Genomic DNA, 72,089 nt, shown 5'->3' with positions numbered 1-72,089 from the left:
CTAAGACTCCGGCTTTCTCGGAGGTGCCAAAGGGAGATAACACTAAGACTCCTGCTTTTCTCGAGAAGATGAGTGATGTGGCAAAGCAGTCACTGACTGTGGCGCTGGTTGATCGTAGCAGTCCTTTCGGACAAATTACTACTGAAAGGTGGAGATCTGTGGAAAGGGCTTAATGCTTAAGATGATGCGGGAACAACCAAGTTAGCCCCTTCAAACCTTTGATTCGGGGGATGGTATAATGGTATGAAGATGATAGCGTGCGACAACATCGCGAGCTTGCGGTGGCTGGAGGAAGTGGTTCCAAACCTCCAAAGGCAAGGCACGAACGCGCGGTTTGAGGTGGTGGATAAAGCGCAAATCCCCACGGTACCAAAAGTTAAGGTATGGATACCATGCGTGATGAAGTGGGAGGATACACTGCTACTTCTGCAGAATCAGAATCCGAACACCGACACAGGATTGGAAGGTACTTACTGCATCTCGGCCTACCGAGGATGGTCAGTTCTACATCTTCCAAATAAACAAGCAGGCGGAGGATATTTTGTACACGCAGCTTTGAAAAATGTCCTTTGTCACTGGCAAAATTTACATGCGACTCAGGAAAAGAAGTCCCGAGGATAAAAACCCTAACACGCTAGAGGTGGGCGAAGTCGAAAAGGACCTCAAAAGCCTAAAGGAAAAAAGACAGGTGGAGGTCCCCGACGTCACCACGAAGAAGAGGACCAACCGCTAAATGGTGCTGTGACTCGCACAGAGGAACACCCGGCACAACAGTCACGAGAGGCTGAAGGGGGCCACGAATACTCTAAACCAAAAGGGCAAGGGGAGGACGACGACGTCAAGACGAAGGTGCTGGAGGGGGACAAACAGCCCAATGGTGCTGCGAGTCCTACAGATAAACCTCCAACACAGTAAAGTGGCGTCGAGCGAACTCCTCCTAACCCTTGAGGAGGGTTCGTTTGACGTGGCGCTGATCCGGGAGCCGTGGCTCTCATCGGGAGGAAAGGTTTCTGGACTTAGCGCGCGGGTTTGGCGTTTACTATGCGCAAACGGAAGGACGGGTGCGAGCTGTAGTAATGCTAAGGAAACAGCTGCATTCATATATGCTGCCTAATTACACCATTGAGGATCTCGTAGCGGTGGCCGTTGAGCAAAAGAATAAGCAGGCATTTATCCTGGCGTCCTGCTGCATGGCCCATGCTGCGGAGGTCCCACTGATGGAGTGCAAAAGGCTAGTACAGGAGGAAGGGCGCAAAGGGCGGTTGTTCATAGGCGCAGATGCAAATGCGCACCACAATGCGTGGGGAAGAGCAGATACGAACGAGAGAGGCGAATCTCTGTTTTTTACATCCTGCAAACCAATTTGCAGATAGCCAACAGGGAGAATGTCCCTACATACATTGGTCCAACATCCAGCAAATTCTGGATATTATATTGAGCTCCGAGCGTGATATATCAAGGTATGATTGGATGGTTCTTGATAGACCATCCTTCTCCAACCATGCGTATGTCAGCTTCAACATCCCCCTAAAGAGGGTAGAGAAGGGAGGAACCTTTAGAAACCCTAGGTCAACGAACTGGACTAAATTCCAGAAACATGTAGAAACAAAACTGGGATAACCCAAAGAGGTTGCTAATGTAGAGGAACTGGAGGAGTCGAATGAATTCCTAACAAGGACGCTTATGACTGCGTATAACAAAGCTTGCCTTCTAAGAAGATTCAGAGGAAAAGCAAAGCCGCCATGGTGGAGCAATGAGTTGAGTCTTCTAAGAGGACAGGTAAAAGAAATGTTTAAGCTCGCAAAGACCGCGGAAAGCGAAGCGTGTCGGGACGAGTACAGGGATCTACTGAGGATCTACAAGCGTGAAATTACCAGGGCGAAGAGAAACTCATGGAAAAGTTTCTGTACGGACATAGAGTGCCCCAGCGAAACAGCACGGTTGAAAAAAGTCCTAGCAAAGGTAAACATAGTCCAGGGACTAATAAAGAAAGAGAACGGAGAATGGTCACGTAATAGTGAGGAATCCCTTGAGGTGCTTCTCGATACACATTTCCCATCAGGAGACGGTTTAGAGGAGCCAGCAGACATCACTCACACTTCGATCACGGAGATAGTGCCGGGCTTGGTGACCAATACCAGGATCGAGTGGGCAGTGAAGACGTTTTCTAAGTTTAAATCGCCGGGCCCAGATGGTATATTCCCGGCCATGCTACAAGTCTCAAGTAGGGCGGTCGTGGAATGGCTTAAAATAATATTCGATGGGTGCATACGACTGAATCATGTCCCGCACTCTTGGAGAATGGCTCGTGTAGCTTTTCTACCAAAGGCGGGGTAGAACGGTCACGTGTATCCCAAAGATTATAGACCAATTAGCTTAACATCATTTCTGCTCAAAACCTTTGAGAGGCTGATAGATGTGTACATAAAGTCCAACGTGGATGTAAAGCTGCTCTCCACAACACAGCATGCGTACACCAAAGGCAAGTCGGTAGACACCGCATTGCATAGGGTGGTAATAAGCATAGAGAAATCCCTGGAATATAAGGAGTATGCTCTAGGAGTCTTCTTGGACATTGCCGGGGCTTTCAATAATGTTGCAAAATGGGCGATTATGGATGGTCTTAATTACATTTAAGTACATCCTGCCTTAATCAGATGGATCGGCTGCTTGTTAAATTGCAGAAAGATTACATCACAATGGGGATTGTACGAGGCCACGAAATCAGTGGACAGGGGCACGCCGCAGGGAGGGGTGCTATCACCTCTGCTGTGGACGCTGGTCATCAACCAACTGCTCAGGCAATTCGATGAGGGACCCCTAAAACCTACGGCTTACGCAGATGACGTTGCAATTGTCATAAGTGGAAAGTGCATTCCAACGATTAGTTCTTTGATGGATCGGGCGCTTCGAGAGATTCGTACCTGGGCGTCTAATGTCGGGTTGAAAGTCAATGCGGAGAAGACGGATATGGTCTTGCTTACAAAGAGTTACAAGGTCCCAAATTGGACCAGGCCTAAGTTAGGAGGGTGACCTTAGAGGAGAAACCTTGCACAAAATATTTAGGAATCATCCTAGACAGTAAGCTGTCATGGAAGCTCAACGTGGAGGAGAGGGTCAAGAAGGCCTCAGCGGCACTCTATGCATGCAACAGAATGCTGGGGTGTACGTGGGGCCTATCGCACTCTCTTTCTCATTGGGTTTTTACAGCGATTGTAAGCCCTATTCTATACTATGGAGTTCTTGTTTGGTGGAAAGCCACACAAAAAACAACATACCTCAAAAAATTAGAGGGGGTATGCAGACTATCGATGCTTAGCATTACGGGAGCCCTGAAAACAACCCCGACGGCTGCACTGTATGTCATTTTGCACATCCCACCTGTAGACCTGGTAGCAAAGAATAAAGCGTTAACGACCGCAACCAGGCTCGGTGCTTCGGGGCAGCTTGAGCGCCGACCATATGACCATAGTAGCATAGCGTCTTCAACCACAAGACGAACAGACTACATGATTCCCTATCTGCGCTTCGAGGGAGATCTTAAGGCCACAATAGAGGTGGACGATTGGCGCAATGGTGCGCAAATGGCGGACGAGGCGATACATGTGTACACCGATGGTTCCAAAATAGTGGACGGAGTAGGGTCTGTGGTATACTGCGCTGATCCGGAAATAAGCAGATCCTACAGGCTGCCGGATTACTGTAGCAGATCCAAGCGGAAATATTGGCCGTAGCCAAAGCAGTAGAAACCCTGGAAGAGAATAGCTTAAGCTGCAACCGTGTTAACTTTTATATTGACAGTCAAGCAGCAATTAAGGCAATAATCTCGCATAGCACAGCATCTAAATGCGTGTTATAGTGTAAGCAGTCTCTGGAGAGAATCGGGACAGGGAGAAGCATACATCTATATTGGGTCCCAGGGCATATGGGAATAGATGGGAATGAAAAAGCGGGCGAACTAGCTAAAAAGGGCGCATCCCTTGAAGCTTGCTCCGTAGATGTCCCAATTAGATTGGGCGAGATTAAGCGAATGCGAGAGGTGCACATGATCGACCAAGCGGGAAGGGCGTGGGTTCAAGCGCGGGGCTGTAAAGTGTCGAAGATTATGTGTAGGTCTTACAACCTTAGACTAACACAGTTGCTCCTATCATTAAAAAGAGAGGACTGTAGACTCATGACGGGTATTCTGACTGGACACTACCTTCTGGCGTCACATGCCTTTAAACTAGGCTTGGTCAGTGATAACAGATGTAGGAAGTGCGGGTTGGAGGAGGAAACGATCGAGCACGTTCTGTGCTCGTGCCCTGCACTTGCCAGGCTAAGACTCCAGCTATTAGGAGTGATACAGCTGTCAGATCTAGAAGCAGCAAGTGGCTTAAGTCCTAGGAAGCTTCTAGTATTTGCCAAGAGGACGGAGTTATTTTATAACATAGGTCCTGGTTTTTGATAGGGTTTTTCAGTTTGGTCGTTAAAACAAACTTCTGGTAACACTACGGACTCAATCAGTCTATGTGAGGTCTTCATGGACCGGCCAGTTCAACCTACCTACCTACCTATGGCATTAAACGTGTTCTAGAGAAATTAAATGAAAAAGGGCGGAGCCACGCCCATTTTGAAATTTTCTTTTATTTTTGTATTTTATTGCACCATATTACCATATTATTACTGGAGTTGAATGTTGACATAATATACTTATATACTGTAAAAATTATCAATTTTTTGTTAAAATTTTACTTAAATTTTTTTTTTTTAAGTGGGCGTGTTTTTCATCCGATTTTGCTAATTTTTATTTAGCACATATATAGTAATAGTAGTAACGTTCCTGCCAATTTTCACCAAAACTTTCAAATTGCCTTCTTTCAAAAATGGGCGGTGCCACGCCCATTGTCCAAAACTTTACTAACTTTCTATTCTACGTCATAAGATCAACCCACCTACCAAGTTCCTTCGCTTTATCCGTCTTTGGTAATGAACTATCGCACTTTTTGAATTTTTAGAAATTTTCGATATCGAAAAAGTGGGCGTGGTTATAGTCCGATTTCTCAAGTTATCGTGTTTACGGACGGACGGACGGACGGACATGGCTAAATAAATTTCTTTTTTCCCCCAGATCATTTTGATCTTTATCTATATCGATTAGTTTATGCCGTTACGGATTGCCGTTATACGAACAAAGTTAATATACTCTGTGAGTTCTGCTCAGCTGAGTATAAACATTTTACATCGTTTGCTTAATTACTGGGCGTGCCTTGAGCCCACAAAGTGAGCTAAAAATGCTATTTTTCTCACTATGGCTCGCTTTAGTTGTTCTTAACTTCAGTAATATCTATTTTATAGAGAACTTTATTCACAAATATTCTAGGGACATATCTGATGAACAATCTTGCTCTGTATTAGTTTTCTTTAACATTAATATTTAATCCAGATAAAACCAAATTAAACAAGTAAGGAAGGCTAAGTTCGGGTGTAACCGAACATTACATACTCAGTTGAGAGCTATGGAGACAAAATAAGGAAAATCACCATGTAGGAAAATGAACCTAGGGTAACCCTGGAATGTGGTTGTATGACATGTGTATCAAATGGAAGGTATTAAAGAGTATTTTAAGAGAGAGTAGGCCATAGTTCTATGGATGGACGCCATTTAGGGATATCGCCATAAAGGTGGACCAGGGCTGACTCTAGAATGTGTTACGATATGGGTATCAAATGAAAGGTGATAATGAGCATTTTAAGAGGGAGTGGGCATTAGGTCTATAGGTGGACGCCTTTTCGAGATATCGCCATTAGGGTGGGCCAGGGTGACTCTAGAATGTATTTGTACGATATGGATATCAAATTAAAAGTATTAGTGAGGGTTTTAAAAGCGACTGGCCCTTAGATGTATATGTGAAGGCGTTCTCGCGATATCGACCAAAATGTGGACCAGGTGATCCAGAAAATCATCCGTCGGGTACTTCTAATTTATTTATATATGCAATACCACTAACAGTATTCCTGCCAAGATTCCAAGGCTGTTGATTTCGCCTTGTAGAACTTTTTCATTTTCTTCTACTTAATATGGTAGGTGTCACACCCATTTTACAAAGTTTTTTCCAAATTTATATTTTGCGTCAATAAACCAATACAGTTACCATGTTTGATCCCTTTTTTCGTAGTTGGTATAGAATTATGGCATTTTTTTCATTTTTCGTAATTTTCGATATCGATAAGGTGGGCGTGGTTATGGTCGGATTTCGGCCATTTTTTATACCAAGATAAAGTGAGTTCAGATAAGTATGTGGGCTAAGTTTAGTAAAGATATATCGGTTTTTGCTCAAGTTATTGTGTTAACGGCCGAGCGGAAGGACAGACGGTGGACTGTGTATAAAACCTGGGCGTGGCTTCCACCGATTTCGCCCATTTTCACAGAGAACAGTTACCGTCACATAATCTATGCTTCTACCAAATTTGAGAAGGATTGGTAAATTTTTGTTCGACTTATAGCATTAAAAGTATTCTAGACAAACTAAATGAAAATGGGCGGAGCCACGCCCATTTTGAAATTTTCTTTTATTTTTGTATTTTGTTGCATCATATCATTACTGGAGTTGAATTTTGACTTAATTTACTTATATACAGTAAAGATATTAAATTTTTTGTTAAAATTTGAATTTAAAAAAATTTTTTTTTAAAAAGTGGGCGTGTTCTTCATCCAATTTTGCTAATTTTTATTTAGCACATATATAGTAATAGTAGTAACGTTCCTGCCAAATTTCATCATGATATCTTCAACGACTGCCAAATTACAGCTTGCAAAACTTTTAAATTACCTTCTTGTAAAAGTGGGCGGTGCCACGCCCATTGTCCAAAACCTTACTAATTTTCTATTCTGCGTCATAACGTCAACCCATCTACCAAGTTTCATCGCTTTAACCACCTTTGGCAATGAATTATCGCATTTTTTCGGTTTTTCGAAATTTTCGATATCGAAAAAGTGGGCGTGGTTATAGTCCGATATCGTTCATTTTAAATAGCGATCTGAGATGAGTGCTCAGGAACCTACATACCAAATTTCATCAAGATACCTCAAAATTTACTCAAGTTATCGTGTTAACGGACGGACGGACGGACGGACGGACGGACGGACATGGCTCAATCAAATTTTTTTTCGATCCTGATTATTTTGATATATGGAAGTCTATATCTATCTCGATTCCTTTATATATGTACAACCAACCGTTATCCAATCAAACTTAATATACTCTGTGAGCTCTGCTCAACTGAGTATAAAAATAACAACGAAATTTTCACATATCTTCGCATTCTTTGCATACGAGCATATTTTCATATAATTATTTGCAACACAATTAGTGCAACAGTTTACCGTTACTTCTTACTGAGTAGCAGAGCAGAATATTATTTTTGTTGTTACTTAACGACGACTACATTTCATTTATTGTAGTGCATTGAACGTAATTAGATATGTCATCAAGAATTTTGCGTGAAAAAATTCTTTTGTTAGGTTATTTTTCTCCTTCCTTAAGTGGGTGTAAACTACATTCTATGAAGGTATTATTTTTTAATTTACGAGCAGTAAAATTAAATTTACGTGAGAGTGCTAAATTAGTGGTCGAAGAAGTGAATATTTTTTGGGATAAAGCTCGAATCCCCACTAGAACCAAGCAAAACTGCATAACAAAACTTGAAGGTTTATATAATGCATGGAGGAAAGTGAATTAAAAATTCTAAAATTAAATCGGAAACGCAGAGAGAAAGAGTAGAGGTGTGTACGTCGAAGTTAGCAAGTGCAAATGTACTGGACCTTATTAAAAATTCAGAGGACAAATTATTTTTGGAGAATCAAAGAAAGAAAGGTTGACCGGGGTTTATGTATGGCATCGATTACAAAACAGCAGTAAGTTAAGAAAGAATGGAATAACGTCAACAAAAACAATTAAAACGGAAAGAACAAAATGATCGTGCATTAGCTGCTTCTAGTAAGAAGAAATTGTGTATCGTCGGTCCAATGCCAAAGTCACGAATGTGCATATTTGATGTGTTGAGAAAAACGCGTAAGATATTGTTAAAAATAGATATTTAACTAAAAGAGATTTAATTTTATATTTTTCAACCACTATTGAAAGGTTTACTTTTGTAAACCACTAAGTAATGTTAATTGAAAAATGATTTTTTATTTTTTTTTTGTTTTTTTGTTTTCAAAAACATGCACATTGTTGTTTTGGCTTTGCAAAATTTTACATATATAATATTTCGTTTGAACAAAAATGGCACATTCGTGACTTTGGCATTGAACCGACGATATTATTTTTAATATAATATAACATATATTTATTAGTACTGTCTTTATTCAAATGAAACAGCTGAACTTTCTTCCTGCAGTTCGGAGAGCGATATCAGCGAAATCGCTGTTAATAAGTAAAACGTGTGAATGAAACTATATAAAACGTAGATGACAAATAATTAAAACACAAAGGGTTACCTAACAAAACTGTAACCACTTTTTGGCCATTCTAACTGCTTAATATTGTGACTGCCGGCTGCTTTTTCAAGCTTCGAAAATAACTCATCTAAATTTGTTTTCCGTTAGCATTCACAAAATTAAGTAAGTTTAGTTTTTAAATGCGCATAAATTTCTATATTGGATATCTCATTATTTTTTTTAAATTGTATAGTCGACTTTATCCGCGGGATCTTTTTTGAAAAATCGTATGAAAATTTGTTTAGGCGTTTCGCAAAAAGTGTCAGTTAAATTATCGTCTTTATTTTGTAACTCCTTTTGTTTGGTCTGTGATCGCGTTTGGTCTGCTGAAACATGCTAAAAATATAATGACTCAAAAACTTGCAGCCGCTTTAGATGTTTTCAAGATCAGTGGTCGAAAAGCCGTGCATTTAATTATATCTGTGGTAGAAGCAGTCGGTCTTGAAGTACAAAACTATATTATAAATAAAACGTCTATACATAATGCAAGGAAAAAAATACGAGCAGAATAGTTCAAAAATATAAAAGAACGTTTCAACAAGAACGAACTTGTTGCAATTTGTTTGCACTGGGACAGAAAGCTGTTACCAGCTCTTACTGGGAATCAAAAAGTTGACGGACTTCCAATCATAATTTCATGCGGGCGTGCGGAGCAACTACTTGAAGTGCCCGCACTTAAAAGTGGAACTGGCAGAGAGCAGGTGTATGCTGTTTGTAAAGCTATATTTGAATAGCGACTTCAAGATCATATAAAAGCCTAAATACAAGCCGTTTTAATGGAACCTGTACGACTATTGAACACAGTCTTCAAAAGCAGCTTCTTTGGTTACCTTGCCGTCACCACATTTTGGAAGTAGTATTAAAAATTGCCTTTGAAGTTAAGATGAGAAAAACCGAAAGCCCAAATATAAAAATATTTGAGCAATTTAAAATACATGGAGAAATATTAATCAAAATAAATATCAGTCGGTCAGGAAGATAATGATGTCAAAATATATTTAGCAGTAGATAAAGATAAAATAATTGAATTTGTGAACGATGCGATCAAAACTAAACAGCCAAGAGATGATTACAGGGAGTTTCTTGAGGTAACACTCATATTTCTTGGCGAGACTCCACCTATTCGCGATGCAGCTTTTCGCGCACCTGGGGCTGTCCAATACACGAGATGGATGGCAAAAGCCATATACTGCTTAAAAATAGTTTTATTTCGACGTGAATTTGATTTGGTAGTAAAAGATAGGAACGCTTTACGTAATATACAACTTACAGTTCTCGAAAGGGGAACTGTTAAAAAATTAAAGTTGAGGTGAACTCACTGTTCACCGACCAAAGGAAATACACAAATTTAGTTAAGTTGATACTGAACTTGATTTATTGTGCACTCGTTGCACTCACTAATACGACTAATCTAAAACATATTCTTTTGTTACCAACTAACTTTTAAGTCTAACTTACTTATGCCTACGTTGCAGATCCCACCACCAGCCGACATTTCATAATCGATGAGTTGAGTGTATAGGCCAATGCTGCTTATGCTGCACTTCTCACGCCTTATTGGTTGTATTGTGTTACCGATCGCTTGCGCGTGTACTGAGTCAGCGAAAGTGCTATTTGGGGCAATGAAGAAGTCACATGCACGGCAACGTGAGTAAAGGGTGCGCCATTAGTTAGTATTGGGATTACAGGTGTGATAACTTACATATGTACTTTTATTGTTTCAATATATGTTGAGATGTGGTTCTCTGCCTCTTCTGCTGCGCAAGCACCATACAAAGATTTCCAGCTTTTGAAAAAAATGGATTCTTTTAAAAAATTGATGCTGATATATGTCAAGTTGCATTACACAAATTTAAAAACCACTTATGGTGCTTGAGTCCTGAATGTGTGGCTTTAGCATTTTTTGATAAACGTGTTTCTGTTGAGTTAAAAAAAGAGATGGTGAAGGCATTGAGTTGTGAGACTTTAGATGAAGACGTAAAATGCGCCTCAATTAAAAAATTTAAATGTTATGCAAGTTATTGAAGGCGGAATGGATCAGTTCATTTCTTCTGAGACAAACAATTTTTTTCTTCGCTTTAAAATCAATACAGCATTTTTGAAAAATGATCCAAGTTTATGGCCTGCAGATAGTAATTTTAAAACTGCTCTTCAAATTGTTAATAACATTCACGTGGTAAACGATATAGCTGAACGAGCGGTGAAATTGATGCAAGACTACAACCCAATGCTCACAAAAGGCGAGGAACAAAAACAATATATATGGCAAGTAGTCAATAACTATCAAAAGCAATTTCCTATGAGCACGAAGGTGATGTTATTACAAAACTTTTTATAATTACACAATTTAATAAAATAAATAATCATCAGGCAAAGAATGCGAAGATATGTGAACATTTCGCTATTATTTTTTGATTTGGTTTTTTCTGGATTAAATATTAATGTTAAAGAAAACTAATACAGAGCAACATTGTTCATCGGATATATCCCTAGAATATTTGTGAATAAAGTTTTTCTATAAAATAAATATTACTGAAGTTAAGAACAATTAAAGCGAGCCATAGTGAGAAAAATAGCATTTTTAGCTAACTTTGTGGGCTCAAGGCACGCCCAATAATTATGCAAACGATCTACAATTTTTTATATATAATTTTTTTTCTAATTTGGAATAAATCTAAGGGGGTTGCCAAGTGAAAATACGAAAAAAAAATTGTCCATATAACTTGCGGTCACACTAATATGTATCCCTTCGTGCTTACACACACCTACATACGTACCTACATATGTTATTCTAATGGATACAAAGTAAGTTAAAATTAATCTTTAACCTCATTCATCGCCAAACTTGCACACAGCTGTTTACATGTAGCATCAGCACAAAAGACTTCTGAAAAAAGGATTTTGCATTGTCATCTCAATCCTTACCCCACATTAACTGAATTCAATCACATGTCTTTTCATGAGTATTTTTGTCTGCGATCTGCAGCAATTTCAGTAAGGTTAAATGCGCATTACTTCAATATTCAAAGTTCAATAGAGCTGTAAAACCTTACCAATACTTTCAACATAAAGACGTAAAAGTGTGTTGGTGTTTACCAATGTGCCCATACCTTAAAGTGGCACACGAAATTAGCCAGACTAAAGCCAGTTTCAGACTAAAACTGGACTAGTTTCAGGGTTCCATACTTCTGCCTACTCACATTCGAAGCTTTAGAGTATACTGAAGCGCCTAGAGTCTTTATTGTGTGGCAGCTTCTCTAAATCAAATTAGTTCCTGAGCAGCGCTAGCTCTACCTGCTATACCATTTGGAAAGGAATAGTTATGAAGCTTAACACTCAGTAATTGTGTTTGAATGCAGGGTATAAATACAACCCCGAATTTTCTCTCCTCTCACGCATTACTCGAACTGTTTGCATACCAATTGAATTGTAATTCTTGTGATACACTTTGGTGGTAAAGTTCTTGGAAAAATATTGATGTACATACTAGGGATGTTACGTAATTTCGATTACAATTTTAACGCATTAACTTTTCATATTGATTCTGATTCCAGTCCTTGTCAGACTTCTTGAAATGAGAGTTGGACGAAAGTGGATCAGTAGATGTGTAAACATCTTTGCTTATAGTATGGAGGAATCCAAAATGTGTTGGAAAGTGGTATGCTATATGCGGCAATACAGAATGTAAGCGTTGGTGTAGTCACTACACTGTAGCGTAATGTGATAACAATGTACGTGATAGAGTTGATATGAGCGAAATCAGACAGCAAATTAAACAGCAAATCTATGATATTGTGGCGAATGCTAGCATCACTATGCTGTTAGTAAATAAATGCACAACAACAATAAAACAAGCAGCTACACTTGTGTACATGAACACATCAAAGTAAGCCATTTACATACATACATAGAAGGCGACGAAGAATATTTCACACACATAACCAGCAGCTTAAAACAAAGAAATTATCTCACATACACATATGCATAGCTGATGACTGCTAAGAGACGAAGTTCTTATTCACACATACACACGCATATAGCTAAATAACCAAGTATGCGATACAACTGTTCCATCTTCGTGAAACGTCTAGACCTTAGGAGAAATAATGCGAACGAGGCAACAGAGATTATAAAAGCAGCGCAAGCTGAGGAATAACTAATCAGTTTGATTTCAACACGCCTTTCGTTTTGAAGAATAATTGTGAATTGTGACTACTCCCAAAGAAGTCTAAATGAAGCCCAAATTGCAATACTGAATATTGAAGTCATTTATTCGACAGTTCAGCTATTCGAACGATAGTAGAAGGTGCGTAATTATCAGAAAATTCCCAAAATTCGTTACAGTATATACAGAAAAAAGTGAGACGACAAAGAAAAAAAAGTAAATGTCAGGAAAATGACAACATAGCAGATCAGTATAATATCACACTCAGAAAAAAAAACACTTACCTTAAAAGAGGAAAACATTTCCTAAAAGAATGTTCTTAAAATTGATTAAAATTTCAAAGTAATGAGTAGGCATTTCTTATTTTTGTATGCAAATTTTCATTAATTTCAAGAAAAATCCAATTTTCTTTTTTCTATTGAAGGCAAACAAGAACATTTAGGCATGTCTTCTAGCCTTTCTCATAGAACCACGCAACTGAACCATATGATTGTATTGGCATATTGTTTTACATCTCTTATTTTAGCGGAACCCAGGTCTTCTAGGAGGTTAAAACATCGATGTGTTGTTGCAGTCACCATCATCTTCATTAATTGGCGCTTAAACGCCTAAGCGATTTTTGCCGCTTCGTAATAAGTCACGCCAGGTATCCCCTTTTCGCGATAACCGACGCCACTTTGGAGCACTATCGTCATATCTGCGCAATGCTCATACGCATAAATCTTCCAAAGAACTTTTTTCTCGAACACTCCAAGAGCCATCTCATCTTCCCTCGACACCGTCCCTGATTCAGAGCCATATATCATATCAAGACAGGTATGATGAGCGACTTGTAGAATGTGATTTTTGTTCGTCGAGAGAGGACTTTACTTTTCTTTACTTTTCACTTGTTGGCAAGAGTTACTCTCCATTTGATTTCTAAGCCGACATTTTTTTGGCTGTTAATGCTGGTTACCAAATATACGAGATCCTTCGTAGCCTGAAATTAGTATCCGTCAACAGTGACGTAGCTGCCAAGGTGTGCAATGCACCGATTCTTTTTTTATGACAGCATATATAGGTATAGTCATCTTGTCCTCGTTTACCGCAATAGCCACTTTTTTTGCTCTATACCTAAGGCAGAGATGGCAGCGCTCTTGTTCAGCCCAATAAAATCAATATCAACATACACCAGTAATTGTACGCTTTTATAATAGATTGTACAATTACGGTTTAGCTCTGCTGCTAGAATTATCTACTCCAGCATTATGTTAAAGGAATCAAAGTTAATATACTTTGTGAGCTCTGCTCAGCTGAGTATAAAAAAAGACAGCAAGCGAAAGACATTAATATTATTTCAAAATGAATTAAATACTTTTAACTTCATTTTTATTTATTTCAATGCAATGATATTTTATGTATTTTTAAATTGCTTAAACTTGCACTTTATTTTTAACTTGCTCACACTGCGAAAGCACCTAAAACCATAACCTCACTTTTGAAGTTATACAGTTCGAATACAACAAAAACAACTATACCTTTTAAAAGGATGTTCTAGTAAGAGATACTAACGATACATTTTGTGACAAACTTTCACTTTGATTTTTTTATTTTTGGCCTATGGAATCGACCACTGTGCTATGCTCTAAATAAACACAATTACAGGAGACTTCACCATTTAAAATTAGCCGTCTCCGGCGCCATACCTCGAGCCCAGGACCCTTCCAATCTGTGTAATGACATCCTCAAGCCGATTTCACTTAGCAAAAATTTAACTGAAAATGTTTGTATATTTTGAACTACACCTTTTGCAACAGTATTTCAAAAACCTCAAATGTATTTCAAAAGAGCGCAAATGCATTTCAGAAAAACACAAATGATATTCAGAAAACCAGAAATTAAATTCAGATAAAGGCAAATATATCTCGGAATATTTCAGGTGTTAACGGAAAGATGGTTCCGTTCGTTATTTCCTAAATGGAAAGGCATCTGAATTAGACTGATGGATTTGGTATTTCTTTGCAACAATGCATCATGACAGTTGGGACTTGAGCTGGTAGTTGGTGGTTGGTGGTATGGTAATGGGTCACCTACTCCTTTTGCGCTTAGAGGCCGTACACGCCGATGCTGAGCCCCATTGAAACTGTTTGGACCAAAATATTACATTTGTAAAAACTAAAAGGCATTCTCCAACCACAGAGGGCCAAGGGTAACTAGTAGAAATCTATTTCTATTTTGCTGTGCTTTTTTTCTCAAACTTTTTGCCACTGAGCTAAATGTTATTTAAATAATTAAAAAGATGACGATAGGAGGGGTTAGGGGGCTTAGAATATACCCGCGCCGTGTATGCCTGTCTTAGGAAGCCACTAATATAGCAAATTGATTCAAGGGGTTGTGTAGCGCAACCTTTTCAAGGGGTTGCCAGTGCAATTTATAGCTTCTTCAACCCAATTGTCAACCTCACCTACCCGTGGCGAATCCTGTTTCATTAACAGATGAGACTCGAACTCTTCTGAAATGCATTTACGTTTTTTTGAATTTCATTTGGGTTTTGCTGGAATACTGTTGGAAAAGTGTAGTTTGACTTGTAATTAATACTAGTTTCGTTGGAGTTTACAACTCTCAGATTAGATTGCAACATAATTTTATGTTGTGTGTTGATTTGTGTTTTTAGTTGATAGTGAAACTTTTTCTTTAGACAAATTCCAGGAGAACTCCTTTCAAAGTTCAAAATGTTGCACTGCTTGAAATATTTCTAGTATTTTCTCTTACGAAACTTGCAATGCCTGCAGTTCTGAAGATTTTACAGTATTGCAAGTTTTGGAATCAAACAATAATTGGGCACGTTTGTTTTTATCTTAGCAAAATATAAGGTGTGTTTACCTGAACTTTTTTAAACCATTTGTTTTTAGTAAAAACAAGTAAGGAAGTCTAAGTTCGGGTGAAACCGAACATTACATACTCAGCCGTACTCTTGAATTGCTGTTGTTGTTTGTTTTGTATGCTTAATTGTGTTACAAGGCTGCGTAAAAATACATATACATATGTTTTTATTCTGAACTAATTTTTCTTCGAGTTATGGCTCCCGAAACACAGAAAATTGGTTAGTCATAAAAGGTGCCACGCCCATGAAGTTGTTTTGAAGATTTTCCTATTTATTGTTATAAATCCACTTGGGAAGTGAAACACCATTGATATAAAGATCTTTTTTGCAAAGATATAGCTTATTCCATTCATCCACGACCCTTTTACAAATCTTTTATGTAAAAGTGGGCGCGGTCCTTAACCAATTTCGTTAATTTTTCTTCAAAGCATTCCTTATAGTAAAGGCAACCTCTCTGCCGAATTTTGGTACGACAGGTTTAACGATTTTTGATTTGTGATTAATAATATTTGTAAAATTTATTTTATCACAAGTGGGCGGTGCCACGCCCATTTTTAAACATTTTTTCAAATTTTTATCAAGAGTCTCAATATCACTCCATACGTTAAATTTCAACATTTTATGTGTATTATTTACTAAATAATCAGGTTTTTTGTGTTTTCCAAAATGTTATATATATAAAAATTGGGCATCGTTATCATCCGATCTGGGTCCAGATAAGCTCGTGTATCAAATTTGGTGAATATATCTCAATATTTACTCAATTTATCGTGTTAACGGACAGACGGACGCACGGACGGACATGGCTCAATCAAATTTTTTTTCGGTACTGATGATTTTGATATATGGAAGTCTATATCTATCTTGATTCCTTTATACCTGTAAAACCAACGGTTATCCAATCAAAGTTATAATGCTCTGTGTACAAGTACAGCTGAGTTTAAAAAACAGTATTCAATAGTTAAAAAACCAAGGTTTAGCTTGAATTTTGGTTTTTTTTTTTTGACTAAAAAGCTTAAGGCTAAGTTTTGACTGTCTAAAATAGCAAGCAATATTTCGAGATTTTCTTGTTGCTGTTATTGGAAAAAATTCCCAGAGGTTTAGGAGAGTGCTACTGAAGGGGTAGCCCATTGCTTGCTATGAATTTGGTATGCCTTCTGTTACATAGTAGTCAAATGCCGCATTAACACAGCCTTGACTATTAGAATCTATTTTGCTTATTCGTCCTTCAAGAAACATTTAAGATGTAACATGATATTTATCAAAGTCACAGACCCCCTAAAACAGTTGGTATTTTTAACCAATCAATTGACTCAATCACGCCACAATAACTAAACAGGTTTTTCCGGAATAAGCCTACCAAGTAGCCTGGAAAGGCCAAATTTTATTAATTTTTTATAGTTATTACTCTAATAAAACTGCACAATAACAATTTTGCAGCAATGAAAACATGGAAGTTTTCTGAACTTCGCACAAATTGGGAGAAATCAAAAGTAGACACGAATTGTATATAACCCATCAAGCAGGAAAGGCGTGGACAGACATATGCAAATCCTGCGATATTAGACACACAAAGTGCCTCATATCTCTGAAGAGAAGACTTAAGGCTCACGATGGGCTAACTGGACACTGCCTTCTGGTGTCACATGCTTATAAGTTAGACCTCGTCAGTAACCGCAGATGGAAGGGCGAGCTGCAGGAAGAAACGGTTGAGCACGTTGTGTGCTCGTGTCTTGGTCAAGACTCCAGCTACTAGGAGCGGCAGAGTTGCCAGATATCGAGTCAGCTATTAAGATAGGTCCTAGAAAACTTATAGTCTTCGACAAGAGGACGGAGTTATTGTATAACATAAGTCCCGGTACCCAGTTAGTATTTTCAATATTTGGTCGTCAAACAAATTCTGGTAACAGTATGGACACATTCAGTCTATGTGAGGTGTTTATTAACCGCAGAGTTCACCCTAACATCGTACAAATAAATTTTTCTGAACAAACTTATAATGCAGCTCGTCAAATTTACTTGTAATCTGCATTTGGAGGCTAAACTCTTCACAAGGCGTCCTTGGGACAATGCAGGGTCACTTCTGTATTTTATTTTTTCGGATAGTTTTGAAACTTTTTCGAAACCATTAAGTATAACTTCAGAACTATCTTAGCATAATTTCCAGACTTTTTCCGAACCATTTTAAGAAAATTTCGGCATCAATTTGTAACGATTTTTGGAACATATGGGGAAATTTTCGGATCCAGAATTTAGCGCCAAGGGTTGGGAAATAGTCTCGAAATGATTCTGAAAATAATCCCGAAGTTATATTATAACAGTCCTAAGATAGGTTCGAAAAATTCTCGAAATCATGCTAAAATATCTTTGGAAAATCCCTTCAGAACATGTAGAATCTTGCGATCGATTTTTAAGTAACTTCTTATTGAGCTGAATACTTGAAATCTTAAACATAGATCCGAGCACCGTGACAATGCAACAAAATAAAAAAACTCCCGCTAGGTGGCGACAAGTCAAGATAATAATAAATATCTTCATGGTGAGACTTGAAACTTTGAATATAGCATAGAATTCTTTAAAAATTCTAAGGAAAATAATCTACCAGATAGGCCAGAGAATAAGATGTTTAAAGATCTTTGCAAAATCCATACAGACCATGTGAAATTTGGAGACCGATTTCCAAACATCTCGCATTAAGCTAAAAACTTGAATGCTTTTCCTTAGATCATGGCACCTTGACAACGCAACAAAAGGAAAACCTTCACTAGGTGGCACACGGATATGTATGTATGTAGGAAAATTTTACGGTTTGGATGGAATCTTCCGATCAATTTTTATATGCTTCAGATTGAGTTACTCACCTTATACTTCACACCTATTAAGAACTGGATGGCAATGCGTTAAATAAGGGAGAAAATTCCTATGCGATTGATGGCGCCCAGGGTGAGATATTTGGAAATTTCGTACCAAACGGAAGAATCTTGTGATCAAGTTTCAAGAAACTTTCAATTGAGATACAAACTGGAATATTCACTTATGGTTCAGAGGACCCAGACACGGTGGTGTACAGGTCGAAATATTAGCAAGGTTCATACGAGATTTGAAATCCTCGTATGAACCTTGCTCGAATTTTATGTAACTTCCTAGATAGCTACAAGCTTGACATTTTAAACATTTTGCATATACCAAAGCGAGTGAATACCTATCACAGAAAGTTCTGCTAGTCTAAATATTTAAAAATACGTACGCAAGGGAGCTTAGAGTGTAACGTGGCTACAAAATGGGGATAAAGGTCCGCTAAGTGGCGTTCGAGTCGAAATAATTAGAAAACTCCCAACTTGAGATCGAATTTTAAGTATGTACTCAGCTTCACGTGAAGCAAGAGACTTGAAATATTAAATTATTTTAGAGACCAAAGATAGTAGAGTAAATATAAAAAAAAGGTCCTCTTCGGATCATACAGATTGATGTATTAAGAAAATTCTTACAAATCAGGAGGAATCTAACGATCAATCATTAAAAGTCGTTCAATTGACCTTAATGTGGTCCTTCTCCTAGATCGTTAATTTTTTGCAGAGTTGTTTGTGGTAATAAGGAAAATATATGTACCGGGCGTGGTTACAGTTTGCTCATATTAAATATCGATAAGAGATCCGTGCCAACGAACTCGCATACCAAATTGCAAAAAGATATCTCAAAATGTACTTAAGTTGCGTGTTTGCAGACGGACCGACGGACAGGGCTAAATGAACATCTTTTTTCACACTGAACCTTTTAATATATGAGAGTCTCTATTTATCTCGATAAGTGTAGGCCGTTACGTGCTACAGTTATGTTAATAAAGTTAATTTAGCTGGACTTTTTCTCAGCTGAGTATAAAAACTTTAAACTTAAAAATTGCGTTCAAGGGCACATTGATCCTTTTATATCAAGGAATTTTTAAAAATTTGTGTATCTTCCTTTTGTTTCTCTTCGCAATGAAGGTTGAGGAAACAATGCTGGGCGGAGCGATGATGCTCGACAATGACTATAGGTCCTGGCAAACTCATTGATGAGCTGTGTAATGAAATAAATGACTATCACTTTAATCTCTCCAGTTTCTTCCCCTCGCCAAACCTGAAATTGTCACCGACCAAATCATCGTCGACCTTTTTTACAAATTCGGCAAAACAAATGTCGGCCATTTTGGTCATCTACGTCGATGGCATTACGCTACCGACTGTTTCATCCAAAAATACTGGATGTGACGTTCGATCAGGATCTACATTTTGGCGAGCATGCATCCGCAATTGTACCTATAAAATCCATAGCCTAATGAAATTCTCAAGCCTCTTGCCGGCAGCACTTTGGGTAAAGATAAAGAGGCGCTTATTACCACTTATAATACGGTCACCGAGCCTTAGGTATACATACTGGAAAAAACTACTTGTTGTGTCCCCAGAACACCATTTAGGTTCCTCCCTTAAATACCGAACAAACCGTTTCTGCCAGAAACCCAGAAACTAGTTGATCCCAACAGATGTCTGTTTGAAGAGGTCTCTCATCCCAAGGACTTGAGAAATCATATCCGCAAGCATTACGAGGAAATAAGGCACCTGAGAACTCAGCCGTGTGTAGAAAAAACACAAAGTGGTCCTCAAAGATATCCACAAGAAGGCATCGGACCTGTGTGCCAGGAATAGCACGGCGATCCCTGTTTTTAAAGTCAAATACCCTAAACTCGTAGTGCTGGAAGGAACCACCCCAGTTAGACGCGCGTCACCCAAGCTTAACGTCGATCTAGATACTGTAACAGGCTAAATTCTTACTTGTTCAGAATCAACCCCGATATACATACATAATGTATGTCCTGCTTGAGATGTGTACCCACATGAACATCATGAACCATCATTGCAATTGCAATGTGGAACTCTCTGGCCCATCCCTGTTGAAACTGCAATGATGACAATTTGTGAGTATTTGCACCAATTGGATAGAGCGAAGCACATTAATGAAGAATATGTAAAATCATGTAATAAAAATCAGCTGCAAAGTATTGATTGATGATTTTTAAATGAACTAGAAGGAAAATGAGTTTTTATTCATAAAAGTTGAATGCTCACTTCTTTTAATAGCTTTAGTAGATTCATTGAGCTTTTGTTTAGCTGCTTTTGGAATTTCACACCGAAAGGTGTTAAAGAATCTTGCAATTCATTTTAGGCGTAAACAAAGTTATTCGAAGAACAACATTAATTAAGATTTTTTTTCAACCAAATCAGCTGTTGTTTCGCAAAGGTCTTTTATCTGCTATCGTTTGAAGAACACCCTATTTAAAAACTTGTGTTACCATATAGATTTAATACATTTTAAGCTAAAATATGAAGTTTTCAAAATACCCGCTGCCATAGTGTGATATTCTCGATAACGCCTGAGTTGATAGCTATAGCAGCTAGTGCTCTTTTTTGTTTTTCTTAAAATTTATTTTAAGCCTAAATATATAATAATAATAATAATATTCTCGATAACCGATTGTTCAGATAAGAAGTTCAACGTGAGGAATTTCTCGTGTATATATCTAGAACCGTGAAAACTACCAATCAATGATATGTTTGAGACTTTTGTAAAATATCGATTATTTGCGTTCTTTTTATAGGTTAGCAAACAGGTAACTGCAGGTCTCCACTTAAGGGAGTTCTGCTTTCTGATGACCTGCAACTAGCGAATATGACGAGCAACCTTACAGCATCACTAAGAGCTTTACGGCTAGTGAGCACCGGCAAAGAGGATAAGTATAACAAGAGACGTCAGTTAAGATGTTTGAATCGAACCTAAGGCGAATTCAGTACCAGTAGTGGAATTCACTAACTTATAACGATGCAATTTGTCGAGATTTTAATTAACGATTTTGTCGCTTGCCTTATCGATTCTACTATTAACTAACTAAGTTTTAACGACTCGAAATATATGACATTTAGATTTCGTTTTAATAGTGCGAAAAGCACAAAAGGAATGCCAAACATAAATAAATTTCGTAAACTAACTGCTTTTAAAAGGCATTATTGTGAAGTTTTTAACTATTTTAACAAAAGGTAAGCAAATGCGGTATTATTATCTTTTTTTCTCTGTTGATATCGCAGTTATTCTTGTACCCCTTAATTGACCATCAAGTTGAGAAATAATATCAAGATCCAAGTCTGGGGTTAGTCGGTACAGCAACTCCGTTGCATTCAAGTGGAATGGGTTATCTACTTCTCTAAGAAGGTATCTGTCCACTGGCGATGGACTTAGTAATTCTTCATCTTGTGATAAAACGTACGTCAAGTACTCAAATGCCAATTGATTTATTGATAAAGTAGCTTTTCGTGTTAGAAAGTATTTAATTAAAGTTCCGATTTTCTTTTTTAACTGAAATTGCCAGAAATATTAATTTCGTGATTTTTAACGCAGGCAAATATCGATACAAAATAGTTACTGAATAAAGAAATCGTTATTGTTATCAATTCGCAAATAAAGCGTTGGCAAATGTCGTTAAAAAAGTTAGTGAATTCCACTACAGGTGTTGTTATCCCAACAGCTGATTGCTTCTTCTTGATTATTTTCCATACAACGCCTTGCACAAAAATATGTCAGTTAATGGAAATAAATGAACATTTTCTTTTGACTTGACATTCAAGGCGAATCCATACCAGGTAGTGGCAAAGCGAATTCAAAAGAAAATTCATTGATTTCGATTAACTAACATATTGTTGTACAAGGCTTTGTATGGAAAATTATCAAGAAGAAGCAATCAGCTATTGGGATAACACCACCTCTACTGAATTCGCCTTGCTTGGCATTCTTCTGCACGGCGCATTAGTTGAATTCGCTTTGACACCACCTGGTATGGATTCGCATTGATCGAACCTAAACTTCTCGCTGATTTCTAATGTATTTTTTGACATTTTATTTTGTGCCTGGTGGCAAAATTGCTGCAGAAATAACGACTGCCACTTTCGACACTGTGCGCTAGTACCTTTTTTTCAATTTTGGTCCTTTTTAAGTAAGTAGCGACGATTTTGATATTTTTTTCTTTATCACTACTGCCAAGCTACATATGTGTTGCACAGATTCAAAAATCGTTCAATCAGTTAATTGTAGCAGAACAAAGGCAACTCCGGCACATGAAGCAGTAATGTCGGATTTTACAAAAGACTATTTTGTTAATAGTTGATGAAACAACGGACTTGTCAGAACGTTGGGGACCAAAAATCGCTTTTAATAAGCGGAGGCATCTACTGTCATATAACTTTCCATCTGTTTATTCTTCCATGTATTTTACCTCATTTAAATGGGTAAATTTTTGAAATGTAATTGAGAAAACTTTTTTCTAAATTTTCGATGATTCTTTGCCCGGGGAGTGAACCCAGAATCCTCAGTGTCATAGGCGGAGCACGCTACCACCACACCACAGCGGCCGCCTCATACCTTAAAGTTGGAAATACCAAGAGATTATTAATACTACAGATTCCAATGCTAAAGAGTTGCTTTAGCCCTAAAATAATACCAATTAGGAGCTCAATTGAAAATGTTTGGAGTTTCCCCTTGTTTTACCTAGAGTCTCACCTCTAGGGTAGTTTGACAGCTGGATGCAAATTCATATAATATACGTACACATTTGATTGAAAAAAAGGAATTTGTTTGACGGAATGTGAAAAAAACAACTGTTTTATATGACATTTTTAATTTTGTTTATTTGTTTATGAATCATTTCTACAACTAGCGGCCTTCCTTATAATTCACCCGAACTTATCTCTTTTCACATTAAGCTCTCCATTTATCTATCTTTGTAGAGCTAAATGTCAGACTTTTTTAAAGGAAGTTGCAGCCCAATACGTTCAGTAGTGTCCGAGATTACATATTTCCAAAATGTAAGACTTTGATTTATATTAAGTGTTTTCAGCACCAATTATGAAGGGTATGAAATCTTCGGCTCAATCGACAGCAGTTCCGTCCTTACTTGTTTCACTTGACTTAAGTCTGCCGCTGCTCGGTGAGCGCTACGCCCACTTGCTTCCACAAATAAGCATTAGACCCTTTCAAATTTATTTTTTTGGCATTTTTTCCACTTTTCGAAATATTCGAGATCGAAAAAAGTGCGTGCTTTCCATTTCGCTCGTTTTTAACGGAAAGACGAATGGGTAGACAAAATATTTTTTGCTGATAAAATCGATAATGGAAAGTCTACATCTATGCTAAAAAGTGAATCCGAAATGTCAAATGTGGTGGAGTGACAAATAATAGAAATATTAATAGAAAAAGCGGAAAGGGTAATTTTAATCAAATTTGGTTCTAAAATGTTTTAGGTATAGAGGTTTAAAATGTCTTAAGGGCCAGGATGGGATGGTAAAGTTTACTTCGCTCAGCGGTAATGAGCTAAAGACCGCATCATTTATTACCCTGCAGTCAAAAGCCAAAGCAGTCAGCAAACATTCTATTTCATTGACTAGAATTTTGTGGGGTTATTCATACTAGTCAGTTTTAGCATGTTTCATTGACTATAACTTTGTGTTAGTTAGTATTTGAATAATTTATTCGACTAGAATTTCGTCTGTCGGACTCGAGGAAATGCGGGAGCGCTTTCTGTAACCAACTTGCAATACATACTTCAAATGAAAATGCTAGATATCGTAAAAATCAACGGGTACATAAACACAAGCATTACGAGTCACACCCCATCGTTACGTCAAAAGAGGTTAAAGAAGCCATTGAAAAGGCCAAGCCACCCATATCAATAGTCCCAGACCCGTGCCGATGCCAAAACACCTTGGCCATGTGGTTAAAAGCTTTTGCTATTCCAGAATAACAGAGAAAGACCGGAAACCCAGCCAGTATCTACCGTCACGAAAACGTTTAAAGCCGCTATGTATTTCTCAATTAAGTGAAATTCTCCGGTTATCCAGCCATCAGCATGACTTCCGTAAAGTGCATATCACTACCACCGTTCTGAACTCCATTAAAACTCATCATAGGACGGTGCTAGTACAGTTTGGCCTGTTTTGACACAGTAAACCATGGCTGGTTCGTTCCTTTTCCGTTAGATAGATAGATAACACAGTTCTACAAAAACAAAAAAATCAAAACACTTTTCAAGTGACCTAGTGTACGTTATAGGCCTTGACGAGTACATCATGATAATGTGTTTCAATATTGTCTAACACCCCTAAATTTTCAAGTTATTGTCTAAAAACCGGGTTTCGCCTACTGCGCGCACTCTAACCATCATAACTTCGTCATATTTTAACCGATTTTCGATCGCTTTACGGTTTGGAAAGAAGAAGATTCAAGCTTTAAGCCGATTTATATATGTTTATACTATTGGGACATTTTCCAAAAGTTATCTAAGATTTACCATTTTTGCCCCCGTTTTTCAGAGTTTGACGTCGTTTTTATGTATCGTATGATAAAAAAACAAATATTTTTTTATTGGTGAACCCTAGCAGTTCTCTTGGCTTGATAGATTTAATGTGGTCATGGTGAGCCCATAAACTTAGCCCTGCGTCTTGAGATTGCGTCACATTCCAGGAGGATATGGTCCGCCGTCTTCGCTGATCGATCACAAAATCGGCATGGGTTATCCCGTTACTTTTTAGTTTTTATATTTTAAAATTTATTCCAAAGTATAATGTATTGAAGAGATAAATTTTAGAGTGATATATGTATGTATATATACACATACTTTTTAAAAATATGAAATTTAATGAATAAAACGAATTTGAGCTAATTTATCAATTTTCAACCAAACTAGGAGTAGTATATTAACTAGTAGGATGCTGATGCAAATATCGACTAATATATCAACTGGTATTACAATAATGCATAGACTGAGTAGTATTCCCAACTGGTATGTTGATGTTGAATACACTAACTAGTATGTCAATTGGTATGATATCTTAATATATAAAAAACACGTGTCACAGGTTTGAGGCCAATGGACTCCGATTTGAGGTACTAAGACATTTTTTTTAATTCAGGAGAGTCTTTAGTTGTTCTATATGCAATTTTTAAGAATTTCAAAAGCAACGAATATCTGCATTTCGTTTTATTATTATAGTGAAGTGTGAAAAATAAAAATCTATATATATTAAACTGACTAGGAGTAGGCCTGGGACTGGAATAAAATACATACCACCCTCTGGGACAGGCAATAAGGGATGCAGAAGAATGAGAAGGAATTGAGAGAAGAGAAAAGAGAGAAGGAGATTGAGAAAGAGATAGAATGAGACGAAGATGAAGATAGATGAAGCGAAAAAGACGGAGGGAGGAGTGAATAAAAGGATTAGAAAAAATTGAAGAGGGGGAGAGGGCAGAGTCAGACGGAAAAAGCTTATTAAAATGTATGCAGATAGGCCAAATTTATGGCAGGACAACGTCTGCCGGGTCTTCTAGTTGGTGTATATAATAAACATCGCCGTGTTAAAAATACCAGTCGCTAATATGGAAAAATTACAGAACTCATACTAGTTCAGATTTTTGGCAAACGAGTATTCTTCTAGTATACAACTAGTTGGTTTGACTGCAGGGTAATCTCTACCTATAAATGTCAGAGCATCAAGCCTAAACCACAACACCGAATAACGTGAATATGTACACAGTTCTATATTCTGCCTTCAGAACGGTAATAGAAATAGTTTTTTTTCACAACAAATGTCGGAAAGTGGACAAGGGACCGACTTATTCTAAATAAAATAGTGTACTGTGCGATTTGCTTGAAATTCGGTATGTGGGTACTTTCATAATTTGAAAAATGTTTCTTTCCGGGAAGTTGACCAGGGACCGACCTATTCCAATAAATGTAATTTATGGCGCGATTCTCTTGAAACTTGGTACACGTCTTTCACTAGGATAATATTTGAGAAACTTTTCATTCCTGCGGCCGACCTACATATCTTGACCCTAGAAAGATAAAGTTATTTTTTTATCCTATAAATATAGCCTACGTCTGAGAGACGTGTTCAAGTTTAAGGACCCTAAAGATGTAAAAAAAAACTTACATTTTTTTGGCTTTTTTTAATCATTTATTTGATATACATATATTCACTTCTTTTAAATGTTTTTTAAGAAAAAATATTGTTTTTTTTTTAATATTAAAAATTAAGTTTGACTTGACTTGGACTTATCCTTACAAAAATCAGTCTTTTTCGAAGGACCTCAGTTTATAGCAAAAAAATTAAAATTAAATACATTTTTTTGTACTTCAATTGAATGAATTAATTGTTTTAAACTACACTTAAAAATATTAGCTAAAATTGCCATTTTAGGCAAAAATTACATATAAAATTTGTAGTCACGTAAAAGATAACGATATGTCTTTTAGACGTATTTTTAAAAAACAATCGTATACATTTCAGCAAACAAAAAAGATACTACTGAAAAACACCCCCCACTGACAAGCTGGTAATGGTAGCTGAGAAAACTGAGAATTAGAATGTTCTCTCTTTACGATTGTGGGAGACTGAGAGCAAAATTAAAACGACGTACGTCTCGCAGACGTACGTTATCTCACTAGGGTTAATATGCATATTTCTTCTTACTGGTGTTTATGACTGAATTTTTCCCGAACGGCTGGACGGATTTTGATGAAATTTTGTGTCGGTGTTCGAGTACTTCCTTGAATAGCTGATTATTTGGGAAACTTTTACTTCAGGAAATTGGACCAGAGATCAGCCTACTTACTTGAAATAATCTTGTTAATAGAGCGATTTGCCATATATTTAGTATAGGTGTTCCTCTTCGACACGCTTAATATCTGTGACCTTTTACTTCTAGCACGAGGACCAAGGTACGATCAATTTGTTTGATACGAAGAAAAGACAAAGTTGTGTCCGGAGCACGTTGATTCAACGCTATGCCACCGTTTAATAGATTGATTTTGTGTTTAAATGCAAGTGTAGTCTTCTCTGGTATAAAATTGGAACCCAGTTCTGCGCACTCACTTTCACGATCACCTGTATAATCGAAATTTCAAACCAAATTTGGTTTGTTCTTATAGGTTTGGTCTGTAGTAAACAAAAGTTTCAGAAATAGGCTCAAACTTTTAACTGTGTACAGATGAACGCTGGGTATGAAAAGAAAACTTCCATTGCCGTCTAATGTACATACATACATATACATATTTGTTGAAATAACATTAAGTCGTGGTATATAAATCACCATCAACCTCCATAGTCTTCAGTATATTTTGAATACTTTACCCATTTTAACCAAAAAAAATACTAAAATATGCTCGATTTAATAAAAGGACGTGGTCGTGCAGTATTCGCTTCTAGCGATGCAGTCATTTACTTATTCAATTTTTATAAATTCATTGGACTTAATCCACCATCTAAATATCGTATACCATATTTTATTTATTCAGCAATCATGACATCTCTCTCTGCTCTTTTTTTATTCGTTCTATTTAGTGCTTCGTTATACAACGATCTAGACGTACTATCCATAATGGAAATCTTACAATATCTCGGAGGTTTATTAAATGCCCTTGCTATACCCGTTAAATCACTGGCGTTCTTCTCAAATGTGAAAAGCCTACGCAGCATTGAACAAATTTTAACTAAATTGGATAAATATTATACAGCGCCGGCAGATCAAATTAAAATTAAACGTTGTGTAATTTTTTGTAATCTTTTAGCATTTGTTTTTGGAGTCTCATATGCAATGTATTTGTCAACAACTTCTTTTGGTGCATTGCTGACTGGTCGTGCTCCATATGCACTTTGGATACCAAACTTGGATTGGCGTAATTCTAAATCGGAGTACTATGTACAATTTGTTTTCGATTTCGTTGTAGTATTTTATGCCTTAGGCCATCAAGTTGTTTATGATTCATATCCAGGTATATATATTTATATAACGCGTACGCAAATTCAATTGTTGGCGAGACGTGTGGAACGTTTGGGCTATGACGAACAAAAAAGTCAAGTACAAAATGTTAATGAGCTAAGGGAATGTATTGCTGTTCATCAGGATATTCTAAGGTAAATAAAGTTTATATCTCCATAAACAGTTTCATGGTATAAGTAGTCGAGGTAAAATCACTCTATGATGTAGGCAGCCATCTAGGTAAAAGTCTAGAACTGGGGTCGACTGCTAATACGCGTCCAAAAATATGGGGAGTGGTGTCAAAAGACGCGCATGAGTGCTTTCACACTTTGCAAGTATCTTCCACTTCTTTGAACTTTTCCAACATTTTGCGCAATTAAAGACTGACTGCATTTTAACAAAAGAATAGAAAACAAAATCTGTTGGAAAGTATTTTTCTTGTATAGTGAGAATGTTTATAACAGTGCTTCGAAATTTTTCTTAGGGGGGCAAACTCAAATATTAAAACTAAACATATTTATATATGTACGAGCCGAACCCGTGCGTATCTTGCGCAACCGATATAAAAGTCATTGTGAATGATAACTAAGTGTGCTATCTTATCTGTCAAATGCCTGACAGGATGTTCAATATGGCTACTCTTTAGCGTTTTGACAGGGTGTTCAATATGGCGGCGCCTATCTTCAGCGGGTGATAGAAAGAGATACAGAATGAGACAGCGATAGTCAAATACAAATCAGGTGATCCAATCACTTTGGAGTTTTGGCGTCTATGCAGAAGATATCACACTTTGTTATCATTCACAATGATAAAAGTCTCTTATTAAATATCGACAGAAATCAGCTGTTCTATCAATCAAATAAAACTAACATCTGGCGTATGGTAGCAACTGTCGGTAATGCAGTGAAAATATTCACAATAGTGCCATATTACAAATAGATTTCTTTGTGTGCTCACAATCGTTTATTTATAACAAATTATTTTAATAAAATATACCCAAATAAAAGCATTACGACCAAAATTGCCCAAAAGTTCGCCAATAGCCCGAATCTCCATCTTTGCAACCAAAATTTTGTTTATAGATTTGGATTCCAAATAAGAGCGAAAAAGGGACCCGTACATAAAAACAGCAATTAGAAATAATATATATGATGATAGTTTTCGTTCAATATTTATTACATATACATTCGTATTTATTTCGATTATTTTCTATTAGTTTTCACAGTTTAATACAATATCGGGTCAAAAAAAATATACAACGTTCAATCATGCCTTCATTGCTACTTCTAAAATACATTTCTTAATACGTAGCCGCTCACATATGTCGATTAACTTCGTACTAAATAATCTGTTGTTCCCTTCTCGCACTGTTTCAACCTATAGAAAATTCGGTCAACCTTGAAATATTACCAAAGGTTGTTTTCCGATTTTTTTCGCGAAACGAATCCTCCCATGATTTGTTTCAAATCCAAAGATCCAGTTCTTATAATAAAATTTTTCCTCTTATGAATACAATGATTTCGCACAATTGAACAAAAAACTATCCCATATAATGTTACCCAGTGTTTCATGATTTAAAGTCACTATGGTACATCTTGTATAATTTTTCACATATGTAAATACTCTGCAATTTGTTATCCTTAAAAAATTTGTTAGAGCTTTCCGCCGACTAAATAACCTTCCCCTCCCACTTGATAGTTTTAGATAAAATCGGGTCTATGTGACCCCTTACTTAACTGCAGTGATATTGGAGATCACAAAAAAATGGTTTCTGTTATTATTACCATACAGGCACTTAATAGATTAGAAATGGTGTAGGGGAGTTCAGACTGTAAGCACAAGGTAGGTGCGTGTAAGTGGCATGCTGTATCAGAGAATTCAAAAAGTAAGCGGAAGGGTAGTCACTGTTGGGATATATTTTATATTAATTATAATTTTATATCTTTTAAATTTTTTAATATTTTTTTATTTCAATATATTAATAATGATAGCTGTATTTCGTTGCTAAATATTACAATTAAATCACTAGCTAGCTTATCGAATTGCATGGAAAGCAACAATAAAAAGTAATCGAATTAAGTTGAAACCGCTTAGGTAATTGTCGACCTGATTGATAGTGTTGTATAGTGTTGCACATTCAAAAATAGGGCACTATTGTGAACGAGCGAATGAAATGGACATACGGATGTGCAGATAAACAAAAATAACAAACTAACAGCGTTGCAGCAGGGTGCCATACATACATACAAACACACGCATTTCATGTATTTTGCTTTTGTAATTCTTTGGTTGAGTGTCAAAAATATACTGCGCTAGAAGTAGAAATGTCATAGCAGCTAAAAAAAAGTAACAATTAGCTGATAAACTTCCACCATCTGTATGGTTTTGCCATAATGAAACTTTTTAGCAAGTTGAAGCGTTTTTCAAACTCGCTTGCAAAAAAAAACAACTGATATTACATTAACAAGTAATCAAAAGTTTTCTTTTTGATGCAATAATTTAAAAATAACTAAAATCTATATTTTCTAATTTTAACAAAGTTGAAACAAGTAAAGTATAATTATAAACCCCACAGTCACTACACTGTAGCGTAATGTGAAAACAATGTACTGTGTGGTACAATTGATATTAGCAAAATCAGGCACTAAATTAAGTCAGGGCGAGGCGTTTTATCAATTTCTTTTGGAAATGTTAACGGATTGTTATCGGTGTGTTGTCAATTTCTTATCGACGGGTTATAAGTTTGTTATAGGTGTGTAATCAAGGAGATATAAAAGAGTTATCGATTTGTTGTCGAAGTACTATATATTTTCCATCGATAGCAAAATTTGTTTACCGGCGCCTTAGCGATTTGTCATCAAAAATGTTCCATTCACTATCGGAAATTTATCAATTTTTATTGAGAAGTTATCGATATGTTATCACGAAATTAACTATTGACTGTCGAAAAGTTATTGATTTGTTATTAAAAATTCATAAAAAAAGTTATCGACTTGTTTTTAAAAAATATCGATTTATTGTTGAAAGGTTATCGATTATTTATCCCTAAGTTATCAATATGCTATCTCAATGTTATCGATTTGTTATTTCTTTTCTGCAAAATTACAGAGGTAGCTTGTGTGTTTTGGTTAACTTAAAAACATGAGTTTTCTATAGGTACACCTTTATGTTTCTACATCTAACTTCACGAGTACATAACTAGTTACCTGGTACTTACGCCGTTTTTTCCTGTGACATGGAATATATTTGTGTAGGATAGCTACAGCATTTGGGATATTGCAAATATTAAATCCTTTGAAAATGTAACCTTAGCAAAATTATTTTTGTTTAATTTTCTAGATTGGTCAACATTTATAAACCCGTCGTATCTATAACAATATTTGCGCAATTTTTTGTTGCCGCCGCTATATTGAGCGTCAATTTGGTCAACTTTGTCATCTTTGCTAATTTACAAACTCGTATCGCCTTATGTTTCTATTACTTAGCTGTCGCCCTACAAACTTTGCCAACATGTTATCAAGCATCACAGTTGGAAATTGATTGTGAGAAATTGTCTTTGGCTATATTTCATTGTAATTGGGGTATGCAAAGTAAACGTTTTCACAATTTGTTGGTATATTTTTTACATCGTTCTCAAGATCTTATACCGCTTACGGCTATGAAATTGGTGTTGATCAATTTGGCGACTAATTTGGCGGTGAGTATACATACATTCCGCAGCTGTAAAAGTTAGCAGCGGCGAAATGGGACCCACATGTTTTATGCCGATTTCGAACGTTATCTGCAAGGCGGATGTGTTTTCAATGAGAAGCTTTTCTTGACAGAAATACACTCGGAGCGCTTGGCAAATGATTGCCGAGGGGCGATCCCGCTTAGAGATACTTTCTTCTAGGTTAGGTTGAACTGGCCGGTCCATGAGGACCTCACATAGACTGATTGAGTCCGTAGTGTTACCAGAAGTTCGTTTTAACGACCAAACTGAAAAACCCTTTCAAAAACCAGGACCTATGTTATAAAATAACTCCGTCCTCTTGGCAAATACTAGAAGCTTCCTAGGACTTAAGCCATTTGCTGCTTCTAGATCTTACAGCTGTATAACTACTAATAGTTGGAGTCTTAGCCTGGCAAGTGCGGGGCACGAGCACAGAACGTGTTTCCTCCTCCAACCCGCACTTCCTACATCTGCTACCACTGACCAAGCCTAATTTAAAGGCATGTGACGCCAGAAGGCAGTGTCCAGTCAGAATACCCGCCATGAGTCTACAGTCCTCTCTTTTTAATGATAGAAGCAACTTTGTTAGTCTAAGGTTGTAAGACCTACACATAATCTTCGACACTTTGCATCCCCGCGCTTGAACCTACGCCTTTCCCGCTTGGTCGATCATGTGCACTTCTCGCTTTCGCTTAATCTCGCCCAGTCTAATTGGGACGTCTACGGAGTAAGCTTCAAGGGATGCGCCCTTTTTAGCTAGTTCATCCGCTTTTTCATTCCCATCTATTCCCATATGCCCTGGGACCCAATATAGATGTATGCTTCTCCCTGTCCCGATTCTCTCCAGAGACTGCTTACACTCTAACACGCATTTAGATGCTATGCTATGCGAGATTATTGCCTAAATTGCTGCTTGACTGTCAATATAAAAGTTAACACGATTGCAGCTTAAGCTATTCTCTTCCAGGGTTTCTACTGCTTTGGTTACGGCTAATATTTCCGCTTGGAAAGCGCTACAGTAATCCGGCATCCTGTAGGATCTGCTTATTTCCGGATCAGCACAGTATACCGCAGACCCTACTCCTTCCACTACTTTGGAACCATCTGTGTACACATGTATTGCCTCGTCCGCCATTTGCGCACCCTTGCGCCAACCGTCCAACTCTATTGTGGCCTTAAGATCTCCCTCGAAGCGCAGATAAGGAATCGGTAGTCTGTTCGTCTTGATGACGCTTACTACTATAGCCATATGGTCGGCGTTCAAGCTGCCCCGAGGCACAGAGCCTGGTTGCAGTTGTTAATGCTATGTTCTTTGCTACCAGGTCTACAGGTGGAATGTGCAGAATGGCATACAGTGCAGCCCTCGGGGTTGTTTTCAGGGTTCCCGTAATGCTAAGCATCGATGGTCTGCACACCCCCTCTAATTTTTTGAGGTATGTAGTTTTTTGTGTAGCTTTCCACCAAAAAACAAGAACTCCATAGTATAGAATAGGGCTTACAATCGCTGTAAAAACCCAAAGAGAAAGAGAGGGCGATAAGCCCCACGTACACCCCAGCATTCGTTTGCATGCATAAAGTGCGTTGAGGCCTTCTTCATCCTCTCCTCCACCTTGAGCTTCCATGACAGCTTACTGTCTAGGATGATTCCTAGATATTTTGTGCAGGGCTTCTCCTGTAAGGTCACCCCTCCTAACTTAGGCCTGGTCCAATTTGTGAACAAGACCATATCCGTCTTCTCCGCATTGACTTTCAACCTTCATTAGATGACCAGGTATGTATACCCCGAAGCGCCCGAACCATCAAAAAACTAATCGTTGGAAGGCACTTTCCACTTATGACAATTGCAACGTCATCTGCGTAAGCCGTAAGTTTTACGCGTCCCTTATCAAATAGCCTGAGCAGTTGGTTGATGACCAGCGTCCACAGCAGAGGTGATAGCACCCCTCCCTGCGGCATGCCTCTGTCCACTGATTTCGTTGCCTCGTACAATCCCCATTGTGATGTAATCTTCCTGCAATTTAACATGCAGCCGATCCATCTCGTTAAGGCTGGATGTACTTTAATGTATTTAAGACCTTCCATAATCGCCTATTTAGAAACATTATTGAAAGCCCCGGCGATGTCCAAGAAGACTCCTAGAGTATATTCCTTATATTCCAGGGATTTCTCTATGCTTATTACCACCAATGTAATGCGGTGTCTACCGACTTGCCATTGGTGTACGCATGCTATGTTGTGGAGAGCAGCTTTTCATCCACGTTGGACGTTATGTACACATCTATCAGCCTCTCAAAGGTTTTGAGCAGAAATGATGTTAAGCTGATGGGTCTATAGTCTTTGGGATACACGTGGCCGGTCTTCCCCGCCTTTGTTAGGAAAGTTGCGCGAGAAGTTTTCCAAGAGTACGGTACAAGAATCGGCCTTAATCACCCATCGAATATTATCTTAAGCCATTCCACGACCGTCATACTTGAAACTTGTAGCATGGCCGGGAATATACCATCTGGGCCCGGCGATTTAAACTTAGAAAACGTCTTCACTGCCCATTCGATATTGGTACCGGTCACCAAGCCCGTCACTACCCGCTCCGTGATCGAAGTGTGAGTGATGTCTGCTGGCTCTTCTGAACCGTCTCCCGATGGGAAATGTGTGTTGAAAAGCACCTCAAGAGATTCCTCACTATTACGTGACCATTCCCCGTTCTCTTTCTTTATTAGTGCCTGCACTATGTTTGCCCTAGCTAGGACTTTTTTCAACCGTGCTGTTTCGCTTGAACACTCTATGTCCGTACAGAAACTTTTCCATGAGATTCTCTTCGCCTTGGAAATTTCACGCTTGTAGATCCTCAGTACATCCCTGTACTCGTCCCGACACGCTTCGCTTTCCGCGGTCTTTGCGAGCTTAAACATTTCTTTTACCTGTCTTCTTAGAACACTCAGCTCATTGCTCCACCATGGCGGCTTTGCTTTTCCTCTAAATCTTCTTAGAGGGCAAACTTTGTTATACGCAGTCATAAGCGTCTTTGTTAGGAATTCATTCGACTCCTCCAGTCCCTCCACATTGGCAACCTCTTTGGGTTGTCCCAGTTTTGATTCTACCTGTTTCTGGAAATTAGTCCAGTTCCTTGACCTAGGGTTTTTGAAGGTTCCCCCTTTCTCTACCCCCTTTAGGGGGATGCTGAAGCTGATATACACATGGTCGGAAAAGGATGGTCTATCAAGAACCATCCAATCATACCTTGATATATCACGCTCGGAGCCCAATGTAATATCCAGAACATTTCTGGATGTTGGACCAATGTATGTAGGGACATTTCCCCTGTTGGCTATCTGCAAATTTGTTTGCAGGATGTAACAAATAGAGATTCGCCTCTTTCGTTCGTCACGGCTCCTCCCCACGCATTGTGTTGCGCATTTGCATTTGCGCCTATGACCAACCGCCCCCAGCGGGTTAGGGGGTCAGAATATACCCACGGTAGATATGCCAGTTGTAAGAGGCGACTAAAATACCAGATTCAAGTTGCTGTGTAGCGCAACCCTTTAGGTTGCCGGCGCAATATATAGCTTCTCCAAACCCAATTGTCAACCTCACCTATCCGCGGCGAATCCTGTTTCACTAACAGACGAGGCTCTGGCGACCCTAATCTCCTCATGGTACTTGGGATTGTGGAGGGAGGGGATGGCCTGAAGGTTTAATGTGGCCACATAAATCGTTCCCGAGATGGTCGGGCTAGCACCTTAATGGTGCTGTCGTACCGGAGCGTACCGGATCTGTATCCGGCAAATGACCATCAAATCGATAACACTCCCCAAATCCTTCAGGGAGCAACCTTATCGCTACAAAAACAACAACTAACCGCCCTTTGCGCCCTTCCTCCTGTACTAGCCTTTTGCACTCCATCGTTGGAACTTCCGCAGCATGGGCCATGTAGCAGGACGCCAGGATAAATTCCTGCTTATTCTTTTGCTCAACGGCCACCACTACGATGTCCTCAGTAGTGTAATTAGGCAGCATATATGAATGCAGCTGTTTCCTTACCATTACTACAGCTCGCATCCGTCCTGCCGTTTGCGCGTAGTAAACGCCAAACCCGCTCGCGCGAAGTCCAGAAACATATACTTTCTTCTAATTGCAAAAAATTGTTTCTAAAAATGTGATGTTACTTTGCCCGGGACGTGAACCCAGGATCTTTGGTGTAATAGGCACAGTATGCTACCACCACAACACGGCGGCCGCCCTGCATTTACTATCACAATAATCAAAATCACATTTTAATAATCCTCCAGCTGATAAAGTGCTAACAGTTATTTTTTTTTTTTTATTACCACGGAAATACATATTGGAACGAATTTAGTGAAATTCCGCTTAATTGCAACCTTCTGCTTACGTTCGTATCGCTAAACTGTTGTATAAAACACTCCAATATTCTGTACTACAAATGGTCTTTATTAGACTACTTTGAGAGTACTTCGCAATTAAACTTCAATTCGCAACTGATAGCATGCCTAAATCAAACTGAGTACTGAACTACTCAGCTTTCGCTGCTTTTATACTCCCTGTTGTCTCGTCCACCCATTTCTCCTAAGGTCTAGTAACTTCTCGAAATTCATCCATATATGTAAATGTATATTTGTAGTTTGTATCCATATGCGTGTGTATATGTGAGTACTACTTCTGCTGGTGATGACATGCATTTGTATCTCTCTGCTGCCTTGCATGTATGTGAATAAATGATGATTGATTGGATGTACACAATAGTGGAAGCTTACTTTATTGTTGTTGTGCCTTTATTTACTTAGTATCAGATTAGTGATGTGAATCAATTAGTGATGATAATATTCGTCACAATGTTTATATTAATGTCTGGTAAGGAAGTTGTATCATTTTATTCGTTGCTGGCCGAGTAACCGAACTTTTCATGACAGACCCGACATCAAGTTTTGTACAACTTTTTTATCCACTTTTAGCGACACTATTCGCCACATTATTTTTACTTCTGTAACGATTTTGGTGGTTTCTCTATTCTAAAAACGTTTGCTTTCGTCGGAGTCCAATATCCTTTAACTGGCCACAACTAAGGCACGCGACGCGGACTCAAGTTTTTCCTAAAATAATTTATATTGTTATCTTCGAACCACTTTTGGGTGACAGGAGCGTAATGTTCTGGAGCCGAGTCCGTCCAAAATATAGATTAATCATTATGGCGACGTTAGAAATTCTTTCTCCTAAAAATTTCTGCGTTGATGGTTACCATCGTAGAGAACGGCATGGATTTATGTTCACATTCACAAACAGCTTGCCAAATCAGACTATTCTTCAAGGAGACTTCAAGCAGTAAAACTGGGCACCTGGAAATTTTCTTACGTAAATTTTCAAACACAGTTTCGTCGCCCATAATAACACAAAAACTTGTGTATATCAGTTTGGTCTCTTAGACCTTACAGGGAAATGCTTTTTGACGTCTGTTTTTCACTCCTTTTTGAAACTTTTTATATGTAGGTTTTAATATAATTTCTCTGCTTGATTCGTGTGCCTCGCACAAGTGTGGTTTTGGCTATTTTGCTTAATAGGGGATTATTATTCCCTAACTGGGCGCCTACTGATCCCTTTGAGTGGCCACTTCTTCGGCTAAAGCCGTTCTTGGGGCAGTGTCAACTGGCAACTGTAACATTCATTATTCGTCCAAATATACAAGAATTATCTACGTAGCTCTTCATTCTTACTCAGTTTTCGTCTTTCTTGAAGCATTTACTTCCAAAGCTAATATATTTTTAAAAATGCTTTGAAAAACTAACTCAGAAATGATAAGGACACTCCCCGAAGGCTTGGGAAGTGTTACCGATGTTGATGGTCCTTTGCCGGATGCAGATCCGGTATGTTCCGGTAACAAGCACCATAAAGGTAATAGCCCGGCCATCTCGGGAACGATTTGGTACGACCACATCCAACCTTATAGGCCATACCGCCCTCCCACCCTCTGGATCCATCAGGAGTTCGGGGTCGCCAGAGCCTCGGCTGTTAATGAAACAGGATCACCACTGGTAGGTGAGGTTGGTAATTGAGTTGGGAACCTGGACATTGCGCTGACAACCCCTAGAGAGGGTTGCGCTACACAATCCCTTGAATCAATTTGGTATTTTAGTCGCCTCTTACGACCGGCATACCTAAAGCGGGTATATCCTAAGCCTCCTAACCCGCTGGGGCGTCATTTGAAGGAAAAGTTAACAGGAGCACGACGGAAATTGGAAGAGAAGCTCGGCTTAAAATCTCTTCGGAGGTTATCGTGCCCTATATTTATTTTTTTTTTTTAAATACTGCAATTTATAATGAAATCTGTTATGGATTGCAATCATTGATTGTATTTAAGTTATAACCTACAACCATTTACTCTTCCTCCAGATGTTGTGCTCTGAGTGTGAATTCAGCAAAGTTGCTAATTTGTTTCAAGCTACAACTTTTCAGTCAACTGGGACGCTCATCCATTTTCCGTTAACATTTCGAATAGTTATTGGACCCATTCCTTACTCCACCAAAGAGTTTCCGCCATAATCGTAAGCATATATGCACTTTCCTATTTTCTGTATGTACTTTTGAAGTAACCGTGCCCTGATACATACATATGCATAATATCACTGTATGCTAACACTTATAAACAAAAGAAGATCTAAATGATATATACTAATACATATCTTTCTATTTTCTAGATTGCTAAATTTTCGTTTTCGCTATACACTTTCATACAAAAAATGGGACTGGACGAAAAGCTGAAGAATTAAAATTATAAAAGAAGAAGATATAAAACAATCTTAATATATGATATTGTGGCGAATGTTAGTATTTTTAACATCACTATGCTGTTAGTAAATAAACACAACAACAGTAAGCCATTTACACCAGTGGTCGCCAACTAGTGAAATTATTATTCGCGCTCACTTCACATACATTATTCTCTTTCGTTTAGTATTTGCTGAACAAGCAGAGTAGCACCGTCAGAGGAGACTAATGTTTATTTGTGCGCTTCCAAACAGATATTTTGCAAAGAAACGCCCATGAGCATAAAGGTTAAATTTGAGCAGTATATTTTGTTAAAATTTCTTGTTACACCCAAGCAATAAAAAATATTTGTATGGCATAATTGCGTATTACATTTTGAGTGTTAGAAAACATGCGTGCATCCCGCGGGGGTATCGGTCCCCTACCGGGCAACTCCTCAGGTGGTGGATAGAGGAACGCTTCCCACAAGACGGGAGGTACTGAGTGAATTAAGTACTCAGGGCGAACCAAAACGAGCAATCCAGTGGAAAAATGGGAATGTGTTGCCACACATTCCAAAGTTCCGGTGAAAGGACGATAGGATCCCGCCCTAAAATACCCCATCAAGCACCCACAGGATCGAGACCAGTACGATCCTGTTGACCAGAACTGGAAATATGATTATGAAATGATTGCTACGGGCTGGCGATGACGATAGGCTACTACCTTAATAAGCAAGGGTGACACCTTGCCGAAACGGCTGGTAGGTTAATATCGTCACCGTCTCCGTCTCGTTAAAACCTTGGCAGGCCTTCAAGTACGTTCGAAACACGTCGCCATTAAGTTGGTGGTGCAGGCTCAGTTGAGACGACTCCTGACTAACGCTGCATTCTTGCTCTGTACACAGACTCCCATAAGGACCTGTGTCAACTCACGCGTGGCCTCCCTGCTTTTTCAAAGATAACCACGGGAATTGAAGACGGCGAATGCACATCGTGCGGAGATAGCGGCTTGAAGCGGAGACCCAATAGAGCAAATTAACAACAAAATAAATACAACAAACGTAGAGAAAGCGAGATAGAAAGGGGCGATGAAGCGGTGTTCAAGAAGAGCACTAAAGTGCTGAGATCGCCGGTTTTAACAACCCCCGCTAAAGCGACCGAAAAAAAAGAACACATGCGTGCATACGACCTACCTCATTGATTTTTTATCAACTATTAAACCACTACAAGGATAATGATTTTATTCTTACTAACGCAGCCATAGTCAAATGAGTGGCGACCACACATTTACACACATACATAGAAGGCGACGAAGTATATTTCGCACACATAACCAGCAGCTTGAAGCGAAGAGATTATTTCACATACACATATGTAGTCATGAGCTAAGAGCAGAAGTTGTTACTCACACATACACACACATATAGCTAGAAGAAAAGCATAAACAAACTACAGATGTACATGTATACGAGTATAGCTAAATAACCAAGTATGAGATACGACTATTTCAAAAAGCATGCTCATGAAAAGTCTAGACCTTAGGAGAAATAGGTGAACAAGCCCAACTTAGAGTATAAAAGCGATAATCAATGAGTTTGATTTAAACGCGCTATTAGTGAAGTACTACGTATTAGTGAAGTTGACGGCCACCGTGGTGTGATGGTAGCGTGGTCCGCCTACCACACCGAATGCCCTGAGTTCACACCCCGTGCAAAGCAACATCAAAATTTTAGAAATTAGGTTTTTCAATTAGAAGAAAATTTTTCTAAGCGGGGTCGCCCCTCGGCAGTGTTTGGCAAGCACTCCGAGTGTATTTCTGCCTTGAAAGGCTGTCAGTTGGAAGAGAAGGTCGGCCTAAAATCTCTTCGGAGGTTATCGCGCCTTTCATTTATTTTTTATTAGTGAAGTACGCGATAATTGTGAAGTACTACTTCCAAAGTAGTCTAAAAAAGAAGGTTTTGCTATTCTAAATGTTTGAGTTATTTATTCGACAGTTCAGAGATTCGAACGTTAACAGAAGCTGCAATATAGTCAGGAAATCCCCAAAAATTCGTTAAAATATAAGTACTTATAAAATCAAATCAGATCTGTTAAATTTAAACACATTGAGGCATAATCATGATAAAGTTAAAGTATGCGCTTAATAAGTTTGAGCCTGCGAAAGTCTACTTTATTATCTTAATCATAATCGATTTCAGTGGCGGATCGTGGATTGAAATTTATGAGAATTTTTCCACTCCTGTAAAAAATTTAGGGTAAAAAAAAATTTCAAATTTTTTAACAATGATTTTTTTTTCTTCCCCCGAAAGGTTGTTATTTTACAAACAAAAAAGTTTAAAATGTTTGTAGTCTGATACACGGTTTCAACCCAGACTCATATTTTTGCCGTGTACTACTTACCGCCCAAGAAAAACGAGTATATAGTTTTTATGTTGAGTCAAAAAATATATATGGCACGCCTAGATCAGTTGTAAGCTAAGTCAAAAATCTGAAATTTTTAGTTATGCACGCTATCAAATTTCCCAATTCAACATCTATCGATCTGTATACGAGTAAGCTATTAAATACTAGCCCCACTAAGCGAAGAAAAATTTTTAGAAGAAAATGAAATGGAATATTAAACAGTTGTATGGTATGGATAGAATTGCCGTGTGTAAATGGAATGCGAAACACCACAAAAGAAGTTATCTTAGAGTCTTACGAACTGAGTATCGCTTCAATATTTCTCAAACGTTTCTTCATATAAAATTATATATTTATTCGGAGGTAAATACTAGGCCTCCTATTTACAATCGATTACTCGCCTAATCGACTAGTCGAGAAACAACTTTGGCATTATTTGAAAATCAGCTAGCTGGTATTATGTTTCTTCTAAGCATACAATCCACTAACTGTCATTACTAATACTGATAGCATTGTGGACGAAACAAGTGTGATATATTATCCATCAACTAACATTAGCGTTTTGACAGGATGTACGGTCGGCTATAATCAGTAAGTGTTAGAAAGAGATACAGGATGAAACCACGATAGTTACTTTAAAAATCAGGTAATCGGTTCTATTTGTAATTCTGACGTCTATGCCGAAGTTATCACACTTGTCTTAGCCACAATGAGTGATAGTTTCATGAATGTCCTTAAACAATTGAATTTAATGAATTTCATAAATAATTTTTTTTTTTTTGCATAAATTAAAAAAATCAAATTATTTACATTTGTTTGTTTAATGGTGTGTTCAATTTATTATTTAAGAATTCGTGAGCTTAACGCCGGCTTATAATAATTGAATATTCAATTATTATATTTTTCTAAGAGAAACTGAAAAGAAAGAAACATTTACTGGCATATTGCGATGGTACTATTGCGAAAACCGCGACGTAATCATCAGCAGGCAATTTCGTAATGTTATCAAAGGTTTCACCGAGATTGGAACCACGAATCACACGGTGAAACTGCAGTTGCCTTAACCACTAGGCTATCCTGCATGTCTTTGTTTCCTTGCTCAATTCAGTTTGTCTCATTTCTACAATAACAACACAATTGAGACATTCTGTCTCTATATTAATTTTTGGGTATATAGTTTTGTTTTTGTAAAGTTTCAGCGTAACTCAAAAACATGGATGTGTTTGGAAAACTTCTTACCTTCATTCTCGAAGAGGGCTTCAACAAAAACATCGTCACATTGCAGGTATTTTTTTTTGTCGCACAATATTATTTGATAGGTCTGGTTCCAATAAAGTGGTTGGTTCCTACAATAACAATTATTTAATAATCCACATACATAATTAGTAGTAGTGCCTTATAGATAATCTATATATTAATACGCTAACAAATTTTCCATACAAACAATTGACAGGCGGTTTCGCATAGTTATCATAGAATCGATTCGTATGTATCAGCCGCAAAGCATAGGCATATTTTTGTTAACAAATATTACTCTATAGAAAAAGTTTTTTGTAAATTCGAATATGTGCGCAGATATCGAAATTGCCATCTGTAGGACCCATTATGTCAGGGATGCACCTTAACGTTAAGCTAATCGTTTATCAAAAAATTTCCACCGTTTCCGTTGAAACACTTCGAAATATTATCGATAAAGAAATTATTAAGATAAATTGTATCTCGTTTTTAACCGAAACGAAAAGCTTTCGTTAACGTTAAAAACGTTAACAAAAACGTGATACTTTATGTTTGAATTGTGCTGGCAATGCTATAGCCATGGTGAAGCCGTAAGGTGGTAACAACGAGCGCACATACACACACAAACTCCATATAATTTGTTTGTGTAATTCGTTGGTGGTAATGTCAAAAACACTCTGAGAAATGTTCATACTGTCAAAATTCATGAGAAAAGTTGCAATCAGCTTGGCTATTGCTTTCACCTTTAATGACTCCGCCATCAATCAGCTTTGCCAGCATAGTTTGAAATTAATAATCAACATAAACGATTTGATTCCGTTTTGATATGGCAGAAAACGAAACGAAATCATTTCGTTAATTTGACGTTCTTAACGTTAATAAACGAAACGAAATGACTTTGTTTCGTTTATTAACGTTAATTATCGTAACGAAATGATATCGGTTCGTTGGTTAAGCATGCCTGCATTATGTTCACAAACCCCCCTGAATTCGAAATTCCAAAAGCTGCATTGTCGCGTTGCGCAGATGTTTCATCTACATATGTACACATTCGTATGCGCCAAACGGTGAGAGAATTACTGCCTCACTCATTTTCAGTTCAAATAAAATATTTTTTCCCATTGTTGCCACTTACCTATATTGGTCTGTACCAAAATCCTTAAAAAATTGTTCTAAAATAGTTGTTAGCGCACAAAAAAACTTTAAAGAGAAGTAATAACTTAACCGGTCGATTTTTTGGACAAATTTTACCTACACGTAAATGCATAGGTCTTTATTTAACAGATTCTTTGTTTTTTTATTTTAGTTGCCCTCAAAAAAACGTGAAATCACAAATAATGAGTCAACTTTTGTTCAAACTCACTAAATTTATTTATTTATAAAAATTAGTTGCAAATTTGCCCGAAAATATTTTTGCACTTGCATTATTATTTAAATGCAAATTGACTGAATCGGAAAATTGCCCGTTGTATATTAAACGAAAAAAAACGTCCTTTGGTTTTAGGTGAAAACGGCATCATGGCGGCTGTATTGCATAGGCAGTATATTACCCACCATATTTATTATTAGGCTAACTTTGTTGGATTATATATCCATTAATCGGATTCTTAGATCCCATAAACCTAATTTGTTTATGTAGCTTAAGGTTATGAAATTAATTTCATTTTAGTAAATATGTTTGCGTGAATAATTTAATGTTTTTGTTTGTTTTTCTTTTCTTTCTAATTTATTCTGATTTGTTATATCTTAGTATTATATCGTTCACAGACGATATTTTATGGTAGATATGTTCATATATATTCATGAAATGGAGTGTTTACAAATTTAAAATTTTTTTTTTTTTCATTAAAAATTTTTTTATCTAACTCTGCCTTCTTTTTCATTACATAATTTTTTTATATTTTTATTTAATTTTTTATGAAGGTATCCTCTATTCTACTCGAAATTTTCGCTTTGTGTCACACTTACATATTGGATATGTATTTATACAAAATTTAACTCGGTAAAGCGCCAATTGCATATCTAACGGGTGGCGTGAAATGGGCTAAATTCCTTTAGCACATTTCTTCGTTTTTAACTAAAAGTTCGTGTTTTTTGAATTATGACACTATTGAGGTAAATGGGCGATATATGTATATGGGTGATATAGGCCTACTGGGGAACCGAGCACCCAAAACTAACTTCGGCAGCGCGCCAACGGGGACCTTCCGGGTAGTGTGGAGAAACCTATTTTTCAATTTAATTTCAAGTAATTTCACCATAATTCTATGTCAATTTCATTTGATTTTACATAATTTTTATATTTTTGTTTAAGGAGCTCCATACCAAAACGTTATAATTACATGTGAAAAGTTTGTAGAAAATTTAAGAAAATACAATCAAAAAGTACAACGTCTTAGATCAAATTCAAAATTTTAATGAAAAATTTAAGTAAGTTAGACCAGTTTGCTATATTTCCAACACATGATGCATAGACTGAGTTGAAAAAAATACAAGTTGGTCGAATTTCGAACACAGGCGATACTAGTATAAATAAATTAATAAAGAGGTATGTACTAGATTTAGCAGCAAAAAAAATGTTTTTCATAAAGAACAAGTCAGAAAACTTAGGTTCTGGAGCATCTTTTAAAAAGCGGTAAATAGAAAGTGTTATAAGAAATATATGAAAAGGATTAAGGATCACATAATTTACAATCCATAGACGAGTTATAGCTTCATCTTTACTATATGTAAAATTGAAGACCCTAATTTGCTTACAGCAAAACAGCCGATCTACCTTCCAGAGTTATCTAGTTCTTCTTAAAGTCTTAAAATTTCTAATGTCTGCCCCAGTTTACATAGGGATATTTTGTAATAGTAAATTTTAATAAAAACATTATTAACTAAATTGTTTACTTTTTTAACAAGGCCAAGACCTGGCAGATTCAACGGTGTTCAAACACAAACTGAGATGCACCCCGCATGGTGGGGTACTTTCTCCACTACTATGCGTTGCCACACTTAATGTGCTTTTGGTTCTTCTTGAGAAGCACGGATGCAGCAAGGTAATCGCATATGCAGATGACCTCGCGCTGTTAGTTAGCGGGAAGTTTCTGCAGACACTATGCGATCTAATGCAAACTAAGCTGAGACTAGTGGAGAATAAGATATCTGCGTTGCACCTTCCGGTGCCAGCGTGCTTGACCCTGACGCTTAGGGACTCTGCCAAATACCTAGGAGTAATTTTTGATAGGAAACTATCCTAGAGGGAAAACGCTCAGGAGTGTGTGAGAAAATCTACGGTGGCACTATACAGCTATATGGGAGCTGTTGCGCGAAGATGGGGACTATCACCGGATATTACCATGTGGCTCTACACTGCTGTGGTTAGACCAATCCTTCTCTACGGGGCATTGGTCTGGTGGATGAGCTTAGATATTAAATGAAATCTACGGGTATTCCAGAAGGCACAAAGAAGTGCTCTAGTCTGCATGAGGGGTGCTCTGCGCACCACCTCTGCGGAGGCGCTGGATACTATTTTTAATGTGTTGCCTATATATTTAATGGCCAAGCAATGTGCGTCCTTTTCTGTTCTGTGGCTGCGAGAGTTATCCGGCTGGGGAGACAATTTGGATGGCCATACAGCCATACTTAAGAAACTGGTTTCGCCTTCAACGGACTATTGCGCATCGACTGTATTTTTCGATATGAAATACGAGGTTGTTATCCAGGATAGGGATTATTGAAGAAGCCGGTGAACCCGAGCGATAGGCTGCAGATATTAACTGACGGCTCAAAACGGTGAGCAGCGGGATCTTTGCACCTCAACTAGGGTGGAATTTATCCTTTAGCCTACCCGATCATTGCAGCATCTTTCAGGCGTGGGTGGCTGCTGTAAATGAGGCCGTTAACCACCTGAGAAATGCTGTTCACGGCTATAATAAAATTTGTATTTACTCTAACAGCCAAGCTGAACTAAATGCCTTTGGATCGGTCACATTTAAGTGCAGGACAGTAGAGAATTGCCACAAATCTCTTAACGAGATCGCTGGGCAAACTTCCCTCAGTCTGGTATGGGTGCCTGCAAGAGGGGGCACATCCCTTCCGCTTTCGTCGTCCTGGAAGGGATTGAGCATGCCGCTCGCTACTTGTAAACTCACTTTGAAAGGGAAGCGGGTGTGAGATGGAGCAATATTGAATCCTGCTACCACACTAAGCTCGTATGGCCTGAATGGGACGCAGGACGCACAAGAAGTCTCCTTCTTCTTAGAAGGGGGGACATATCTCTGATGGTAGTAGTAGGGAAGTATGCACAACGGCTGGGTGCTCCCTATAATGATTACTGCAGGAGCTGCAAAGACGAAGAGGATATAGAAACAGTCAAGCATTTGCGGTGCGATTGTCTTGCGCTTTGGCGCAAGAACAAGAAACCTCTGGGATCTCCCTTCTTTGGCGATCTTTGTGATCTGGCTAAGTTGGAACCTAAGAAATTCCTGGCGTTTGCTGAACGACTTGTTGGTTTGAGTAGGGGAGAGATCCACGTGATATCACAATGGGACCTTTTTGGGTCTAAGTGCACCGTTGGAGAAAGGGGATGGGTGAAAGACGCTTTTTACGAGGCAGAAATGCGTGAGTGCGATGAGCTTAAGCTGCTAGCTACCAGGAATAACACCCGAAAATTTTACTGAAAATTGTACCAAAAAGTTCGGCGACAGATGGAAGGTTTTAAGACCAGGGCAAACTCCTGTAAGAACGAAAATGGCGACATCGTAACTGATGGCCAGAGAGTACTTAGATTATGGATGGAACACTTCTCTGGCTCTTCTAAATGGAGATAGCGATTTACCGCACAGGGATGACGAACCCGATCCCGCAATCGATGATGACGTAATAAATGTCCCCCCAACCGATTATGATAAAGTCAGAATAGCAACAACCAGATTGAAAATCAACAAGGGCGCGGGCGCTGATAGATTGCCTGCGGAGCTACTCAAATACGGCGGAGAGCAGTTGGTAAGGCGCATGCATCAGCTTCTTCGCAAAATATGGTCGGACGAGTGCATGTCCGACGATTGGAATCTAAGTATTCTTTACCCAGTCCACAAGAAAGGGGATACTGCATACTGCGTCAACTATTGCGGAAACAGCCTTCTTAATATCGCATATAAGGTCCTGTCAAGTGTGTTGTGCGAAAGATTGAAGCCAAATGGGAATCGGCTGATTGGACCTTATCAGTGCGGCTTCAGAGCTGGTAAATCTTACATCAACCAGATTTTCACAATGCGCCAAATCTTGGAAAAACCCCGCGAAAAAATAATCGACACACATCACCTCTTTGTCGATTTTAAAGCCGCCTTCGACAGCACGAAAAGGAGCTGCCTAAATGCCGCTATGTCTGAATTTAGTTTTCCCGCAAAACTTATAAGGCTGTGCAAAATGACGTTGAGCAACACCATCAGCTCAGTCGGAATTGGTAAGGACCTCTCCTAGCCGTTCGAAATTAAACGAAGTTTCAGGCAGGATGACCCCCTATCGTGCGATTTCTTTAATTTGATGCTGGGGAAAATTATACTAGCTGCAGAACATAACCGCTCTGGAACAATATTCTATAAAAGCGTGCAATGACTGGCATATGCTGACGACATTGATATCATCGGCCTAAACACCCGCGCCGTTAGTTTTGCTTAATCCAAACTTGAAAGAGAAGCGGTAAAGATGGGTTTGATGGCGAATGAGGACAAAACGAAGTACTTGCTGTCAGCTAGCAAAGAGTAAGGACATATGCGCCTTGGCAACCACGGTACTGTTGGCAGCCATAATTTCGAAATAGTAAAAGACTTTCTTTATTTGGGAACCAGCATCAACACTAACAACAACATCAGCTCTGGAATCCAGCGAAGAATAGCCCTTGCCAATAAATGCTACTTTGGGCTAGGTAGGCGATTGAAAAGTAAAGTCCGCTCACGGCAAACGAAAATCATACTCTACAAGTCACTTATCGTACCCGTCCTGCTATATGGTGCAGAAACATGAACCATAACAACATCAGATGAAGCGGCTCGGGGAGTGTTCGAAAGAAAAGTTCTTCGAAAGCTTATGGACCTCTACGCGTTGGCGATGTCGAGTACCAAAGAAGATTTAACGATGAGCTTTACGAGCTCTACGCAGACATCAACATATTCTAGCGAATTAAAACGCCATGTAAGGCGAATGAAAGATGACGCTCCGGCCAAGATAGTGTTTTTATCGGAACCCGCCTATGAAAGCAGAGGTAGAGGGCGGCCCCCTCTCAGCTGGAAGGATCAGGTGGAAGACGATTTAAACTCCCTTGGTGTGACCAATTGGCGCCGGTTAGCAGAGAGAAGAAGCGACTGGCGCGCCTTCTGTGACGGCCATAACCGTTTAAACGGTTAAGCGCCAATTAAGTATACGGAGCAAGCTTCAAGCCATGCGACGTTTTTACCTAGTTCATCCGCTTTTTCGTTCCCATTTATTCCCATATGCCCTGGAATCCAATAAAGATGTATGCTTCTCACTCTCCCGACTCCTTCCAGAGATTGCTCACACTTTAACACCCTTTCATACGCTGTGCTATGCGGGATTTTTGCTTTAATTGCTGCTTGGCTGTCAATATAAAAGTGGAATCGGCTGGAGTTTGAGCTATTTTCTTACAGTGTTTCTAGTGCTTTGGTTACGGCTATTACTTCCGTTATAGTGATCTAGCACCTTGTACGATCTGTTTATCTCCGAATCAGCACAATATACTTTCCACTAATTTGGAACTACCGATGTACACGTGTATCGGCTCGTTCGCCATTTGGGCACAATTGCGCCAACTATACACCTCTATTGTGGATATAAAAAACCCTTAGAAGCGCAGTTAGGCAATCAGGTAGTATGTTCGTCCGACGAACACTAGAAAGAGTTATTACTTTTTACCATCAAGGAGTGCGCTATAATGCAGCAGATTCTGGCTCCTCCATAGATGAACTATGCTGTAAAATTAAAAACTTTATATCTTGCTAGTATTTACAGTTTTTCGTTCTCGTACTTGAGCACTATCACCGAACAAGTCTGCGGGGACCTAGTTTATGACGTGGACGTAGAAAATTTCAGCAATATTGGACGTCCACTCGGATGGCAACCAAATCAAGTCCTTTCCTGGCAGGACTTGGGGTTTACTCTTATTTATATCAAATCAACCCTGTTGTCCTGCATGTAATGTTCTACCATATTTTCAACTGTAATACGGAACCAACATCTTTAACACCTTCATATGTCTCTTTGGTCCTACCCTATTGAAACAGCAGGCTTCCTTGAACTTGCGTAATAGTATATCGCCGACACTATGTGATCGCATCTATTGGATGAACGAATAACTGTTACAAAAAGAAGAATAGCAATGATATAGTACTTAATGAAATAGTTAAACCATACATGCCTGAACCGAAAATGGGCAAGTATTTTGCGGAAAAGCTAGATTAGTCCATGCCCTATGAGAATATCAGAACAGAAGATATCATCTCCTGTGTAAGTCGAGCAAATTGAAACAGTATTTCACAAAACCTAGATTTTGGAAAAAATTATAGTGTTTTCATACCAACAGGAAATGCAACTCCTTTCTTGCTAAACTAACACAATTTTTTAGTTTTCCCCAATAATTTTTGTTCAAATTTATTTTAATAATTTATATTTATTTTTTTCTTGCGCAACGAACGCCCGTTTACTAACCATAATTAATGTGTTGATATTCACTATGGTAGCATGAAATGTCATCATTCCAGCTGAAGTCAAAAGTCATTGAGTGACTTAACCTCAACTACTTGTACCATGAAACTGTATATGGAGGAACATACATATATACTATACTTACGTGAGAATATCCTGATGAACAGAAATACATTCCTTTAGCTCATTCACATTTTGATCTTCCCTTTTTAGTTCATCATTGCCCAAACGTTCCACACGTCTCGCCAACAATTGAATTTACGTACGGGTTATATAAATATATATTGCTGGATATGTATCATAAACAAGTTGATGCCCTTAGGCATAAAAGACTACAGCGAAATCGAAAAGAAATTGTACATAGTGCTCCAATTTAGAATTACGCCAATCCAAGTTTGGAATCCAAAAGGCATAAGAAGCACGACCAGTCAACCAATGCACCAAAAGAAGTTGCTGACAAATACATGGCATAGGAAACTCAAAGAACGAATGCTAAAAGATTACAAAAAATTGCACAACGTTTAATTTTAATTTGATCTGCCGGCGCTGTATAATATTTATACAATTTAGCTAAAATTTTGTCAATGCTACGTAGGCTTTTCACATTTGAGAAGAACGTCAATGATTTAACGGGTCTAGCAAGAGCATTTAATAAGCCGCCGAGATATTGTAAGATTTCCATTATGGATAGTACGTTTAGATGGCTGTATAAAGAAGCACCAAATAGAACGAATAAAGAAGTGCAGAGAGATGTCATGATCGCTGAATAAATAAAATATGGTGTACGATATTTAGATGGTGGATTAAGTCCAATGAATTTATAAAAATTGAATAAGTAAATGACTGCATCGCTAGAAGCGAATACTGCACGACCACGTCCTTTTATTAAATCGAACATATTTTAGTTTTATTTTGTTTTTCTGGTTTCTTGATTAAAATGGTTAAAGTATTCAAAATATACTGAAGACTATGGAGGTTTGTGTTGATTTATATACCACAATTTAATATTACCTCAACAAATTGTATATGTACTTTAGACTGGCAATGATTGTTCTTTTTTATACCCTGCACACTAGACTGGGTCGATTTATTAGCCGATATCGCGCCATCGATTTTTCGATAGGATTTGGGCTCACGAAAAAAGTTCCACTACGCATACCCAAAAAAATCTTTTCCGAGCCTGCGAAATTTCATCGATTTTTTATGTATTTTTTTTTTTTTCATTTTCAAGGCTCCAAATCATTTTTTATGTATTTTTTTCGTGTCAATTGGCAAATGCAAGATTGGTAAATGCAGTTTTTTGAAAAAAATTTCTTTTATGGAGATTTAGAAGAATTTTGGTCGAAAAATCTACTTTTTTTCGCAGGCTCGAAAATTTTTTTTTTGGGTATGCTTAGTGGAACTTTTTTTTCCCGAGACCAAATCCTATCGAAAAATAGATGGCGCGATATAGGTTAACTTTCGTCCATACAAATGACCCAAGCCACTGTATACAGTTAAAAGTTTGAGCCTAATGCTGAAACTTTTGTGTACTACATTATGAGCAAACCAAATTTGGTTTAAAATTTAGATTATACCGGTCTTCATGCAAACCAGAAAAGTCTACACTTGCATTTAAAAACAAACAAAAAATCGAAGGAACAGTGGCATGGCTTCGAACCAACCCGCTGCGGATATATTTCCATAACAAAATTTTGTGAAAATGGATTTATGACTTGTAGCACTTTTCACAAATGAAATGTTTTATTTCTAAATTGTTTACAATAAATTTACACTTTTTAGTTTTGTTTTAAGCCCTGAAGGGTCTACAAGTTTCTTTTTATACCTTTCATGTAAATGAAATGGTATATTAATTTTGTCACGAATCTCAAAATTGTAAGTCCTTAAAGGAAAAGAGATAGACCCACCAATAAGTATACCGAAATGATCAGGATGAAGAGCTGAGTTGATTTGGCCATGTCCGTCTATCCGTCTGTCTATTTGTATTCAAACTCTTCCCTCAATTTTTGAAATATCTGATAAAATTTGGTGAACGGGTATATACAGGTGTCCGATTAGACATTTGGCGGAACCAGCTGGATCGGACCACTATAGCATATATCCCCATACAACCGATTTTTCAGAAAAGAGGATTTTTGTCATATATTCCTCAATTTATCAGATTGAAGCTTCAAACTTCACCATCTGCTTTCGCATATTGCACATATTGTTGTCTGAAAAAATTTGACGCAATCTCAAGACGCAGGGCAAAGCTTATGGGCTCACCATGGCCAGAACATTCCCACATTAAATCGCTCAAGCCAAGAGAACTGCTAGGGTTCATCAAAGAAGTCGGTTTGGATGAAGTGCTGTGAAGGAGGTGAGGGCACAATAGACCGATGGTCGCAGTGCAATCCTTAATAAATTATCTATCAATCTAACGCATAAGGAACGAGCCAGTCGTGATTGACTGTCTCAAAACCGGCCAAGCTAGCACCGTTCTATGATGAGTGTTAATGGAGTTCAGAACGGTGGTAGTGATATGCACTTTACGGAAGTCATGCTGATGGCTGCATAACCGAAGAATTTCATTTAAATGAGGGAATCATAACGGCTTTAAACGTTTTCTTTACTGCCTAAAGGGATAATATTGGCAAATACTGGCTGGATTTCCGGTCTTTGTTAGTGGGTTTATCCTTGCCATTCTCCGCTATTCTTGGATGACAAAGGCTTTAAACGACAAGTAGAAAACATGTGCTAGGCTGCTGATGCCCTCACCTCATGGTCAAGGTCTTTTGCATCGGTATAGGTTTTCCATCTGGGACTATTGATATGAAAATGTACCAACTAACACAAAGTTATAGTCAATGAACTAGAATGTTAGCTGACTACTTTGGCTTTTGACTGCAGGTATGTATTATTGTGTCGGTGGCCCTTGACTTTCTATATACGTCGTAGTTAAATCTTTTGGCAACTTTATCAATATTTATCGTGCTGTCTATGTAGTTTATTCCTTGCATACTTTCCACTTTTCACTTTGTTTTTTGTTATATGAACTAGAACCAGAAAATTCATACAAAAGGGGAGGAATCTAACGATCAATCATTAAAAGTTTTTCAATTGACCTTAATGTGGAAACTTCACACATAGGTGTGGTCCTTGTCCAAGTTCGTTCATTTTTTGCAGAGTTGTTTGAGGTCACAATATACATGTACCGGGTTCTACCGCCGTGCATCAACTGGTCTTCCAGTTATGGCTCCCAAAGCGTGAGAAAATGCTTGCCCAAAATAGGGGTGGTACTGTGCTGGGCCCCACTGTGCTGCACGGTTCATAACTTACATATGTAAGTTGTTTGTACGATACATGATGTACATGTAATGTACCGTTCTTTAGATGATTTAAACATCTTTTTTAAAAAAGTGGACCTGGCCATTCGCCGTTTATTTTTATTTTTTAAACGGGTTTATTAGTTTGACTCTGTGTAGCGAGCGAACAGAATTTTGTAATTGAAATTTAAGTAGCTTCCCGATAAGCTACAAACTTGGAATATAGTTCAAAACCCGGTGACAATGCAATAATAAGAAAAAAACTCCAACAAGTGGTGCATGGATCGAAATATTTTAAAGAATCGTATTTGTGGTCCGATTAGACTCATATTTGGGGCACATATTACATACATGAATAGAAAGCGACATATGAAAATATCGCCGCCAGGTGGCGCAATTATCGATATATTAAAAAAATCGTATTCGGGGATCACATTTGGAAAACATATATGACATACAGAAATAGAAACCGCTTTAGTAAAAAAAAATGACGCTAGGTGCCGCAAGAATTGAGATATTCAAAAACTCGAACTTGTCTGTCCGATTTGGCTCGTTGAACAAATATTACATACAGACCGGTAGAAGTGACGTCAAAATACTTTGGAGCACATAAGTTCAAATTTTGTAAGCGAAATTTAAGTAAATAAAATAGTTATAAACAATTTTTTAAGTTAAACGGTTTTATTGAAAATAATTACATTAAGTAATAATAATACTACAAAATAGAAAATAAATAGGTAGGTCCTAGGTACTAGTCATCACACTCCTCATAAATCTAGGGCGTTGATCAGACAAATAAGGAAAAGCGTGGGTCGCGTCAAATTTCTATTGATAGTCAACCACTCATATCTTTACAAATAATATTTTGGTATATGTATGTATAAGTAAGACCAACTTAACCTTAATCAGGTTATGCTACGCCTCGCGTTAGAAATTTCACCCGCCCACGCTTTTATTTAATTGCCTGATCAACGCCCTAGATTTATGAGGAGTGTGATGACTAGTACCTAGGACATACCTAATTATTTTCTATCTTTTAGTATAATTATTAACGTAATGTATGTTGTTATTAGCGTAATGTTGTTTTAGTAACACACTGTTAAATTTTATTTCTTCATGCTTTTATTTGGCTTGAGCGAACTAACTAGTAATTATAATGAAATGATATGCTAAGTAGAAATATGTATGTATTAAAACTTAGTATAAGAGTGAGCATACTAACCTGCAATGCCCTATAACCTTGAGTGTAGGCATTGACTTCAAAAGACGGTAAATGTATGTTTTACTAGCCTTTACCCGCGGCCCCGTCTGCAAGGATAAAACAAAATATATGAGCTATTCACTTGGCCTGCTTATCAAGTTATCTGTTTAAAAATTATTTTTGTCAATGTATTTTTTTTTGTAATGGAGTAAAAATAACTAAATGAGCTGATAACCTGAAATGCACGCTTACGTGAAAATTACAATACTATTTTTTTCAATTAAAAACTACATTTTGTTCCTAAGTTGAATTAATTGATATTAAAGGGGCGAAGGAATTACTATTCATCGAAAAAAGGAATGAAACTACAATTAGCTAAAACAAAAGAGAATTTTTTAAATGAAAATAGTGTTGCCTTTTCGGGTATTTAGTTGGTTAAAATATTACAAAAAGTGTAATTATAGTTATTACAGTTCGTTACAGGATTCATTTAAAAAAATCAAAAATACATAGAACGAAAAAGCTGCGTTAAATACTAAAGATAAAACATACCGGATTTTAATTACGAATAATTTGCAGCGAATACATGTCCATAAAAGCTCATAATTTAATAAAACCGTTTAAAAAGGCATGTGTGCTAAACTACCGGTTTCGAAGGGTCCTTAAATGATCCCCGAAGAGTCCCAAAATGATACCAAAATAGTCCCGAAATGAACCCGACAGGATCCCGGACAAATTCCGAAAACCATCCAGAAATGATCCCTGAGGGGTCTCCAAATCATCCCGAAATAGTCCCGAAATTACAATGACGGGGTCCCAGAAATGTTGCGGGAAGGGTCCAAAAATGATCCCGAAGTGGTCCCGAGAAAGTTCCGAAATAACCCTGACGAAATCCAGGACGGATCCGGAAAACCATACAGAAATGATGTCCGAATGGTCCCCAAATGACTCCAAAAAAGCAAATTACCCTGACGGGGTCTCGCAAACCATACAGTAATGATCCCGAAAAAGTTCCGAAATTACCCTGACGGGGTCCCGAAAACCATACAGTAATGATCCCGAAAAGATTCCGAAATAATCCCGAAAAAGTCCCGAAATGACCCTGACGGGATTCCAGACTGATCCCGAAAGCCATCCAGAAATTATGCCGAAAGAACCCCAAATGATCCCGGAATAGTGCCGAAAATTTTCCGAAATGACCCTGACGGGATCCCGGACGTATCCTGAAATGATCTCAGAAGGGTCCCCAAATAACATTTAAATAGTCCAGAAAAAGTCACGAAATGACACAGACGGGATTCCGTAAACCATCCAGAAAGGATCCATGAAGAATCCCCAAATGACCCCGGAATAGTCCCGAAATAACCCCGACGGAATCCTGGACGTATCCCGAAAACTATCCAGAAATGATGCCGGAATGATCCCAAAATGATCCCGCAATAGTCCCGAAAAAGTCCCGGGATCCCGGATGGATCCTGAAATTATCTCAAAGGGTCCCCAAATGATCTTGAAATAGTCCAGAAAAAGTCACGAAATTACCCCGTCGGGATCCCGGACGGATTCCGAAAACCATCCAGAAATTATCCCGAAAGGATGCCCAAATTATCCCGAAATAATCCCGGACGGATCCCAGAAACCTTCCAGATATGATCCTTAAAGAGTGCCCAAATGATCCTAAAACTACCATGAGGGGATCCCAGATTGATCCCGAAAGCCATGCAGAACTGATGCCCGCAAACTCTCCAAATGATCCTGAAATAGTTCAGAAAAAGTCATGAAATGACCCCGACGGGATTCCGTAAACCGTCAAGAACGTATCACCGAAGGGTCCCCAAATGATCCCGAAACAGTACCGAAAAAGTCCCGAAATGACCCGGACGGCTCCCGAAAACTATCCAGAAATGATTCCGTAAGGGTCGCAAAATTATCCCGAAATGACCCTGAGTGGTACCTGGACGGATCCCGAAAATCATCCAGAAATTATACCGGAAGAGTCCCTCAATGATCTCGGAATAGTCCCGAAAAAGCCCCGAAACTACCCTAACGGGATCCCGAAAACCATCCAAAAATGATCCCGGAAGAATCCCCAAATGATCCCGAAATAATCCCGAAATAGTCCGAAATGACCCTGACGGGATCCCGAAAGTCGTCCAGAAATGATACCGGAAGGATCCCCAGATGATCCCGAAATAGTCCCGAAATATCTCCGACGGGATCCAGAAATGCTCTCGGAAGGATACCGAAAATGTCCCGAAACAACCCCGACAGGATCCCAGATATATCCCGAAAACTATCCAGAAATGATCGCGAAAAAGTCCCGAAATGACCCGGAGGTGATCCCGGACGGATCGCGAAAATCATCCAGAAATTATGGCGGAAGGTTCCCAAAATAGTCCCGAAAAAGCCCCGAAACTACCCTAACGGGATCCCGAAAACCATCCAGAAATGATCCAGGAAGTATCCCCAAATGATCCCGAAATAGTCCCGAAAAAGTCCCAAAATTACCCTAACGGGGTGCCGAAAATCGTCCAGAAATGATACCGGAAGAATCCCAAAATGATCCCGAAATAAGTGGTTTCCCTATTAAAAGGTGCCCTGGCGTTAACGCTGGCCCGTCGTTGGGGTCTGTCGAAAGTGCAATTATGGGACAAAAATTTAGAATTGCTTCAATTTCTACAAGAAGCGTTTGAAGCTCTTTGTATGTTAATTTGGTCTGCCCCATATTTTTTACTAAAAGTGTTTTTGCAGATTCCACCGTTTCTTCCCAGAGGCCACCGAAGTGTGGAGCTCTAGCAGGTATGAATCGAAATTCCAGGCCAACTTCGTTGCTGTAATGCAACACTGCATCCAGAGACTTTTCGTTAATGTGATTAGTTTAAAATTCTCTGAGTTTATTATGCGCACCCACAAAGTTTGTTGCATTGTCGCAATATAAACGAGATGGCGTGCCGAGATATGAACCGTTTTAAACACAGCAAAAAGGCATTCGTTGACAAATCGGGGACAAGCTCAATGTGAGTGGCCTTTGAGAAAAACATACGAAAATGGCTGCATACATCTTATATGGAGGCTTGCCTCGAATACGAAACAAAGTAAGAAATGGGCCGCAAAAGTTTATTCCACATACGGCACATGGAATCTGAGCTGTTACGCGATCTGCAGGTAACTGCCCCATGATTTGGCTTATAAGTTTGGGTTTATAATGGAAGCAATGTATGCAATTGCATAAGTAAAACCTTTACTCCTACGTGTAGATTTGATTTATGCAAAAATGAGATATATAAATTGTTATAACGTTTTCATACAATCAGCCTAAAGAATGTGCGGGCCGCCTAATATACAATCAATATTATATTTCGATAACTTGCAGTCATTCCTAGAGATAAGTTTTTGTTATTGTTAATCTTGTTACGCAATAAAGATACTCGTATAACGAAGAAACCGCGTGATTATTTCATTCCAGAAGAAGATATAAAAGTGGCGACGAGAGAAAAAAAACCAAAGATGGATGCCGACAAATTCGCACAGCTCCTAAATGCATTTAGCAGATCACAGCAAGAGTTCTTACGACAAATAGGAACAACGTCGAATACACACCAGCAGCAACAAAATGCGCAGCCATTACAAATGCTTCTGCTGCCGTTTGAGAACTTCGATGCTAATAAAGAAAATTTCAAATTATATCGTCAAAGATTCGAAAACTATTTATCAATGAAGGAAATTTTTACGTATAAAACCCTTTGCCACCAAATGCGTATAAATCCATTGGATCCGTACATTTCAAATTGCTTGTTTCCTTAGTAACGCCGAAGTCAATCAACGAAGTTGAATACGAAGACATGTTGAAAAAATTAGAAGCACATTTATGTCGGAAAAAGAACATTCTAGTAAGTCAGCATAGATTTTTGTCAATATATCAAAGCAAACACCATACATTTGGTGAATACGTAGCACTATTACGACGGGACATAATTGACTGCGATTTCATATCAACATGCAAATGTAAAGCTCACATCTCCAACATTTTCTTACGAGCACAATTCATTCTTGGTATCGTCGATAATACATTCCGCGAGCAAATACTTCAGTATGAGGAAACTGACTTCGAAAAAATCGTACAAAAGGCATTATCGCTAGAAGCATCAAAAATAGACAGCCGTGAACTTAACTCAAAACAACACAACATTAACGAGGTCAGCAAGATCCAAGCCAGAACTACAGATCGACAGCGAAGCCGTAGTAGTGTGACCGTAATTTTTTTTTTTGTATTTTCACTTGACAAACCCCTTAGATTTACTCCAAATTAGAAAAAAAACAAGTAAGGAAGGTTAAGTTCGGGTGTAGCCGAACATTACATACTCAGTTGAGAGCTATGGTGACAACATAAGGGAAAATAACCATGTAAGAAAATGAACCGAGGGAAACCCTGGAATGTGTTTGTATGACATGTCTATCAAATGAAAGGCACTAAAGAGTATTTTATGAGGGAGTGGGCCATAGTTCTATAGATGGACGCCATTGAGTGATATCGCCATAAAGGCGGATCAGGGTTGACTCTAGAATTTGTTTGCACGATATGGGTATCAAAAGAAAGGTGTTAATGAGTATTTTAAAGGAAGTGATCCTTAGTTCCATAGGTGGACACCGTTTCGAGATATCGCCATAAAGGTGGACCAGGGGTTACCGTAGAATTTGTTTGTACGATACGGGTATCAAATTAAAGGCATTAATGAGGGTTTTAAAAGGGAGTGGTGGTAGTTGTATAGGTGGTCGCCTTTTCGAGATATCGCCATAAAGGTGGACCAGGGGTGACTCTAGAATGCGTTTGTACAATATGGGTATCAAAAGAAAGGTGTTAATGAGTATTTTAAAAGGGCGTGGGCCTTAGTTCTATAGGTGGACGCCTTTTCGAGGTATCGCAACTTAGACTTTGTTTGTACGATATGGGTATCAAATGAAAGGTGTTAATGAGTATTTTTAAAAGGGTGTGGGTCTTCGTTCTATAGGTGGTCGCTTTTTCGAGATATCGCCATAAAGGTGGACCAGGGGTGACTCTAGAATATGTTTGTACGATATGGGTATCAAATGAAAGGTGTTAATGAGTATTTTAAAAGGGCGTGGGGCTTAGTTCTATATGTGTACGCCTTTTCGAGATATCGCCGTAAAGGTGGACCAGGGGTGACTCTAGAATGTGTTTGTACGATATTGGTATCAAATTCAAGGTATTAATGAGAGTTTTAAAAGGCAGTGGTTGTAGTTGTATATGTGAAGGCGTTTTCCAGATATCGACCAAAATGTTGGCCAGGGTGACCCAGAACATCATCTGTTGGATACAGCTAATTTATTTATATATGTAATACCTGCCAAGATTTCAAAGATTTTTTAATTCGCCCTGCAGAACATTTTCATTTTCTTCTACTTAATATGGTAGGTGTCACAACCATTTTACAAAGTTTTTTCTAAGGTTATATTTCGCGTCAATAAACCAATCCAATTACCATGTTTCATCCCTTTTTTAGTATTTGGTATAGAATTATGGCATTTTTTTCATTTTTCGTAATTTTCGATATCGAAAAAGTGGGCGTGGTCATAGTCGGATTTCGTTAATTTTTTATACCAAGATAAAGTGAGTTCAGATAAGTACGTGAACTAAGTTCAGTAAAGATATGTCGATTTTTGCTCAAGTTATCGTGTTACGGGCCATGCGGAAGGACAGACGGACGACTGTGTATAAAAACTGGGCTATGGCCCTACCAAATTTCAAAAGGATTGGTAAATTTTTGTTCGACTTATGGCATTAAAAGTATCCTAGACAAATTAAATGAAAAAGGGCAGAGCCACGCCCATTTTGAAATTTTCTTTTATTTTTGTATTTTGTTGCACCATATAATTACTGGAGTTGAATGTTGACATAATTTACTTATATACTGTAAAGATATTAAATTTTTTGTTAAAATTTTATTTTTTTTTGTAAAAATTTCACTTTAAAAAAAATTTTTTTTTAAGTGGGCGTGGTCCTTCTCCGATTTTGCTAATTTTTATTAAGCGTACATATAGTAATAGGAGTAACGTTCCTGCCAAATTTCATCATGATATCTTCAACGACTGCCAAATTACAGCTTGCAAAAGTTTTAAATTACCTTCTTTTAAAAGTGGGCGGTGCGACGCCCATTGTCCAAAATTTTACTAATTTTCTATTCTGCGTCATAAGTTCAACCCACCTACCAAGTTTTATCGCTTTATCTGTCTTTGGTAATGAATTATCGCACTTTTTCGGTTTTTCGAAATTTTCGATATCGAAAACGTGGGCGTGGTTATAGTCCGATATCGTTCATTTTAAATAGCGATCTGAGATGAGTGCTCGGGAACGTACGTACCAAATTTCATCAAGATACCTCAAAATTTACTCAAGTTATCGTGTTAACGGACGGACGGACGGACATGGCTCAATCAATTTTTTTTTTCGATCCTGATGATTTTGATATATAGGAGTCTATATCTATCTGGATTCCTTTATACCTGTACAACCAACCGTTATCCAATCAAACTTAATATACTCTGTGAGCTCTGCTCAACTGAGTATAATAATATGTATAAAATTGTAGATCGTTTGCATAATTATTGGGCGTGCCTTGAGCCCACAAAGTTTGCTAAAAATGTTATTTTTATACTCAGTTGAGCAGAGCTCACAGAGTATATTAACTTTGATTGGATAACGGTTGGTTGTACAGGTATAAAGGAATCGAGATAGATATAGACTTCCATATATCAAAATCATCAGTATCGAAAAAAAATTTGATTGAGCCATGTCCGTCCGTCCGTCCGTCCGTCCGTCCGTCCGTCCGTTAACACGATAACTTGAGTAAATTTTAAGTATCTTGACGAAATTTGGTACGTAGGTTCCTGGGCACTCATCTCAGATCGCTATTTAAAATGAACGATATCGGACTATAACCACGCCCACTTTTTCGATATCGAAAATTTCGAAAAATTGAAAAAGTGCGATAATTCATTACCAAAGACGGATAAAGCGATGAAACTTGGTAGGTGGGTTGAACTTATAACGCAGAATAGAAAATAAGTAAAATTTTGGACAATGGGCGTGGCACCGCCCACTTTTAAAAGATGGTAATTTAGAAGTTTTGCAAGCTGTAATTTGGCAGTCGTTGAAGATATCATGATGAAATTTGGCAGGAACGTTACTTGTATTACTATATGTATGCTTTATAAAAATTAGAAAAATCGGAGAACGACCACGCCCACTTAAAAAAAAATTTTTTTAAAGTGAAATTTTTACAAAAAATTTAATATCTTTACAGTATATAAGTAAATTATGTCATCATTCAACTTCAGTAATGATATGGTGCAACAAAATACAAAAACAAAAGAAAATTTCAAAATGGGCGTGGCCCCGCCCTTTTTCATTTGATTTGTCTAGGATACATTTAATGCCATAAGTCGAACAAATATTTACCAATCCTTGTGAAATTTGGTAGGCGCTTAGATTCTAGGACGATAACTGTTTTCTGTGAAAAAGGGCGAAATCGGTTGAAGCCACGCCCAGTTTTTATACACAGTAGATCGTCTGTCCTTCCGCTCGGCCGTTAACACGATAACTTGAGCAAAAATCGATATATCTTTACTAAACTCAGTTCACATAATTATCTGAGCACACTTTGTATTGGTATAAAAAATGGCCGAAATCCGACTATGACCACGCCCACTTTTTTGATCTCGAAAATTACGAAAAATGAAAAAAATGCCATAATTCTATACCAAATACGAAAAAAGGGATGAAACATGGTAATTAGATTGGTTTATTGACGCAAAATATAATCTTAGAGAAAAACTTTGTAAAATGGGTGTGACACCTACCATTATTAAGTAGAAGAAAATGAAAAAGTTCTGCAGGGCGAAATCGAAAGCCCTTGGAATCATGGCAGGAATACTGTTCGTGGTATTACATATATAAATAAATTAGCTGTACCCGACAGGTGATGTTCTGGGTCACCCTGGCACACATTTTAGTCGAAATCTCGAAAACGCTTTCACATATACAACTACCACCACTCCCTTTTAAAATTGTTATTAATACCTTTAATTTGACACCCGTATTGTACAAACACATTATAGAGTCACCCCTGGTCCACCTTTATGGCGATATATCGAAAAGGCGTCCACCTATAGAACTAAGGCCCACTCCCTTTTAAAATACTCATTATCACCTTTCGTTTGATACTCATAATGTACAAACGCATTCTAGAGTCATCCCTGGTCCACCTTTATGGCGATATCTGGAAAAGGCGTCCACCTATAAAACTAAGGCCCACTCCCTTTTAAAATAGTCATTAACACCTTTCATTTGATACCCATATCGTACAAAGAAATTCTAGAGTCACCCCTGGTCCACCTTTATATCGATATTTCGAAAAGGCGTCCACCCATAGAACTAAGGCCCACTCCCTTTTAAAATACTCATTAACACCTTTCATTTGATACCCATATCGTAAACAAATTCTAAAGTCACCCCTGGTCCACCTTTATGGCGATATCTCGAAAAGGCGTCCACCTATAGAACTAAGGCCCACTCCCTTTTAAAATACTCATTAACACCTTTCATTTGATACCCATATCGTGCATACAAATTCTAGAGTCACCCCTGATCCACCTTTATATCGATATTTCGAAAAGGCGTCCACCCATATAACTAAAGCCCTCTCCCTTTTAAAATACTCATTAACACCTTTCGTTTGATACCCATATTGTATAAACGCATTCTAGAGTCATTCCTGGTCCACCTTTATGGCGATATCTCGAAAAGGCGTCCACCTATAAAACTAAGGCCCATTCCCTTTTAAAATACTCATTAACACCTTTCATTTGATACCCATATCGTACAAACAAATTCTAGAGTCACCCCTGGTTCACCTTTATGGCGATATCTCGAAAAGGCGTCCACCCATAGAACTAAGGCCCACTCCCTTTTAAAATACTCATTAACACCTTTCATTTGATACCCATATCGTACAAACAATTTCTAGAGTCACCCCTGGTCCACCTTTATGGCGATATCTCGAAAAGGCGTCCACCTATAGAGCTGAGGCCAACCCCCTTTTAAAAAACTCATTAACACCTTTCTTTTGATACCCATATCGTACAAACAAATTCTATAGTCACCCCTGGTCCACCTTTACGGCGATATCTCGAAAAGCCGTCCGCCTATAGAACTAAGGCCCACTCCCTTTTAAAATACTCATTAACACCTTTCATTTGATACCCATATCGCACAAACAAATTCTAGAGTCACCCCTGGTCCACCTTTACGGCGATATCTCGAAAAGCCGTCCGCCTATAGAACTAAGGTCCACTCCCTTTTAAAATACTCATTAACACCTTTCATTTGATACCCATATCGCACAAACAAATTCTAGAGTCACCCCTGGTCCACCTTTATGGCGATATCTCGAAAAGGCGTCCACCCATAGAACAAAGGCCCACTCCCTTTTAAAATACTCATTATCACCTTTCGTTTGATACTCATAATGTACAAACGCATTCTAGAGTCAACCCTGGTCCACCTTTATAACGATATCCCGAAAAGGCGTCCACCTATAGAACTAAGGCCCATTCCCTTTTAAAATACTCATTAACACCTTTCATTTGATACCCATATCGCACAAACAAATTCTAGAGTCACCCCTGGTCCACCTTTATGGCGATATCTCGAAAAGGCGTCCACCCATAGAACTAAGGCCCACTCCCTTTTAAAATACTCATTATCACCTTTCGTTTGATACTCATAATATACAAACGCATTCTAGAGTCAACCCTGGTCCACCTTTATAACGATATCCCGAAAAGGCGTCCACCTATAGAACTAAGGCCCACTCCCTTTTAAAATACTCATTAACACCTTTCATTTGATACCCATATCGCACAAACAAATTCTAGAGTCACCCCTGGTCCACCTTTATGGCGATATCTCGAAAAGGCGTCCACCCATAGAACTAAGGCCCACTCCCTTTTAAAATACTCATTATCACCTTTCGTTTGATACTCATAATGTACAAACGCATTCTAGAGTCAACCCTGGTCCACCTTTATAACGATATCCCGAAAAGGCGTCCACCTATAGAACTAAGGCCCATTTCCTTTTAAAATACTCATCAACACCTTTCATTTGATACCCATATCGTACAAACAAATCCTAGAGTCACCCCTGGTTCACCTTTATGGCGATATCTCGAAAAGGCGTCCACCCATAGAACTAAGGCCCACTCCCTTTTAAAATACTCATTATCACCTTTCGTTTGATACTCATAATGTACAAACGCATTCTAGAGTCAACCCTGGTCGACCTTTATAACGATATCCCGAAAAGGCGTCCACCTATAGAACTAAGGCCCACTCCCTTTTAAAATACTCATTAACACCTTTCATTTGATACCCATATCGCACAAACAAATTCTAGAGTCACCCCTGGTCCACCTTTATGGCGATATCTCGAAAAGGCGTCCACCCATAGAACTAAGGCCCACTCCCTTTTAAAATACTCATTATCACCTTTCGTTTGATACTCATAATGTACAAACGCATTCTAGAGTCAACCCTGGTCCACCTTTATAACAATATCCCGAAAAGGCGTCCACCTATAGAACTAAGGCCCACTCCCTTTTAAAATACTCATTAACACCTTTCATTTGATACCCATATCGCACAAACAAATTCTAGAGTCACCCCTGGTCCACCTTTATGGCGATATCTCGAAAAGGCGTCCACCCATAGAACAAAGGCCCACTCCCTTTTAAAATACTCATTATCACCTTTCGTTTGATACTCATAATGTACAAACGCATTCTAGAGTCAACCCTGGTCCACCTTTATAACGATATCCCGAAAAGGCGTCCACCTATAGAACTAAGGCCCACTCCCTTTTAAAATACTCATTAACACCTTTCATTTGATACCCATATCGCACAAACAAATTCTAGAGTCACCCCTGGTCCACCTTTACGGCGATATCTCGAAAAGCCGTCCGCCTATAGAACTAAGGCCCACTCCCTTTTAAAATACTCATTAACACCTTTCGTTTGATACCCATATCGCACAAACAAATTCTAGAGTCACCCCTGGTCCACCTTTATGGCGATATCTCGAAAAGGCGTCCACCCATAGAACTAAGGCCCACTCCCTTTTATAATACTCATTATCACCTTTCGTTTGATACTCATAATGTACAAACGCATTCTAGAGTCAACCCTGGTCCACCTTTATAACGATATCCCAAAAAGGCGTCCACCTATAGAACTAAGGCCCATTCCCTTTTAAAATACTCATTAACACCTTTCATTTGATACCCATATCGTACAAACAAATTCTAGAGTCACCCCTGGTTCACCTTTATGGCGATATCTCGAAAAGGCGTCCACCCATAGAACTAAGGCCCACTCCCTTTTAAAATACACATTATCACCTTTCGTTTGATACTCATAATGTACAAACGCATTCTAGAGTCAACCCTGGTCCACCTTTATAACGATATCCCGAAAAGGCGTCCACCTATAGAACTAAGGCCCACTCCCTTTTAAAATACTCATTAACACCTTTCATTTGATACCCATATCGCACAAACAAATTCTAGAGTCACCCCTGGTCCACCTTTATGGCGATATCTCGAAAAGGCGTCCACCCATAGAACAAAGGCCCACTCCCTTTTAAAATACTCATTATCACCTTTCGTTTGATACTCATAATGTGCAAACGCATTCTAGAGTCAACCCTGGTCCACATTTATAACGATATCCCGAAAAGGCGTCCACCTATAGAACTAAGGCCCACTCCCTTTTAAAATACTCATTAACACCTTTCATTTGATACCCATATTGTACAAACGCATTCTAGAGTCACCCCTGGTCCACCTTTATAACGATATCCCGAAAAGGCGTCCACCCATAGAACTAAGGCCCGCTCCCTTTTAAAATACTCATTAACACCTTTCGTTTGATACCCATATTGTATAAACGCATTCTAGAGTCATCCCTGGTCCACCTTTATGGCGATATCTCGAAAAGGCGTCCACCTATAAAACTAAGGCCCACTCCCTTTTAAAATACTCATTAACACCTTTCGTTTGATGCCCATGTCGTACAAACAAATTCTAGAGTCACCCGTGGTCCACCTTTATGGCGATATCTCGAAAATGCGTCCACCTATAGAACTAAGGCCCACTCTCTTTTAAAATACTCATTAACACCTTTCATTTGATACCCATATCGTACAAACAAATTCTAGAGTCACCCCTGGTCCACCTTTATGGCGATATCTCGAAAAGGCGTCCACCTATAGAGCTGAGGCCAACCCCCTTTTAAAAAACTCATTAGCACCTTTCTTTTGATACCCATATCGTACAAACAAATTGTAGAGTCACCCCTGGTCCACCTTTATGGCAATATCTCGAAAAGGCGTCCACCTATAGAACTAAGGCCCACGCCTTTTTAAAATATTCATTAACACCTTTCATTTGATACCCATATCGTACAAACAACACATTCCAGGCTTACCCTAGGTTCATTTTCCTACATGGTGATTATCCCTTATTTTGTCTCCATGGCTCTCAACTGAGTATGTAATGTTCGGTTAAGCCCGAACTTAGCCTTCCTTACTTGTTCTCACTATGGCTCGCTTTAGTTTTTCTTAACTTCAGTAATATCTATTTTATAGAAAAACTTTATTCACAAATATTCTGGGGACATATCTGATAAACAATGTTGCTCTGTATTAGCTTCCTTTAACATTAATATTTAATCCAGAAAAAACCAAGGAGGGTTGCTCTGAAGGTTTAATGTGGCCATATAAATCGTTACCGAGATGGTCGGGCTAACAACTTAATGGTGCTGTGTTACCAGAGCATACCGGATCTGTACCCGGTAAAGGACCATCACATCGATAACACCCCCAAATCCTTCGGGGAGTAGCCTTATCGCTACAACAACAACAGGCATCGAAATTCAAGAAAAGGGGCTGCAGCCATAAGTTCAAAAACATTCCTGAACGCTTGACAAATTCAGATCTCTCATTAACGGGGAGCACTAGGAACTCAGAGCAACTTCCTATAACATATTCTGTGCAATCACAAAAAACGCATGCTAACTTGGAGTTGACGAAGGCATGAGATCTTTTCGGGCTATATTTTGTTTTGACCTCACGTTGAGGTTCGAGAGACTCATAGCCTTTAATACGACTTTCTAAAAGCTGACAACGCCTGCTAAGAATGGTATAGCAATGATCCCAAGTCGGAAGTGAAGTCTGTTCTTTTTTTTCCTCATACATAGTTTTTGTGCCACTATCTACGTTTGAAAGAACTATGTGAGTTATAATTGCGTTTAAAATATTAATTTACCATCCTAACGGGAGTTAGCAGAAACCTTGTCTATGATCGTGCTTAAAGCAGTGGGATCAACTTTGGTCATTGCTTCTAGACCAAACAAAGAGGAAATGTAATCAAGACAAATTAGGACATTGTTGTTATAGCGTTCTTTTAAACGCACTAAAGCCTTAGGATTAAGTCAATTAAGTAAATAATTAAACTTTTCTATTGTCGGAACTGTGGGATCGTCGTTGGCGAGATTGGCAAATGTGTGTGAAAATCGCTTATATTCACAATATTTACCATCAAACTTGGGTAATTTTAGCTTCAGCAATCGACTTTGATGGGTACTTGTATTAGTTGTAGAAACATTTGCAAAACTTGTATCGGCAAGGCTTGGACGAGGCCTTTTATTCAACAGCCACATAATCGTTCCTTTCCCTTCGATGTAACTTTCCTCTATGTCACTTCTTGCATTGTCATCAGGGTTAATCTTTTCAATTTGGCCCTGAATGTGGCTTATTTGCCTGAAATGGGATTCGAATATTTTCAGACGACATTCCAACGTGATGGAATCTGCCGACTCCCCTTCTTTTTCTACCTTAATTTTCATATTTGTTATGTATCGCTTCATAACGGAGCGTTGTTGTTTTAACGTCGCTACAGCATCGACATTTGGTTGTTGGTCATCTTCATTTCAATGTAACAAAACTCAATAAATAAAAAAAATAACCTATACAGCGTAATTGTGTAGCGCTTCCTTCGAAAATTAATAAAAATGAAACTAGTGATAATTTAAATGAAACGATATTTGGCTTAACGCTGCCTTTGTAAAAGAAGGGAAGGAGATTTGGTGCTGCTATACAACCCACAACGAAAAAAAGTTTTGTCACCTAAATTGCAGTGTAATTGGGAAGGCCCATACAAAGTTATGAAACGAATCAACGATGTAGTTGACCGCATACAAACCATTGGCAAACCACGAAACAAAATGAAAGTGGTTCATTTGGAAAGGCTGGCAGCGTGTAGACCGGAAAATTTATTTTTATTATTTATTAGGTGGAGGGCAGTGTGACCAATATTACCATCTCTAAGCTGTTACTAAATAAATGCACACCAACAACAACATTAAGGCAAGCTACATAAACACATTAATCATCATTTACCCACATACAAGGCAACGAAGAGATAACTCACACACAGATATAATAATCAGTGGAAGTCGTACTCACATATACACACGCATATGGCTATGCGAGAGGCTATATACTACAAATACACACGCATATAGCTGGTAATCAAGTAGAAGATTCTAGAAGAAGAAACGTCTAGACATTTGGGGCAGAGAGTATAAAAGCAACACAAGCTGAGTAGTCAGTAATCAGTTTGATTTAAACACGCAATTAGTTGTGAAGTAAGAGTTATTGTGAAGTACACTCAAAGTAGTCTAATAAAGACCATTTTGCATTATTGAATATTGGAGTTATTTATTCAACGATTCGAACGTTAGCAGAAGGTGCAAAAAACGGAATTTCCCTAAATTCGTTACAATATGCATGTAGAACATGCGAACTTACGTTAACCTTACTGAATACTGTTGTTCCGACATCAAATGGACAGCTCACTAGTTATGGTTAAAGTGATGGCTGTTTGATGACCAGAAGCCCTTGTCGCCGGTGTTGTGTTATGTATTGACTATGTCCCTGTTTTCAGCTGGCACAAGCACGAGTAGCTAATTATGAAGCTGTTATTATTGGATGAAAGCTTATGTACGCCAAGTGGGCAGTTAATGTCGAGGACGACTTAGTGTAAACTTGGTTTTAAGAGCAGTGGGCTTGCGATAATACTAGCACGATTTGTGGAACGAAGCGGATGGCCTTTCATTAATGTCAACTTAAATCCGATGCTAACCATATACATATGTATATGATATAGTTCAGCCTTCTTACAATATATTTCAGAACAGGAACGCTGTATTGTACAAAACAGCTGGATGTCCAAAGAAGGCAACTTAATGATTAAGTGGGGGTAGCCCGATTCTGCACAAACAGCATGTGCGCACGTAAACGATGGACGCCTTTAAGAACGCAAATGGTTGGTTGTGATTTGCCATGCCGCACTCGTCGCATTGTTGGTAAAATTATAAGTTTGCTTTATAGTATGTAGCTGGTCCAGTGATGCGCGTGGACACAAATTTAAACTTTAATTTTTTTTATTTATGTTGCATGACAAGTCCAGTCACGGTCGCCAAATATTCGGGGACAGCAAATAATAATAACACACTGCTCAATTTTCTTTCTTCATGCTTTTATTTGGGTTGAGCGAACTAACTAGTAATTATAATGAAATGATATGCTAAGTAGAAATATGTATGTATGTAAAACTTAGTATAAGAGTGAGCATACTAACTTGCAATGCTCTATAACCTTGAGTACAGGCATTGACTTCAAATGCCGGTAAATATATGATTTATTCTTATGTTACAGTTAATGCGTGAATAAATAGAAAGCATAGATGGGCACTATCTTAACAACAGTAGTGCGTAAAGAAATTAAATGCATGAATGGGCAACTCTCACCCAACATAAGTATTGTTTTCAATAAAACCGTTCAACTAAAATTTTTTTTCTATTTTATTTGTTCCTTGTAACAAGTGTAATCAGTTTACTGAGTTTTGTGTCGGCAACTTTAACCGGTTTTTCGATTCGAGCTCAAGGCCAGAATAATAGTTTTTTTTTTTTTTTTGAATGAGAATTATTGTATTGTTTTTTTTTCTATAATTGACATGTATGTAGTAATCATCGTCGACCTTATTTACAACGTGGACAAAACAACCACCATATTGGTCATCTACGTCGATGGCTTTACGCTACCGACTGTCTTCCACCCTAAAATCTTGGGTGTGATGTCGATCAGGATCTACATTTTGGCGAGCCGTAATAAAATTCTCAAGTCTTTTTAGAGGCGCTCATTACCACTTAAAATACGGTTACTGAGCCTTAGGTATACATACTGTAAGACACTACTTCTTATGTCCCCAGAACACCATTTAAGTTCCTCCCTTAAATGCTGAACAAACCGTTTCGGCTGAATACCCAGAAACTAGTTCATCCCAACAGGCATCTGATTAAAGAGGTCCCGCCTCCCAAGGACTTGAGAAATCATATCAGCCCGCACGCATTATGAGGAAATAAGGCACCTGAGAACTCAGCCGTATGTAGTAAAAAAGCACAAATTGATCCTCAAAGATATCCACAAAAAGACATCGGACCTGTATGCCAGGAATAGCCTGGCGAACCCTGTTTTTAAAGTCAAATACGGTAAACTCGCAGTAGAGGAAAGAACCACCCCAGGTAGACGCGCGTCACCCAAGCTTAACGTCGATCTAGATACTGTAACAGGCTAAACTCTTACTTGTCCAGAATTAACCCCGACATACATAATGTTTGTCCTGCTTGCAATGTGTTACCACATGACCATCATGAACCATCATTTCAATTGCAATGTGTAACCAACGCCTATAACACCCCTTTCTCTCTGGCCCATCCCTGTTGAAACTGCAATGATGGCAATTTGTGAGTACTCGCACCTATTGTATAGAGCGAAGCAGTTTAAGAAAATGAATAAACTTGTGGAAAAGTTTTACGCACATTAATGAAAAATATGCAAAATCATGTAATAAAAATCAGCTGCAAATATTGATTGATGATTTTTAAATAAACTAGAAGGAAATTCAGTTTTTATTCACAAAAGTTGAATGCTCACTTCTTTTAATAGTTTTAATAGATTCATTGAGCTTTTGTTTAGCTGCTTTTGAAATTTCACACCGAAAGGTGTTAAAGAATCTTGCAATTCATTTTAGGCGTAAACAAAGTTATTTGGAGAACAACATTAATAAAGAATTTTTTTTTTCAACCAAATCAGCTGTTGTTTCACAAAGGTCTTTTATCTGCTGTCGATTGAAGAACACCCTATTTAAAAACTTGTTTTACCATATACCATATCTCAGCATAGATTTAATACATTTTAAGCTGAGATATGAAGTTTTACGCTGCCAT

At 38.2% G+C, this 72,089-nt stretch overlaps 1 protein-coding gene and 1 pseudogene across 1 annotated transcript; one reads left to right on the top strand and one right to left on the bottom strand.

Moving 5' to 3' along the window:
* Positions 1-27,747: 27,747 nt before the first annotated feature.
* On the top strand, positions 27,748-39,057 carry LOC137248750 (odorant receptor 7a-like). Its single transcript, XM_067779657.1, has 3 exons — positions 27,748-28,502; positions 31,687-32,044; positions 38,764-39,057. Exons 1-3 carry the CDS (start codon positions 27,748-27,750, stop codon positions 38,833-38,835), a joined length of 1,185 nt encoding a protein of 394 aa, XP_067635758.1. The 3' UTR covers positions 38,836-39,057.
* Positions 39,058-40,992: 1,935 nt separating this feature from the next.
* Positions 40,993-51,058, bottom strand: LOC137248749 (odorant receptor 7a-like; annotated as a pseudogene).
* Positions 51,059-72,089: the final 21,031 nt, after the last annotated feature.

Source organism: Eurosta solidaginis, chromosome 4, assembly GCF_040869045.1.
Source record: "Eurosta solidaginis isolate ZX-2024a chromosome 4, ASM4086904v1, whole genome shotgun sequence".
Taxonomy (NCBI): Eukaryota; Metazoa; Arthropoda; class Insecta; order Diptera; family Tephritidae; genus Eurosta; species Eurosta solidaginis.
This window is presented reverse-complemented; position numbering and strand designations above follow the sequence as displayed.

What these genes read in the sequence shown, in the direction of transcription:
- LOC137248750 (XM_067779657.1), top strand. Translation starts at nt 27,748, where the DNA reads ATGCTCGATTTAATAAAAGGACGTGGTCGTGCAGTATTCGCTTCTAGC. An exon ending in GTTCATCAGGATATTCTAAG is followed by an intron (nt 28,503 to 31,686) that starts GTAAATAAAGTT and finishes TTAATTTTCTAG; the next exon opens with ATTGGTCAACATTTATAAAC. An exon ending in ATTTGGCGACTAATTTGGCG is followed by an intron (nt 32,045 to 38,763) that starts GTGAGTATACAT and finishes TCTATTTTCTAG; the next exon opens with ATTGCTAAATTTTCGTTTTC.